This window comes from Sparus aurata, chromosome 10 (assembly GCF_900880675.1).
Source record: "Sparus aurata chromosome 10, fSpaAur1.1, whole genome shotgun sequence".
Classification (NCBI taxonomy): domain Eukaryota; kingdom Metazoa; phylum Chordata; class Actinopteri; order Spariformes; family Sparidae; genus Sparus; species Sparus aurata.
The window spans coordinates 28984612-29056700 of record NC_044196.1 but is presented as its reverse complement, the minus strand read 5'-3'; the positions used below and the strand labels follow the sequence as shown (position 1 = coordinate 29056700).

At 44.8% G+C, this 72089-nt stretch overlaps 1 protein-coding gene across 1 annotated transcript; it reads right to left on the bottom strand.

Moving 5' to 3' along the window:
* Positions 1 to 17476: 17476 nt before the first annotated feature.
* serpinh2 (serine (or cysteine) peptidase inhibitor, clade H, member 2) lies at positions 17477 to 39574 on the bottom strand. Its single transcript, XM_030429720.1, has 5 exons — positions 39247 to 39574; positions 37984 to 38627; positions 33414 to 33506; positions 32580 to 32812; positions 17477 to 18843 (listed from the first exon to the last, which is right to left on the bottom strand). The coding sequence occupies exons 2-5, from the start codon at positions 38618 to 38620 to the stop codon at positions 18538 to 18540; spliced, it is 1269 nt and encodes a 422-aa protein (XP_030285580.1). The 5' UTR covers positions 38621 to 38627; positions 39247 to 39574; the 3' UTR covers positions 17477 to 18537.
* Positions 39575 to 72089: the final 32515 nt, after the last annotated feature.

Sequence of the window (72089 nt, the reverse complement as noted above, 5' to 3'; positions counted from 1 at the left end):
CTTGAAAACGCAACATTGAAATTCAAGCACTTTCAAGGATTTCAAGCACCCGTACGAACCCTGAAAAAAAAAATAATAAAAACACACCGGGATGCGCAATTACAATGCAAGATCTGTGATACATTCTTTTCTTTTTACACACAGGCACTCAAATGTGCAAGATCCAGGTCGGCGGTCATCGGTGAAGCCTGCAGACAGACGGGGAGCCTTTATCCAGCAGCGCGGTCTTGGCAACGGCGCCTAAATGGCTGTAAAATGGCTTACCTCCACCTCAGGTATGAGAAATAATGAATAAGTGAGTAAAAGGACTCAGGAGGGCACAGAAAAAGCCTTTCATGACACCACTTAACAGCTCTGGAAAAAAGCTAAAAAAAAAAAAAACCCAAAAAAACCCACACCGAGCCAGACACTTGAGATTTAACCACGCGTGAGAGGCTGAAGGCGCTGATACAGGTTACCAAAGCCGCCGCACCACTCCGCGTAGCCGCCTCCAACTGAATAAAACATTTCGACACGATTAATGGAATTCCACTCCGAAAATCGAACTAACTCCGGCAGGTTACAAAGTCTATGGGAGGGTGGCTCTGAGTTGTCCTCGGTGCGGGGTTGAGGGCCACGTTCGGCGGTACAAAAGGTTTCAAAAGCACCTCAGCAGCTCTGAAAGAAGCTTCACCCCGACAGCTCCCGGGCCGTCAAGACGACTGTAGCCACATCCGCACTTAATAATTATACCTAATGTTTTGTTTGAGCCTCGGTGCGCCTTGATGTTCTTTCAAAGGAGAGAGAGAGAGACTGGGCAGAGAGGAAGAAGATGAGGAAGATGGGACACATGAAAAGACTTGGAGAAAGCAGAAATGTCGTGCAACACGGGCAGCAGATGACTGTAACAATGAGGGTTCAGGACGTAATTATTTAAGGTTAAACATTTTCCCCTCGGCCTGCCGAGCTGTCAGTTGAAATGAAAAGAGCGGTGGTAATGAAAACGGTTGACGGGGAACTTCTCTTCGGTCGCATTCACCCGCCCGCTATTGTAACTCTGAAGTCTGAGTGGGAGTGGGCTTCGCTGATGATGATGATGATGATGACTCCTTATCCGACAAGACAAAAAAAAAACCCCCAATCCAACTGGAGAGCTCGTGTGCAACTAAAATGGACATCCTGACAGCGGAAGGTTATCTGCTAACGCCGCGCTGACTCATCTGCGGAACACGAGATTGCATGTTTTGTTTAAATGAACTTGAAGCACACAGAGGCTGGAGTTGGACAAGGCTGAGTACATCGCAGCATCCAAGTTTTAGGATCTGCGCGAGAGCAACTGGAGTCAAAGGCGGGACGGAGCAAAAGGAGGAGGAAGCAAAGGAGCAACGGTGGAAACGCAAGGAACCTCGCGGAACAGATCGGCGACCCGGATGATGCAGGTATGACTCGGTGCGTGCTTGGCCTTCGCCCGAGCTGGGCAACCTCTCCGCGGGGCTCCTTCGGCGTGGACAGGCGGGGCAGACTCGACCGCGGAGGACAGAGGGCGATCGGAGAGAGAGAGAAAGAGCGTTATAAATGCTGACCTGCCCGCGAGCAAGTCAAAATCAACAACCGATGTGACTCTCCATCCCTATCCATCTTTCCTGCTCACTCTTTCCTGCAGACGGTTGCAGGCTGTAATCTGCGGGTATTTCGGGCCGCACCTGCAGTGATGAATGGCAAACGTCAGGCTCTGCGCCACGCTTCACGCGGAGGAGAAACAGTGATAGAGTGCGGCGTGCCTCTGCCCCACAGCTCGCTCTGGCTCCTGTACCGCGCGTGCACATGGAGAAACTTCACCCCGCATCATTTTCCACTTCCCATCCAAATATATTCAATAAACTCGCAGCGTTGCCTTCACTCCCGCGTACGCAGGAGGTAGCGGCGTGCGATTTGAGCATTAGCCGGTGTCATCAGTCATGGGGTACCTAAATTCCACATCCGAGCAGGTGCTGCTGGGCAGAGCCGGGCCCTACAGTATTAAATGGATTGTTTAGCTGCCTAAGCCAACTTAGAGCTGTAAAGCGCGGTGGATAAAGCATCAATACTCTCTGTTTGTCCATAATTCATCACGCTGCGCCTCCGCGGTGGCTTCATACCAGCCAATATGCCGTGCTGGCCTCAACCGCGCACCATGTCACGACGCACAGTGCTGCGAGCCACACCTTGCGTGCAACAGTGGAGTTACGAAGGAGCAGCCCGATGCAAAAGATGATAATAATCATAAACTTTGCACTTTTTAAAAACACACTTTACAAAGTTCCTTGACAAAACAAAGCAGGAGGATGTCGAGTGAAACGTATGAATGTAAAATTGCAAAGGACGAATGAAATAAATGGAATTCATAGCTAAAGACAGGGTTCGTACGGGTGCTTGAAATCCTTGAAAGTGCTTGAATTTCAATTTTGTGTTTTCCAGGTCTGAAAAGTGCTTGGATTTTAGTTGAAGTGCTTGAAAGTTCTTGACATTAATAACTCTGTGTCTTGGCAACATTGGGATCAGACTGGACAATTTGCTTATTACAAGGAGAAATAAAATCAGTGTGTGTGTGTGTGTATCATCACACATGCAGCCTGGTATAAAGAAGGATGGCGTTCAATATTAATAAACTTTGATGAATAAGCGAACAGCTTATAAAAGTTTATGTCAAAAAAGAAAATGACAGGGTGCTCTCAGGTCTCTCTTTGTCTGGGTGCAAGTGTACCTGAAGAACGCCAAGTGGCTTCCCTTTTTTTGGACAAAACTTTGTGTTCTCCTTTAATTTCTAAAGTTTTTGCTATTCTGAAACACCATTTAGATGTTTACAGCATAATACAATGTACATAATTGTGATAAAAAAGTGAAAAAGAAATAATCATGAGTATATATATTCCTGTAGATATGTATTTTACCCCAGCGATAAGGTGCTGGAAAACTTTGCAAACGACCCTTAAAAGTGCTTGAATTTGACCTTGAAAAATGTGTACGAACCCTGTAAAGAGTTAGAAACAAATCATTTTGGTGGTGTGGTGTTACAGACACTGTTGCGCTGCTCGTGGATCTGCAGATGTCCTGTACCTGTATCCAGTGGCGTGCAGAGACTTTTTGAAGGGCAGGGTCGAAAAGAAGGGCACTTAAGCGCGCGTTTTGGATCCCAAGAGGACACTTTAGCACGCGTTTTGGCTCCCAAGAGGGCACTTTAGCGCGTGTTTTGGCTCCCAAGAGGGCAGTTTATCATGTTTTAACCAGCCAAGGGGGCAGTTTAGTGTGTTTTGCCAACCAAGAGGGCACTTTAGCATACTTTTTTGGCTCTCAGGAGGGCATTTAAGCGCGCGTTTTGGCTCTCAGGAGGGCACTTTAGTGCGCGTTTTTCAACAATTGGGCCACGAGGGGGGGCGACTGTGCACATCACTGCCTGTATCACCTGTGAGAAACTTGGAGATCTGCATGATAGTACTGAACTGCTTGACCTTTGGGTTTTTGTAGCTGAGGGCTGATGCGCCTAACAGATTGAGCAGACTCCTCCAAAAGTCCACCTCTTTCAGGAGACCTGATTTATCCCCCCAACTTTTTTTTTTTTTACCGTAGCTCCTCGGTCTGAAGTGATGGAGGAAAGGAACGGAAAGATACAGGTGTGAGAGAAATCGGTGTCGGACAAAGGGAGCCAAGGAAAGGCTGAGATTATGTTAAAAAAAAACAAAAAAAAAACACGGGACGCGTTAGAAGAAAACGGGCGGACTGGGAAAGGGAAAGGGGGACGACGGTACGCGAGATGGAAGACAAAAGACTGTGAAGAACGTGGAGAGGTTGAAGGTGAGAGGTGGCGAGCCCAGTGCCTCATTAAATAAAAAAAACTCCAAAGAGCCGGAGTCAGGAAGCAGATGCTGGCGCTTCAGTGGCGTTTTTGAAGAGAGAATCGCAGATCAAAAGATAAAGTCTGTGTGACCTTTTAGACAGCATCCCCAGAGAGACAAACGGAGAGACAAAGGCACCCACACAAACACGCAAACACACACACACACACGGAGCCCCTTAGGCTTGCTCTTCATTCTTTGTGCCGGCTTCTTGTCCTCGCCGGCCTCCTCAGGGCTGCGCTGTAGGCCTTCCTTTGGGGGTGTATGGAACTGCGCCGGCCACCTTCTTACACAAAAATAACATCACATGAAGCATTGCACATCGCTCAGCCACAACAAAGCCTCCGGTGGCTTGCATCCGATGTGAAATAACGCAAATCGTGCAGGAAGAAAGAAGGGTTTTTGTTTCCTTTTCGGAATATACATCATCTCAAGAGGCCTACAAAGTGCAAGAATAGGATCCGTATTAGAGAGCGGAGGGTGCCCAGAGAGAGCCCTCTTTTAGGGTTCCCGTGTCTACAAAGCACGGGCAAAACAGCTGTTGAGTTGCAAGGAACGAAAACATCTTTCCGCTCTTTGCAGCGAGATCAAATGGATTTCAATCTGCAACCCTCAGTGGGAGGAAAATTGAAAGTGTTTACGACTTCAGGAGCAGCGGACAAGAGAAAGCCAGGAAAAGAAACCACTGGTCCACACGCTCAGGCCGCAACACTTGGGGATTTTTAAAAGGAGGTGAATGATAACATCATGCACCGACGTGACTGAAACGAATGGTCACAAACGAGAACGCGCGCGCGATTGAAAGCAGAGGGGAGCAGCACGCTGGATCACACGGAATAATGAGGGACTTTGAAGGCCAGAGTTTTGGCGAGACAACAGCTTCCTGTTATCGGTTTCTTTCCGCCGAGGGAGAAAGTTAGAATCAGCATAAAGACTATAGCTGGGCATCATCAAAACACACTTTCATACCCAGTGGCAGCAACATGCAACCCTCCATTAGCCTTTAAACAGAGGAGCTAAACAAGACAAGGACAGAAAAACAGCGGAGGAAAAGAGAAAATAATGAGCCGACTCGGAGCACGGAAGGTGAACAAAACAGCTAAAAAGCACATAACTACAATTTATTTTGCCAGCCGGTGGGTGCTACTTTATCCACATGTGCTGTATGTGAATACAGTTCAAGGCGCATGTTTCTGTGCTATGGACACTTAACCTTTTGGGAGCCTGAGGTTAATGGATGAACACAGAGCGGGGCTTAGCTTCGCTCCGAGCCAAATAGGTGCTTTGCATGATTGCTACCAGTCAGTCTGACATGGGAGCGAAATGTATACACCCGGCAGCTATAGCATTACCCGCGTTCTCCACGTACGTACATATTTACGATCTGACTTCATTGTTACTAAATCTGGGACGTGTAGAACAAGGTTCCTAGAAAGCAAAAAAAAAAATAATAATAATAATTCAAATGTGAACCCCACAGGCCTGATTTCAGAGTCTAGGAATTTTTAAATCCTTGAAAGGCCTTTGATTGTCGGGGTACTGACTGAAAACGATATTGCAAAATGAGAATTTGCAGGGGGGCTGAGGGAATGAAAAAGGATTTCTGTCAGGATTATCCAATCTTTGTCTGATTATCCGGGAAACATGGAGCTGTGTCAGGTGGAGGAAGGTTGTAATTGTGGGTGTGCAGTTTCTGTTTACCGCCGGCGTGGGTGTGTGTGTGTGTATACGCGTGCGCTCGCGTGCCCGCGTACGGAGCGTGCGCCGCTTCTTTGAAAAAGCAGTGGCGTTTCGCACACTGATTGAGATAATTAGCATGAGAATTGAACCATCACAACTTACCAGTGTGCTGCGTGATTACCCCTGTGTGTCTCCCAATTCAACTAGTCCGTCAGCATTTACCTTTCCGGGTTTTTTTTTCTTTCTTTCAAACAACAGAGAGCATCTCTTTGGTTGCAACATGAAAGAACAAGTCCTGCAAATTGTAGAAGGGCCTGTTGTTCCACGTGAAGCAGATCATCAGCCGGCTGTCAAACTGACATTTTGTAAAGACGATAGCTCCTCTTTCAGGACGAAATGTTTCGCAGGTACAGTTGAGTCATTTTCTTTGGTCGCTTCAGTGAAACTGATTGAAAAGTCCTGCTGTCACGGGACGATTCTGACTGATCCATCTTCTAAAGGACTGAAAGAAAGAATCAGAATCATGCGGGTAGGAATGAAAATCATGTTTTCTTCAAAACCCTGATGACAAGAGGACACTGAACATCTTGTCGCGCTGTTTTTGTTTGTGGCGCCAAATATCTCTGACAATTTCCTCCACAAAACTCTAGCAGGCAACAAGTTGCAGTAGCTCGCGTGACCCGCGGAGCAAAACATCAGAACGTAGACCGCAGCTACTGACTTCTGCGACACGGCTGAGCTCCAGAAAGAGGTGAGCGAATGTTAACGGAGGTGATGAATGTCTGTGGCTTCATAACGCTGAACCGAGGAGACCCGCGCACATCCTCTTTATAAGAGTGAAGAGGTTTTTCTCTAGGACTATAACAGAGTTCGGAGCAATCTCTGAACTGTCTCTTTCTCCTCCACCGAGGTACCCACCTGTGAGGCCGGCGAGCCAGCGGCACCCGCTGGTGGTGTTGTCGTCCTTGATGCTCCCTTTTCCCAGTAGGTGCTGAAGGCAAGCCAAGAGGGGGGCACGCAAACAGGTCATCCTGCTCAGCTGCGGGGTGGGGTCGCCCCGCGCTGCGCCAGACTGTACGGTCGCATCAAACGTCTCCTCTGCGATCGCCGTCTCTGACACACGGATGTAGTAGGCCAGCTGGTCCGCCACCTGTCCAAGTACAAGAGCCGGGAGCGGAGGAGGAGTGAATCGGAGCGGCGGTGTAGAGAGGCAGAGGTGTGCGAGGGAAGAAAGGGATACAAGGAAGGGGCTGACGGAATTAAAGACAAGACAGGAAAGGGGACGCGAGACGCTGGAAACGAAAGGCCGAAAGAAAGAGAAGCCGGCGAGAAAGGAAAGAGCGAGGTAGAAAAGGGGAGGCGGGGCGAAAAACGACAAAGAGCGCGATCATAATGGGGAATGCAAAGATTTCCAAAATGGCGCAACACACGCGGAGACACCCCCAAATACATAATTAAATTATGCCATTCAGTGATTCCTTTTTTTTGTGATCCCTCAAAAGCGAGCAAACCCGCCGCAGCCAAGAAATGGGAGACATTTTTATTAATTCCTGCGGGTCTCTTTAGATGCAGCTCGCTCGGTATTCAGGGACATCATTACCAAAATCTACAAAAGCTCTTATCAGTTATAATACTGCAAAAAGCACCGCGCCTGTGTGCGCAGGGGTGTGGGCGCGCGTGCGTTCCGTGTCTTTGACGAGGCTTGGCAGCAATCTCCGCTTCACATCTTTTGGCTTCTGAGGAGAATGGGCAGTCCAGCTTCTTTTCCTACAGTGTTTTTTTTTTTTTTTGACATTTCCATTAGCCGGGATGAAAGCTTAAACAGGTATTAGACAAGCCGGACAAGGCCGCATAAAGAGGCTGAACAAAAGGCGTTCGAACACCTCTCTCTGATGGCGACACGCAGGTAACATGCAGACCGCACTACACACGGCCAATTAAAAGAACCGCAGCCAAACATCATCTCGGGGCCCATCTTTTCTTTCGGCGGCAATTTCCTCTATCAAAATGTGTGAGCTACTTGAACTTACTCTCAGGAATTAAGCAGCCCCCCCATGGGATTTTCAATGTCAGAACATTCATTATAGGGCTCAATGGGGCACAACTCTTTCATTAAGGGCTCCATAACACATGTCTCGCCGGGGTTCAGCCGCGTCACTCCACTGGAAACCGCATTTCGGTGAGGGTGGAGTCGTCGTCGTCTGCACCTGCGAGGGCACGCAGGCCCAACCGGCTCCCGCGGCTGTGATGGAGGCGTCCGGGGTGGATTCGCACAGCTTCCTCCGTCTGTCCTCCAGCAACAAGTCTCCAGCAGGACTGAACTTATCGCCGGATGGCGGGTTCAAGGACGAGAGAAAAAAAAGGTGGCGATTCCGCGCCATAATGTCAACGTGCACCCTGTGACGTGACATGGCAGGAAAAAAGTTTGCGCAATTACACCCGCCGTCGACATGCGTGCCCCAATTACGACAATGTATATCATAATTGGAGAGGGCTGTGCTCTAACTGCATGAAGCCCCCCCCCTCCACCCCCAACCCACCTGGCCCCTCTCCTCACCAGAATTTAAACATACAAGCAGGTGGTCCCTGAGCTACCTCCAGTATTATCCAAATGATATCACTATGCAGATTAGACGTGCAGCTGTCTTGTCGAATAATGCCAACAGGCAGGTACAGCGAAATGTGTCAGTGTGTGCGCGTATGTGTGTGTGTGTGTGTTTGTTTGCACACACACACGCACACACACACACAAAAGCATACATAAACACATGCACACAGAGCACTATGGGTCACTGTATGTAAATGCCAGCAGTGTGTTCCCAGGCAGAGAGCGGTAATTAATTCCAATAATTCAACTGATGAGAGGACAGTGACTGTGCAGGTTCACTGAGCGCACACCTACAATCACAGCCTGCTCTCCGTGTTTGCCAAATCTGGTATTTTTCCTTTTTTTTTTTTTTTTTTTTACCGAGTTAATATTAGCTTGCAAAATTGATAGAATAAAATAAAAAGATACGTACGGTGAGGCAGATGGGATGAGGTTAGAAGAAAAAAAGAGACGAAAGTAAAAAAAAAAAAAAAAAAGGGAGTCTGGCACGCTATTTCAAATTCCAGCGACTTTCTACAGGCTTTTACGTGCACACTTCAGATTTGTCCTGACTCTCGGCTGTCGCTTAAATTCTTAAAAGCTGTAAAAGAAAACAAATTAACTGACACACGCTGACAAAGACTCGGGACAGCAACAGTATATGAATTAAGAATTAACGCAACTGTGCTAATCCTCATTTCAGGAAGCACCGAGTTTAACAATTAAATAAGCTAAACAGCACGCACCTGCTGTTCAGCTTATCTAATATTTAATATATATACCATTCCATGCATTGCTTACGAAGCCCTTCTGAGACGGTTAGCCAGGATGACACAGCAGGTGAGTCCTGGAAGTTCATTTTTGGCTCGGGATGCAAGTTGTTCATGTTCGCAAACACTGGCTGGACTGGAGTAGAACAGTGGTATAACATATGTCTGAGTTGAGCGGTATTGCAGTTTAATGTTTATCTGCTCTGCAGATAATGTCGTTTTAAGCATGCAGAGTGCCACTGTCGGTGGCCAGGAGACCTTGACCATTAATTCTTCACTGCTGACAAGGTTTCCATTAACCAGCTGATGGATTTACCAGGTCACTGGTGCACGGTCTGACATTTCTTTCTCCATCAAAGTCTTTTTTCACTGCCTTCAGCTCCAGATCCCCTGTGCTTACGTGCATCGACGCGCAAACATATAGTATTGTACGTGCGCTGACATACTCATAAAGACTAGACATAGACTTTTGAAACGCTGCGACATTTTGAAGGACGCCAATTTTCATAATTGCATTTGGTTCACATTGCCAGAATAATCTCGCTTTCCGATTGTTCCCTCTTTTCTTTGCTTTGTTTCGAGCATCATCATTACTTTTGACAGTAGTCTGGACTTCAAGGTTGATGTAATTGTGCTGACACTTACTATTGTATAATAGAAAATACAAAGATCCAAACTCCAGAGGGGGAAAAAAAACAAAAAAAACAGGCAATTTCTTCCTTCCGGAGGTAATCACATAATTATATAATTAGGCATTTTGGAGGAGTGTGATACAGTGATTATTATGTGATGCTTTGTCATTTTAAAGATTTGCTGGACACCACATCAAAAAGGAAATATTCGTGGCATTCAAGCAAAGAAAAGTGTCGGAAAGAGGTATACTTCATCTCAGAATGAAGTACTATGGATGAGACGCAACATTTACACGGGTCACTTCAAAACTCCAAAAAACTAACAGCACTGTCAAAAGGTAGGAGTGTGTGACGTCTGTGTGCAAATCACTTCCTGTCCTTACATGTAGCCGTCATTCACCGCTCGGGCTGGACCCGTCCTGTTGTCAACATGAGAGACTTTCAGGCCATCGGAGAGACGTCAGTGTCTCCTTCACTTCCCCTGAGTCAGCTACAAAATAGAGGGGAGGCAAAAGGTCAAAGTATAGGTGGGAAAAAAACCAAAAAAAAAACCAAGAAAAACAAGAAGCAGTCTCGTCTTCAACTTAAGTCTTCATTGTAGCTTTGTCTTCTCCTAAAAACCTGAAGTGATTATAAAGGTATCATGATAGATTTTATGGTTTTATCAAGATTCCGGCGAGCATCCATGCACCTGAGCTCACGACAAACTTACAGCTCCCATCTTCCCTACCAGCTCCTAATCCTGGGATTGACAGCCAGGGCCTGTGGGGAGCGTGATGAATAATTTGTGGGCAGAAAGAGCCGCAGGCAAGCGGAAAATTCTGAGACAAAAGTAATAAAATGGTGAAGTCAACAGCTTCATGAACTATTTATCTTTCTGGAACCGAGATGTCCTCCTTCAGTCTCATCCTGTGCTGTTCCACTCTAGCCACCTCACTTGTCAAAGCCCACAGCAGTCTGGGCTTTATTGAAACTTTGATTCAGTTTCTCAAGTTGTCACTTTTCTAAGGACTGCGCGCAATAAAGGAGACAGGTTATTGGGCAGAAGAACAGACAAAGGGAATAATGAAAAAAGAAAACCTTTGCTGGAAAGAAAGAGACCGAGAAACCCCACAGTACCGTGAGATGTGAGGGTGGGGGGGGGGGAGTAGAGAAAGTTGACAATGATCAATAACATTAATATGGGCTGCTGCAGACAGTGTGCTTCAGGCAGATTAACTATCTGCTGCTGAGAAAGACAATAGACAATAGTGACAGAGGCAAGCTGCTGAGTGATATTTAGCTTTCAGAAGTTTTTGTGGAGGCTTGTGGTTTGCCGCAAGTGATCCCCCTAATCTGTTATGGGTTTACAGTTTATAGTATTTACGTAGGTAAACATATATACCAGCAATACAGTTATAATATTTCACATCATAAGCACGGAAAAAACCCTTACGTACAGGTGCAAAGCCCCCAAAACATGCCGGTCAGATGCATCTGATATTACAGGGACAAAGGAGAAGCCAGAGTTTGAACATAGTCCCGTGTCGTTATAGTAGTCGGTGAGAAACAGGGTTGACAAAGTTCAATCAAACCAAATGTGAAGGTTGGGCAACGTCTTTAAGTAGCGTCACGCTGCAAAAGCAACGTAAAATGATGTTTATTCCACCTGGATATGCAGCCACACTCAGTCATAAAGAGCACAGGAATCAGGCTTAACATCACGAGCCGCGCCACATAACTTCCTGCCGGTGGGTACTCTATTAACTATTAATGCGCATTAATTGTGGCTGCATTTCATTTAGGTGTGTCTAGACCGTTTGGCAGGTCATAATAGAAAAAGCAGAGGCGAAATAAATGTATTATTATTTTTTTTTTTCTCAAACAATTCTGGTCCATTAAATGTCTCAGCAAAGCAATGTCGGCGAAGGCAGCATGCATAATACCGAGGCCCTGGAACCCAACTCACCTTAATTGGAATTCACTCATGTTATTAATTACACCTTTGCTTTCCCTCTAATGACATGCCAAAATGTCCGCGAATTGTCTGCGAAAAAAAAGGTGTAATCGTGCAAGCTGGTCATTTTTTATGGATTACCGGGACACACAAGGGGAGCAGAGGAATGAGCGGTATTAATAATTTCATCTGCGATTCTGCCATGATGAGTCAAAATGTCAGCTGTGAAACAATTTCGTAGACCCACATAATCTTTAGTTAGTGTTTTTCAATGTCTGAGATGCCATAATGAAGAATGAACCACTCTGTTTGGTTTCATTTCTCTTTAGGCATGAAAAGAATTGTATCGTATGTAGTCTTTTTTGTGACTATAGGCCACTCAAAAGTCGTAATCTTGACCCTCCCCCCAAAAAACACAACAAACATTAAACACCTGACACATTTTTTTTCTTCTGCGAGGTTGGTTGAATGTTATGTCTGGATAATTACCAATCGAAAGATGGATTTAAATGTGTAGAAATAGCTGAGAAACTAGAATACAACAGTTCACTGTAGCCACGTTAGCAAACACTTAGCTGGGTAGCTAACATTCACAACCACACAAGCACAGCACAACCGGAATATGATTAGTGACAGTATTCTTTTATGGCTTCACGGCAACAGCTTTAATGGTAAATTATGGGTATGCATGCAAATGAATGATATTCTTAGTTTTTTTTTTTCTTTGAACGCAACACAAGCGCAAGGACTGGCTACGTCCATGCTAATTGATCAAATATCAGAATAAGGAGATGGCGCCATCTGCTCGCAGATCAGACCAACATCGTTTGGCATGGGGGTGTTTCAGTTTCTAACCAAAGAATCCAAACCTATGCCAACAATAATTCTACAAATCTCCAGGTTCATTTTCACTTAAAGAGGGATTTTACATTTTTTAATTAAGAACTGAATAGGTCAAGGCAGTCCTTCTCAATGCATGTGCCCTGTTTGCTACTGTCGACAGGCCAACGAACCCTCCTGTGCCAGTTGCCTTTGAACATCTATCTACCAGGGCCTGTAATGAACTCTAATGAACTAATGAACTGTAATGAGCCAACATACCAGGTACAGGTGTGTTGTCCGTGTGTCTGCCTATAACCAACTCGAAATACCATAACACAATTTGATCCAATCAGTAACAAAAACCTGCAAAAGATAATGTGGCATTTGAAATCTTCCTCCTGCTGCCTTGATATTTTACCAGCAGGGTTCTTCAAAAGGGTTTCAGACTGCATTACTCCAGATCTGCAACAGATTGCCAACGTGTCTTTTCTCTCAGGTGTCTTCCCCCATGCCATGAAAACTGCAGTTATTAAACCACTCCTGAAGAAGAGCAATCTAGACACGTCAGTAATTAATAATTATAGGCCAATCAAACCTCCCAATTTTAAGAAAAATCACTGAAAATTGTGTTTTTCAACAGCTGAACAATTACTTAATGATGACTGGCTTTTTTGATGCCTTCCAATCAGGATTTCAAACATTTCACATCACAGCGCTCACACCACTCTAGTCAAAGGCCTCAGTGACATTCATTTAAACACGAGCTGTATGCTACAATACACTACTGTACCAACTGAAAAACTGGATGAGATTGGTACAACACTAAATTGGTAAATCTAAATGATAGAGACTACTTTGTCTCATTAAACATCTGAGCGGGCGGAAATAACAAGCGGGGTACCCCAGGGCTCCATTCTGGGGCCTCTACTATTCAACATTTACATGCTACATGCTTACATGCTAGCTCAGATAATGGAAAACAACAAAATATGTTACCATAGTTATGCAGAAGACATACCAATTTACATAACCATATCACCAGGGGACTATAATCCCATACAAACGCTGGGTAGATGTAATCATGGACATTTCAGCAGCCACCCTAAGACAATTACAAAGTCAGCCTAATATCACCTTAAGAATATATCCAGGATAGATGCACTTGTGTCTCGGCAGGATTTGGAAAAACGTATCCGTGCATTTATCTTCAGCAGACTTGACTACTGTAATGGTGTCTGTACAGGACTCTAACAAATATCCATCAGACAGCTGCAGCTGATTTAAAACGCTGCTGCTCGAGTCCCAGCAAGAACCAAAGAAGTAAATCACATCACTCCAGTTCTTAGATCGTTACACTGGCTTCCTGTCTGTCAAAGAATAGATTTCAAAATCCAGCTGTTGGTTTATAAAGCACTGAATGGTTTCGGGCCCAAATACTTTTCTCATCTGCCGCCACGTTATGAACCATCCAGGCATCTGAGGTGGTCCGGTACAGGTCTGCTCCACCTCTCACCTCTTTTAAATAAAGACTGCCTTTCACTGAAGCCACTTCAAGGCTTTGAACTGCACTGCGACTTTTATTTTCTATTCTTGTCTCTTATAAACTTATTCCATTTCAGCCTACTTTCCTATTTCCTAACTTGTTTTAATTATTAACTTCTTTTAATGTTTTGTTTCTGAGTGGAGTTTCTTTTTTCCTACTTGTTTCTGATGTACTTCAAATGCAATTTATTGTGTTAAGCACTTTGAGTTGCCTCGTGTCTGAATTGTGCCATACAAATAAACTGGCCTTGCCTTGCCTATAACCCAATTAAAATACTAAGAATAAATAATTATAATGAATTTAACTTAAGATTAATAAAGAAGTGCACGGAGAAGATTTCTTGTTATCCATTAATTTCGAGGACGGTGGCTTGATCCCAAGTCCATGCGTCTCCGTCACATATCCTTAAGCAGAACGCTGAACCCCAACGTTGCTTCTGGTGCCTTGTCCATCTAACACATGCAGATCTCTCGCCAAATTATTCAATTTAAATAGTCTAAAAGTAGCATAAACAGACCACCATCAAGTCCATCTAAGGAAAATTGTAACTGTTAAATAGATATTTTTAGAATATCTACCATTTATTCATGTATCCGTCTCTGCAGTGCCCTGGCACGTGTTCGGTCCATTCACAGACTGCTTTAGCAGGCATTGTGTTTTGCATATCTGTCTCACTTAGCGATCTGATTCTCAGAACATCCAATCTTTTTGCATCTCTGAAGGCTTGTAATTCATTAATAGCCTACGTACTTCCTAAAATTAGCCAACTCAAATTCATACATAAATTAACTAGATTTGTTTTAATTGACTAGGCTTTTCCCTGAGTCACCAACAGCATCAGAAGGCAAATCCCAGCCTTTGAAAGAGCCGCTGTGAACCCCTGCTAAGGCTATGTAAACACTTGTTAGGTTTGCTTATGTCTGAAGGCCATTTTGCTATTTAAATAGCTGAGAAAGTGCATCGACATTACCATCTAATCTCCCACACCCCATGAATTTTTAAACCCACATCTGAATGAACATGGTCTGGAGCAGTTGGCTACGTGTGTGGCTGTTTTTTTTTTCAGAATGTCAGTGAGCTTTCCCTACAGCACGAAACATGGCTGTTTTCATTTATCGCATGCTTGTTGACCTCACGTTTGACTTATCTCATGCTTTTAACACAAGCAAAGTAAAAAAAAAAAAAAAAAAAAAAAAGAGAGAGGGGGCCCCTGTAGCATCCCTATCAGCCAGTTGACCCCCAGTTGTTCAGCGCCACTTCTATGACTTCTTCTAAAGGGTAAGTACTGTGACTGGCATGACTCTGCCTCTGAGTGCTCTTTCGCAGTCTCACCCTCCTTTCTGCCGCTTGGATTTGTCCAAGAGTTGAACCCATTATACACAGCAGCGGGAAAGACAGGCAGTTCATGGGAACTCTTTTACCATGTTTTATTTAAAAAAACAGAGATTAAACATTAAATTCCCTTCAAAACCCTTTTTTTCTTTTTTTTTTCATGCGAGAGAGCGGAGGGAAGCTCTCCTGTTGGTGATAGTGTCAAGCCTCCACCGAGAGCTCATAACGCAGTTCACCTCAATTACCTGTCCAAAAAAATATTGCCGCTCGCTATCGCCAAAGAGCGCTCCTGGACGGTGTGTGCTAAAGGGAGACAAACAAGCAGTCAACAAACACGAAAAAAAAGGCCGTCTGAAAAAGAGCCGTGAATACAACTGTGTTTCGTTGTAGGAATATATTAAGCACAGCGGCGTGAACGTGTTCAGGGTCGTTTTCTTTGCAGACAAATGTATTGTGTCGTGAAATAAACGTTATTCTTGAACCTCTAGTCTCGCGCAAATCACAGGGCTTTGGAAATTATTTAGGGCAACGTGCAATTAGTTGGGAACGTTAGCCTGCACGCCACAATCCTGAGAAAACAGACGCGTGCACAGTACGGCTCAGTGGCATCGTTTAGATGGAAGAAAAAACCACAAGTATATGTGGACTAGCCAATTAAGAAATTAAATGCGTTTCTCATTTCTATGAGATAAACAAAAACAGACCCAGACAAACTCGCATCTTGTGTGGGGTCTGTGTAGATTTTAATGTTCACCGCATGGCTTTAAGGCACTTTGGTAATGACTGGAAGGCCTTTTCCTCACCTACGCCTGAAATACATCAACCGCACTAAGTTTTGATCCCTCTCTTATACAATAAGCTATACCTTGACACCAGCTGCGATTTTATGCGACTGTTTTTATGTCTCCTTTGTATGTTAAGCTATTCTTTTAAATAAAATGACTCTAAAGAAGGCCTGTCACATTTTTAAGTGGCCACCATAGGTTCTCCTACGTGCCTGAAAGCAGACGGTGTAGCGAAGTATATTCAGTTGGTTGCAATCTGCAACCTCACCACTGGACGCCGCTGAATCCTACACACTGGTCCTTTTGAAATGATACGCCCGGGGAGCCATAGCAGCTCTAAAGCAGCAGCCCGAGTGCAATTCCGGCCCCTTGACCCTTTGCTGGATGCCTCACCGATCTATCAATGAAAAGCCTAAAGATATAACCTTAAAAAAACAAAAAAAAACAATAATATATCTATCATACCTAAAAAAAAAGATATTAAACACTTCAAAAACACACATCAAAAGAAGCTCATATGTACTAATTGAAGCAATGTCCCTTTAAATGATTTCATTGGCACGTGATACTAACCCGTACATTACATTGTACATATACTGCAGCTGCTCCATGCACCACAGAGGAGTGGTTTTCTTAGCTTTCCTTTGGAAGATTATGCCTGGCTGAGCGGATGTGGACACGCATGCGTTTGTAAGTGTTGTGAACTGAATGAAATGTGAAGGTGAGTCAGCGGGGAGCTGGTGTTGGAATGAGCAGGATTGATGTGCTCACAGCGGACGGCCTCGGATCCATCATCGGCTTGTCTAAATTGAGCTCCCCGGTTTATTCACTGTAGAGTATACCTGCAGTATAGTGCCCTTTACGAGTCTCTGCTGCACAGAGGCCGCTGCGGAGAGGTCATTGTGGTTGCTTTATTCACACATGAACGCACAACCAACACACACACACGCATGTACGCCGCATTCTGTTGCCGAGCAGACCTGTGCGGAGGGCTAAATTAGGAACAAAGCTGTGCCGGAGTGTTACGGGAACAGATTCGCTGAATGCTGTGCATCAGACCGGCCAGCTGTGTGTCTAGACGCGGTTACTTAGCAGTGTAACAGGGCAGATGTAGCACACATTCTAACTGACAAGGAACACTGAATCTACCAAGTGTTCTTTGTCTGTAAACCCACGGGCAGGCCAGCGGACCGCAAACGCACTCTGTATCGATGGACAGAAAAATGGCGAGGAGCGACTATTTTTTCCATTCCCCTGTGTGTTTTATTTCCGTTATTCATTCGTGGAAATGGAAGTAAGACATTTGACCTTTTTCTTGTTTGTTGGGAAGCATGTAGTGAGTGCCTGCACTTTTAAGACACTAGTAGCCTATCAAGTGTTGCCGCTCAAAATCCAATAACAGATGCCAGAATGGGGCTTCCATGCACCCTTGAGGCTCAATGTCAGCCAATGCGGTTCAGGGCAGAGAAAGAAAAAAATGCCTTGTAACGGTGCTGTCAAGAAAGCTGGAGCAGTGGTAGTCCACATGTTTCGACGACTGATTGTTTTTGTTTTTTTTATTACGAAGCTCAAGTGAAAAACAGAATTAAAAACGTACATATTTATTAAAAGAAAAAAAAAAAGCACCTTCTCAAATATTCAACAAACTACTCCAGGTCATTCGCATATTCCAACCATCCACTCTGGCGCTCGGGAAAACATATATACAAATGGAAATCGATAGCTCTTTCAATAGCTGTAATCATCAGAAATATTAAGCTGTTACATTTAAGTCAAGCGATGTCAGTCATGTTTGTTTCCAGCGGCATAACGGCGTCATTGATCCTTGACGGTATTAAGAGATTAAAAGGTTCCCCCGTCCTCTCCGTGTTGTTGACAAGCGTTGTGACTCATTACGGCCATTAGCATTAAGCTGGCTCATCAATAAGCACTTGGCCGATCCATCAGTCTTCCTCAGATCTAGCCCAGGGGACCCCGCCTAGGTCCCTGCCAGCTCCGAGAACGGCCTCACGGGCACCCTTGATCGGTCGGTCACCACGCACACACACACACACAAGCACACACACACAAGCACCTGCCCTGGTGTTGGATTCAAGTGTCACTGCGCGCCGCTCTTCGTTAAAGTTCTTTGTTGATGCTGCTCTCAGTGTTGTGTCAGTGTACCCACTTCTGCTTGTCAGCGTGTTGGTGTTTGTCAATGCACTCCTTGTTTGTCATTTTGTTTTGTGTTGACTTGCTCACTGCGGCCTTGGCTGTGCGTGTATGTGTGTGTCTGCGTGGGCGCAAATGCGTGGGAGACGAGTTACTGTGTTGTCTGTAGCCGTCAACTTTCGTAATGTCTTGCACAGAATCTTCATTTATGTATGCCATGTAGGTGTCGGTGTGTGTGCGACTGCGTGTCAGTGTCGGGTATAGCGGTGTCAGTGTCAGTCAGCGCGAGACTACGCCGTGTCAATGTATGACAGCCAGCTGTAGTCTGATACGACAGTGTGCCACGGTGAATGACAATGTCCCGACTTAGAAACCAGTGTGTAGTCTTTGAGAGGGAGTGTGTAAGAGACGGAGCCAGAAAAAGAAAAGCAAGAGGTGTTGGAGGGTGCTACAGCTCATCGTGGAGGGCCTCTCCCTCGGCATGGTCCAGAGCTCCAATCAACAGCAGCGCTCCGGTAGTGTTGTCTCGAGCGAAGATGATGAAGGGGTGATCGGCATAGAAGAGTTTGGCCTTTTCTATGTTCTCCTCCTCTAGTTTGTCCTCTCCTTCCCCAGCTTGGGCAGCCAGCTCAAGGGAGGCCCACTGGAGCACTCCACCCAGGTGGAGCTTCCCCTTGCTCTTTTCTGACACCCCGGAGAAGTCGGCTACCTTCTGGTCCCAGGCGTCGGTCAAGCCCAGAGCAGACAGCGATTCCTGGATTCAGAAAACACAGGGTGATGGAATTAATGGACTGCCTTGGATTCAGTTAACCACAAGCATGTTTATATAGAGACGTCCTGCTATTGTATGCGAAGGCTGCCAGGACGCTGATCAATTATGCGCGCCAGAGGACCAAACAAGTGGGAGGGAGGCACATTTTAAAATTTCATGATGCTTTGACCTTCAGAAGTGAGAAACATGCGCTGCCCTTCCCCAACCTCGCCACATGATGAACGTAAACATAAACACACCCCGCCAAGCAGTCAATCAGTAACTTTTTAAAAAGGGGAGTTTCTCCACCGTGTTTATTTACTTTCTATACCGAAAATTTGAGATGGGATGGAGGCTGACAGTTGCCCTTGTTGTGAGCTGGCAGAACAAAGTGGACGACAGGCAGAGAGGAGACGGAAGGAGGAAGCAGAGGATGAATAATTTAAGAGTGATGCCCCGCGACCTCAGCACCTCCTTTGTTTTGCCTCTGATATGAATTCCACAGAAAGTCGTCGTCATGACAGGTAGTTTATCCTCCCATGGCAGCGGGCCACTCACAGTGACAGGCTTCTCCAGGGGCCAGGTGAGTGCATGTGCGGGCGCGAGCGTGCGACTGTGGACTTGGTGTGTGGATGTGCGGTAGGGCCACGGCTGGAAGAAAAGTCGCAGAGGACGGCGGGTGGGCGGGCCCTAGCATTGTTTAAACTTCAGCTGATTAGACTCTTCATTGGAAAGACGAGAGCACTACATCATTTGGACGAGTTGTCTGGAAATGTCTGTGGGTGCTGCCTTGTTGGCTTTCTTTTCAAAACCACATTGTTACAGCTCTGCTCGGCTCTTAAAACCACATGCTAATGGGCAACGGCAATAATCCCTGCAGAATGTGTTTCTGCTCAAAAGTCGAGATGTGCATGCAAGAGGAAGGTTTGACTGGATTATATCGGATTCTGCCTAAACATGAAATAAGTAGATGTACGTACAGGTGTTGGCATCTGTCACTCCCTTTTCCAGTGTTTCCATGCAAAGCTCCCCCTTCACACAGACACACACACACGCCAGCACCTGCTCTAATGCACTTCTATTGTCCTCATCCATTATTCCTCCTCTCTTCCTCCACGCGCTACCACTACATCACTGTCTTCCTCCACTGCTCTGCAACTTGCCTGGCATCCCCATCCCTCATCTGCCCCGCTTGCCTCTGTTTTATCCCACTCCGTCTCTCTCTCCCTCTCTCTCTGCTCCTAACTCAGTCTTTTTCCTCCCCGCCTCATCCTTCTCCCTCTGACAGGGCAGCTCGCCCTGGTATATATATCGCCCCCTCAACTTCTCGATCTCCACCGGCAAGTGATTTCAAGGTTTCCCGCTCCTTATCTAACAGGGAAACAGAAACAGGCTTAAGCCGGTGGATTCCTCGGATTGCTGGGAACAAATGCGTGTGCGGGGAACAGCAGCTGGTGTGTGTCTCTCTGCGCCACTCCAGCCCATCCATCCTCGTTCTCTTCACCAGTGTTCCTTTTGGAAGCAGATCACTTGACCTACACAAGTGCAGGTACAACTACGAAGCATATAAATAGTACAAACCAGCCCCGACTGACCCTAGCCCTTTTACCCAACTCTCTTACTCTGCTCGTCAAGGCAAAAACACTTGGTTAGGTTTTTTTTTGGTTTTTTTTTTTTTTTTTTTGAGTCTTTAAAAATTTAGGGACCCTGTGGCAGCACACTGGGAAGAGGGCCAGGGTGTCAGAGGAGCCTATGGAACCCTTGTGCACCACGGAGGTGTGGCACTGCATTATGTGTGGAGAAAGACCTCTGGGAGGTGCTCTTTGGCTGCCCTTTCTCTCCGAAGCGCCGCATGAATCTTAGATGCAACAGCACTGGGCGGACTGCTGATGCCTCGCACACAGCATCAACGAGCTATTTGTCTGCGAGTGAGAGCCACAGGCACTGTCAGCTGGTGGTTTCTTCCGTGTGTGTGTCTGTGTAGGGCTTACTTGGCCTACAGCAGTGCAGTCTAACCAGGCCTGAGGTAGCATGGCATCAACCCTCAGGCGTGCAGCACTCCGCATCACATTATTTCAGCCTGATGGGTGAGCCCACTAAGTAGCTTGTTGGGTGTACCTGTGGGGGTTTTAAGTGGATACGTTGTGGCAGCTGGGGCATGTCACAGCTCCATATTCGAGGGGTCACTGCGGCTGATGTTACGAGACTGAACAGCCTTAATAACGACGATGGGGGTGAGAGAAAGATGAAGAGAAGCAGAGATAAAATGGGAACTGCTGACGAACATTTCTCTATTTATATCAGCTGCTGCTCACAAACTGTTGGACTTATAAACAGGGGAAAGAATTTAAGACCATTAAAACCAAAGGAAGACCACACAAAACAACCATCTCCATCCAACGCCAGTATTTCTTGTCTCGACGGTCAAATATGGGGATATGCTGAACAACTTGCTGTAACTGTTACAACTAGACTGCATTAAGTCATACCACCCCGTAACCTAATATCCCATGAAAATGGTTGTGTGTAGTACTGAATGTGCTTGTGTAAATATATCCAGTATATTTTTTGTAACTGTTTATTGTTTAATTGCATGTGATTTGCATATTGCATTTATGGATTTTAGGAAAGCAGAGGAGTCAAGACAAATTTCCCCCAAGGTACAATTAACTATATTCTTTCCACTTCTTTCCGCAAGAACTCACATATTTGTGTTCTTGTACAAAAAAACAAACTGACATCCAGGGCTGGGCGATATGGCTGAAAAACGTATCACGATATAAGTGTTTTAGATCAGTCGATATCAATAATTATTGATTTTTTTTTTTTTTTTACCTATTTGAAATAAGAATGTAAGGGGGGTCAAGCACGTGAATAAAATTCTTGTATCCAGGCTTCTCAACTGTTCTGAGCGGTAGCAAGTCCTTCGCTAAATGATACGCCACTGCATCTGTTATTTCTTTATAACGTTTTGATGTTTTGTCATATGGCACTGCTGCTGAGTACCTTTCCATGGTGGTCTGTTGGCGCTAGTGTGGTGTTCCACCTGTACCGGCAGATGTCGATGGCTGTGGCTGTTCGACCCTGCTGTACTCAACGGATGAGAGCGGCTGAGGTGGTAAAATAAATCTGTCGTATTGCCAGACTTGGTAGGGACGACGACCTTGCATAGTTTGCAGACAACATAGGTCTGACTCTTGTCAGACTTGAAATATACGAAATACTGCCAAATTGGTGACGTGACCTTTCCTCTTTTATCCCCAATTTCCTCTCGTGCTGTCGCACTCATTTTCTCCTTTCACTCCACGGCATTCTTTTTATTAAAGCAGTTATGAGGCACGATGGCAAAACATAAAAGTGCTACTGTGCATGTCACTCAACAGGTTGTTGCTTTGTTCATGCCACCAACCTTGCTTAGCTGTGCCAGGAGAGGTCGAGAGTCTAAGGCCCTTCCTCTGCCTACATCCCCCAGAATGCGTTGTGGTTCTGGATCAGGGTTTATTTCCTGTTTTGTTTTTTTTTCCTAATAGAGTTCAGTGAAATTATCGAACGTATTTTCTATTGATATTGACCACGTGTCTTTCGCGATAGATATCGTTATTGCTTATCGCCCAGCCCTACGGACATCAATAAAAAACAACTTACCTTGCTAATTAAGGCAAAGGAACAGAGGAAAAACATTTAATTTGTATGAGATAGTTGATAAAGGTCAATGGCAATGAGAACTATTTCAGAGAGAGCTGGAGAGAGTGAACTTTGTGATTGTTGGTGTGAGCAAGAGTGAGAGTGAATGAAAGCCTAGCTGTGGATCTGGACCGAAAACCTGTAGAACCGGATGATAAAATAATTGTCATTGTACGCAGCAATATTATGCCTCGGGGCAGCAGCTAACAAGTATTACCACTATTGATTATATTCTGGATTAATCATTTGGTCTATAAAATGCATTGCAGTCTTATCCTGCCAAAATCTTAATGAGAACATTGGGTATTGATCGGCTCTGAAGGCAAATTATTTAAATTTGAAACACTGCACACTAACCCAGACTGTGATGCCTACATCGTGACTATGATCAGGCCAACGCTCATAAAGAAACTCGGGGTAAAAATATACTTAGTGCTCCACTGCTCCTGCACGGTTTACGCCTCCTGTTCCCTCTGGCTCACAAATCCAACCTGCCAAATGATTCTTTTAAGCCGTTGCCACCTTTAACAACTACAGACATGTTCTGCTTAATTCAATACTGCCCTTAACATCCTGCGTGGGTGGTCGAGTATGCAGTATGTGGCGCTGGCATCATCACAGCTCCATTTCATGGACACATTTAATGCAGGCTTTTTAGAAGAAAAAAAAAAAACCTTTTCTCTATTAGCTCTCTTGAGGCTTCAAAGCCTCTCCATCTCTTTATTGAGACTCATCAGCAAAACCGCTATTGGTATCTTATTTACATGGGCTTTTACCTCTTCTGCATGGTCAATAGACGAGCTGTGTCTCATTCATACGCTCGCATATACACATGAACTGCCTTTTATTCCACAGGGCAATTTTTACCACAAATGAGAAAGGAAAAAAAAAGCCTTAGCTTTTAGTGAGATATTCGACTAATGGCCATGAAACACATCTGATTAATTCATATGATGCAGCCCTGTGGTGGCTGCATTACAACAGCTGTCTCTCGACACTGTATACTGTGGAGTGAGCTCTTGTAAATATTTGATGGCCTTTTGACCTCATTAGCCGTGATTGAGTGAGCTCTCCGGTGCACACTCATATGTCTTAGTCACCGACTGGAGATACAGCCGGAGTGGAGCTCGAACTGGACCATTAGTGTGTACGTATGTGTGTGTGGCCTGGTCAGCACTGGATCAGAGACAGAGGGAGAGAGCGATGAGGGTGGTTTATTCGGTGACCTCTGGGCCAGGCTTGTTAAGAGGGTTCTCCGTCTCTGGCTACAGACTCCGACACAGTCTGCCCTTCACCAGAGGAGAACACCACAAATAGGCAGACGTAAAGAAAGAAATAGGCAGAAGTCTGCAACTATTTATAGCTCTCTGTGACACTCTCCGCCTTGTCCCCGAGCGAACATTGACCCCCCCCCCCCCTCCCTTGTCATCCTCCACCTCTACTGCTCACTTGCCTGCCGAATGTCACTTCTATTTAGGTCAGCGGAGCCGATGTGATGCTGACTGATGGAGTATTACAGTCACAAGTGAGACCTACAAAAAGGAATTAAGATTCTTGGGGATGATATGACGGAGAGCACAGAGGTGAAGGAGGTAATAGGCATGTTTGGATGTGGCAAATCCATGCAAGAATTCTGTTTGCTCTCATTTGCCTCACACAGAGGACACGAGTGTCAGGGCTCACACGCACGCACACGACTATGATCTTCTGTTTGTCCAGATGCCGCCCCCGAATCTCGGGAGTCCATGGACATCCCAAGGACTGACAGACAGAGTGGTAAACAGTATTAACACACGGTGATGAGCAATTATTTGCCCGACCCAATTGGAAAAATGATCGTCAGAGAAGACATGGCAGGCTGTCAGTGGCCACAGGGGCTGGACAGACAGACAAAATGAGATCAGAGCAGGCTGAGGGTTTGTTCGGAGCTTTTGCCCTTTCATAATGAATCAACAAATGCACTTCTCTTTCTTGAGAGGGCAAACGGAGGGAGACATCTCGTGACGACTCGGAGAAGAAGAGGTCGAAACATTCAAGTGCTTGTCCACAAGTAGGCTACATAATGAGAGCAAAGCACAGCTACTTCCAGTTATTTACAGGTAAAAAAGAAAAAAAAAAAGTACATTTCTTTTCTCTTCTGGCTGGCAAACTCTCCTGCAGAGACAAATAGGGATTCGTGCAACAGTATGTTTTGTGCTCTTTTCCCTGGCAAAGTTATTGCCGTGTCAAAAGGAGTTGTTTCAAGCTTTAGCTCTAGATTACAGCCTCCTCCCCAGAGTGTCCTGACAATGTTAATGTCAAAAGCTTGTTCTTCAGGGCATGGCTAGCAGAAAAACATGGCAGCGCAACTCTTCAGAGATGTTTGTTAAACTAGAAAGAGGGCAAAGTGGATTTCATCAGTTCATGATGAGGTTATAACGTACATGGTAAAGAGGACATGGTATTAGGTTCCAGTCAGTGTAGCGGGCCCTGGGGAAATGGCTTTTACTGGCATGCCCTCTGTATCTGTCAGCTTCAACTAACCTCTCTCCCTCTCGTTCTACCATGCATGTGTCACTTGTCCACAACTCTCTATGAAACAAAGAGTGCGTTCTGACTGAATGTGATGCGAATTTTGGAGCAGATTGACATAGTCAAAGATACAAGATGATGCAAACGAAAGACGCGATTTATGGGACTAAGGTGGAGACAAATCTATGCAATGAAAACGTTTTAACTCAACAAAATACTTTGTAATACTACATAAATCAGGAGAGCAACTAGAGAAAAAGTACAGGAAAAGTCGGAGTTTCAGGTGAGCTCCGAGTCTGAGCTGTCTCATTAACACATGCACACAGACTCCATCCGCATAGAGGTCCTTTGCTAGCTAGTTATGGGTAGCTAGCTAAACTGTCAGTATGCTGTCCATACAGTCAGCAATTACTACAAATAATGCAACGCATTCAATCTGAGTGCATCTTAAAATCTGTCTTTTACTGGCAAGTAACAGTAAGTACAAGAGATTTCCCAGTTGCATCTTTGCCAGTCCAGCAATATTTAAGTTGATCGCAAGTGTAATCCTTTTTTTTTTTTTACCGTGCTCTGCTCACCTCAGCCAGGCTGTGGAGTGTTAGCAAGTTAACAAATCAGTCACAGAAAATCTTCTCTGCTCTGCACTTTTGCCAGTTTAAATGTTGGCCAATGTTTCCCTTGGAGGGTCATGTCAGCAGTCACATTTACTCTGCAAGTAACTTGATGAAAGACCCAAATTAAACCTGGCTTTCGTCAGGGTTGTGTCCTCACAGCAAGCTGGTGTCCGTACTCAGCCAAAGATCACTTGTAAGGGAAGAACCTCTAGTCTGTATCACCGCTGTCCAATCTCAAGAGGACTGAGTGTTTCTGTAGTCCTATAACTCTTACCTATTAAACTAGTAAAGGTAAAGGTTTTTAAAAAAGGACCATCAACATTTGGATGGCTCGGGCCAACTTTAGTAGGCCACAACTGTTATTTAAGCTCTCATATAAACAAACCTCATGGTGGCATCCTTACTGAGTATATTATTTGGCAAGTGGAACTGAAAAAGTAAACCTGCAGAACTATGAATTCAAATAACACTGGTACAATAAGCTTCAGAGGAAACTTTCTTTTTTCGTTATGACCCGCATCAGCAGGACGGTCTCAAAGGTGTGGAGGCCTGTGTGATTCGAGCAAGTTGTCTGTGCCGATGACCCTGCTATGGACCCTGCGGCCCGGTCAAATACGTGCTCTTACAGCAGCTAGACAACTATCCAACCTTCCAGACAGCAGCATGGTCAAACCTCTGGTTTGGCCTTTATGAACCTTAACAACCCCCTGCACTCACATTAGCATCAGAAGCCACTAAGCTGTTGACTGTCTGCCTAGTGCTCCTCCCGGCTTTCTCTCTTCTGACTCAGACCGACTACCTGCTGGCACTGGGGTTAACAGGAGCAGAGACGCAGGCAGAATACCAGCTGGACTATGGCATGACCTTTGTGCTCCTGCAAAAGGAGGTCTGTGGGAGGTGTCTGAAACCCACAGAGGAGCTACAGGCCATGGTCATCCTCGGGTCCCTCTTGGCCTCCTCACAGCCGGGGTTTGACTCTCTGCTGAAGGCTGTTACAGCCCCAACACTGTGTGTACAGCTGGATGCCCATCACCTCAAGAAAGAGAGGAGTGACAGGCAAACTCACCAGAGACAGAGTCTGGATTTAACTTGAAGGGGCAAGACAGGCCACCGCTTCAGTTACTAAGAACACTAAAGCGGAAGAGAAGGACGGACAAGTAGGCAAGAAACAAGGGCTGCAGGTGAAGAACGCATGGCGGAAGAGATGCACAACATGGGAGGCAGAGCAGCAAGGTACAAAGACAGAAGCCCTTCTCACATGGAGACTCTGAACTCAACTCAATTCTCCGCACTTGTTTGTTCACACAGAACTGAGCTGCTCTGGCGTACAGCCGCACCAGTGTGTCAATTCGCACAGCACGTGGCTGCGAATCCAAAAGAGGCATGACCAGACAGATCACGACGTTGAGATCTGTGTGTTTCTGTATGATGCGTTTTCCCCGGTGTCCACCTGTTAATCTCAACATGCACCCACTGACTGTTTATAATCAGATGGATGCAGTTGTAATCTGCATCATGGAAAGTGATGAAGTTAAGTTTTTCACTCTTAATTACATGATTGAAATCAGTAAACAGGATGCTGTTTCTTGGGAAGAGTACCCTGAAGTCTTGGTCAGGAGGGCTGACCGTCGTGTTCTTGGTATTTGTTTTTTTTTTTAAGAGGACAGACAGCATGACAGAGGCTTTTCCACATATAACTGCGGTATTATTTTTCTTCATATAAGTTGCCAAAGACACTATACACCGTGTTCCAAATTATTACGCAAATTTTAATTAAGTGTTATAAAGATTACATATTTTGTTTTTCAATTAAACTCATGGATGGTATTGTGTCACAGGGCTCTTTAGATCACTGAAATCAATCTCAGACACCTGTGACCAATTAGTTTGCCAGGTGAGCCCAATTAAGGAAAAACTACTTATGAAGGGCGTTCCACATTATTAAGCAGATGACCATTTCCAAGCAATATGGGAAAGAAAAAAGATCTCTCTGCTGCAGAAAAGCGTGAAATAGTTCAATGCCTTGGACAAGGTATGAAAACCTTAGATATTTCACGAAAACTTAAGCGTGATCATCGTACTGTTAAGAGATTTGTGGCTGATTCAGAGCACACACGGGTTCATGCAGATAAAGGCACAACGAGGAAGGTTTCTGCCAGACAAAAACATCAGATTAAGAGAGCAGCTGCTAAAATGCCATTACAAAGTAGCAAACAGATATTTGAAGCTGCTGGTGCCTCTGGAGTCCCACGAACATCAAGGTGTAGGATCCTCCAGAGGCTTGCAGTTATGCGTAAACCTTCTATTCGGCCACCCCTAAACAATGGTCACAAGCAGAAACGGCTGCAGTGGGCCCAGAAATGCATGAAGACTAATTTTCAAACAGTCTTGTTCACTGATGAGTGCCGTGCAACCCTGGATGGTCCAGATGGATGGAGTAGTGGATGGGTGGTGGACGGCCACCATGTCCCAACAAGGCTGCGACGTCAGCAAGGAGGTGGTGGAGTCATATTTTGGGCGGGAATCATGGGGAGAGAGCTGGTTGGCCCCTTTAAGGTCCCTGAAGGTGTGAAAATGACCTCTGTAAAGTATGTGGAGTTTCTGACTGACCACTTTCTTCCATGGTACAAAAGGAAGAACCGTGCTTTCCGTAACAAAATCATCTTCATGCATGACAATGCACCATCTCATGCTGCAAGGAATACCTCTGCATCATTAGCTGCTATGGGCATAAAAGGAGAGAACCTCATGGTGTGGCCCCCATCCTCCCCTGACCTCAACCCTATTGAGAACCTTCGGAGCATCCTCAAGCAAAAGATCTATGAGGGTGGGAGGCAGTTCACATCCAAACAGCAGCTCTGGGAGGCTATTCTGACATCCTGCAAAGAAATTCAAGCAGAAACTGTCCAAAAACTCACAAGGTCAATGGATTGTGAAGCTGCTATCAAATAAGGGGTCCTATGTTAAAATGTAACTTGACCTGTTAAGACATTTTTGATTGAAATAGCTTTTGATTTCACCAACTATGACCTCCTAATGCTGCAAATTCAAAAAATGAGCTTTTTCAGTTATTAACAACCTTTAAATGTTATAAAACTGCGTTGTGCGTAATAATTTGGAACAGTGCGTTTTAAGTTTTTTATTTTTGAAAAAATACTGTTATCATTGGGAGGTTTGTTGAATAACATTTGAATTCATTAAATAACAGTTGATGACTTGAAAATTATGCTGACTGTCGTTTGCATCGACTATTTAGGAAAATCTGAGAAAAATATAATTTGCATTATAATTTGGAACACAGTGTAAGTTACAACATTACTGTTGTTTGGTCCTGTAATGTTGCTTTGCATGCCATTTCTTTTTTATTTGATTAGTGAAGGATCTGTTTAGCTGTCAGACTGTGAACACCATCAGATCGACGCGGCGCCCGTATCCATTAACACAGACGCCGGCTCGCCTCTGCTGTGGCTCCGATGCTACCTCTGGAGGCCTAAATAAAAAGAAACTGGCATTTTTGAGTGGTGACAGACAGAAAGTTTTTGAGCTAGAGAAAGAGTTCAGACAGAAATCAAGGCTGGCAAAAATCCACTATAAAAACAAAGTGGAGAGGAAATTCACAACAGGGAATGTCAGGGAGGCCTGGCAAGGGCTCAATACCATGATGGGCAGAGAGCAGAGGCCTGCCCATATCAAATGCACTGATCCCACCTCTTTTGCAGAGCAGCTTAACACATTCTACAGCAGGTTTGATAATTCACAACACCCATTGGGAGATAAGACCCCCAGCACTCCCAACACTCCCATCACTCCCAGCCCCTCATACACATCAGTTACAATAGAGAAAAATAAAGTGGTCCAATTTCTGTCCAGAGTGAACCCACAGAAATCATCAGGCCCAGACAAACTACATGGTCGAGTTCTCAAGGAATGTGCCACTCAACTTGGGGATGTCATGACTCAGCTCTTCCAGCTGCTTTTGGACTCAGGTTTTGTTCCTCATGCATGGAAAAAATCCACCATCATTCCAATTCCCAAGACCACAAAAGCTATGGCCCCCAAAGACTACAGACCAGTGGCTTTGACATCTGTTCTGTGCAAGTGCATGGAACGGGTGGTGTGTGACCTGCTGACCTCCTCAGTCGCAGACAAACTGGACCCACTCCAGTTTGCCTATAAAGCAAAGCGAGGGGTGGAAGACGCCTGCCTGACACTCTTGGACGCTGTTACCAAAAACATGGACCACACTCACTCATGTTCCAGGATTTTATTTATGGACTTCTCCTCGGCTTTTAACACAGTCAACACGAACATCTTATCAGACTGCCTCACTGAACTACAGGTCAACCCGGTACTGGTCAAATGGATCAGAGACTTTCTACAGGACAGATCACAGCATGTAACGGTCAATGGAAAAATATCCACCAACATTATCATAAACACAGGGGTCCCACAAGGTTGTGTCTTATCACCCATTCTTTTCTCCATCTACACAAACAAGATAACCTGCAACATGGACAATATGACACTTTTTAAATATGCTGATGACATGGCCTTGGTGGCTCACCTGACAGACTCTAATAGCCTAACAGCATATCACCAACAGGTGGACTCACTCATCACTCTCATTGAGGAGAGCTTCTTAGAGCTTAACATCTCTAAGACGAAGGAGCTGTGTTGCTGCAGGAGAGTGACACCAGGTGACTCCGCCCAACCACTACTGCAGCCACTGAAGATCAAAGGGCAGGAGGTGGAGCAGGTGGAGGCGTTCAGGTATCTGGGCATTGAGGTGGACAGAACACTGTCCTTCTCTGTCCACACTGAACACACCTACAAAAAGGCACAACAACGTCTCTTCTTGCTGAGGAAATTGAGGAGTTTTAATGTGAGCAAAGACATTTTAACAGTCGTTTACAGATCACTCATCGAGTCAGTCCTCACTTACAACATCTCATCCTGGTACACCTTTCTTTCCGTCAGAGACAAATCCAAACTGTCACGCATCATCAAACACGCAAGTAAAATAACAGGCACCACACAGTCCTCCATCTCAGACCTCCACACACAGGCAGTCAGACGCAAAGCCACCTCCATCATACACGACCCTTCACATCCACTCCACAACTCATTCCAACTCCTTCCTTCAGGCCGTCGCTACAGGGTCCCACTAGCCAGGACAAACTTAGTGAAAAAATCATTCGTCCCATCCGCCATCAACATCATCAACAATGCACTATAAAATCCTTTTAAAATCCTCATTCTGTATTGCACGTATGCACTGTATTTATTTTATTTTTATTATGTTGCTGTTTTTATGTTGACTGCACATCTGTGAACACGTCAAAGACGAATTTCCACTGCTTTTTGCAGGGGACAATAAAGTTTTTTCTGATTCTGATTCTGATTCTGATTAGACCTGCAGCCAACCTGTCCCAACTCTCCGCATCTGAAACTTTCACACAGAGGACGATGCAGAGAATCGGCGCACGATTCCCGCACTCAAAGGGCAGTGTGAATGGGGCTAGAGAGAGAGGAGGCAACGGAGCCAAGTGAGGAGGAAGAGGAGTGACATTATGAAAAGAGAAAGACGTTCTTTAAAAGGGGAAGAAAAAGTGAACCAAGATAAGCAGAGGGGAAGTCAGGAAGACGAGGTGGCCAACACAGAGGCAGTGAACAAAAGAAGAAGAAACACATGAAAAAACAAAGGACATGATGATGATGGCGAAGAAACAATGAGAATGATGACCGGATTTCTTATATGAGATATGGGAGACCAGATGAGGTGGAGTGAAAAATGATGCACTGTGTGGACACAGGAAATGAACAAGAGATTGAAACTAAAAGAAGAAACTACAATGGAGGCAGCATGCGGGATCCACTCTGTCAAATTCCACTATGGTATTAAAAAGCTGAGCAACCATTTCCACTCCATTGCGCATTTAATGGACTGTATAAGCACATCACCTCAGGCCCCTGTGTCAGGTACAAAAATACAAATGAAGAAGAATCAACCACTTATTCTTACAGAGACACCTGTGGATCCCCCGGAATAAAAAAAACACCACCAACCCAGAGCCAGGGCACATGAGGTGACTCTGGAAATTAGGCCAATCCGAGATAGGCTGCGTCTGGTGGGGATGGAGCACCTGGCTGCTCACACTCACTCCAAGGATTTGCCACAGCCAACTAAAGCCCATGGGAAATATTGAGGAGCTGCAGCCGTAAGCGTGCCACGAGAGAGAGGGAAAAAAGGATGCAACCACAAACCTAGAGGATGTACCTCACATAAACCACATGATCTAAAATGGAACAGTGTCACAGATGGCCTACATTGTAAAGTCAGTGACAGAGAGGAAACTACTGAAGCCCCTCTGATCGCATTCTTAGTGTTTCTGAGCAAATCAGGTGAGGAGTAAGACATCAGCCAAGTCTTTTATCCAAACATTTCCGAGCAGCCAGCCTCAGAGATGCCACACTGCCTGCCAAAGAACAAAGAGGCACGATGCATTAGCCTGAACTATTGGGAACTTAACCGTTCACGGCAAATGGAAAACATTACCGTGTGATTTATTTAGAACTTGAGTGTATCACGGTGCAAAGTATAAGATGTGAGGTTAATAATTGATGTAGGCTGAGGTCAGGTTTATTTCATCTTATTGTCTTAAGGCCTATTCCACTGCAACCCTGTTTCCAAACAAGTTGGGATTCTGTGCAAAAACGATTACAGTTTTTCGGCGTTCTCCAGCAATGGAGTAACATTCTTTAAATCATTTTTAAAAAGTGGTGAATCTCACCCCATCTTTGCCTGTGAACGATTGAGCCTTTCGAGGATGCCCCTTTCATACCCAGTCATGCTACTATCACCTCCTGCCTTTCAAGTTATCATTACAGTCCAGTGCATGTAGTAATAAAACTAGGTTTTGATGGACTGACCTGCAGACTGAGTGTGCTACTGATGTTCGCCTTGGGAAGCGAAATGGCCACGCTGGTGACATTGGCCTTCGCCAGCCAACTTGATAGCAGCTCCGGGGTCAGAAGCTTCTCCAGCCTCGTCAGACTCTCGACGTGGAAGGGAAGCAGGAGCACCACGCTGGCCTTGCCTCCCCATAGCGGCACCTCCAGAACCTGCACCATGTTTTCTATGTCCTCATGGTGACGGTACAAGCCTGGAAGAAAGGACCGAAGTAGGCATGCAAGGAGTTGAGGAACGATCGGAGAGTCAAGAAGAAAAGAAAGCTTTATGCTGTAATGTACCATGTTTTGCTTCTCAGCAGTAGGTCAGAGGTCTCCGCAGCAGTTCTACAGCCGTTCCGACTTGCATTTTCACACGTGTCACAGCAGTTATTTGTTTCCACCTGAACTCTCACCCCTTTAAGTGAACTGAACTATAGCAGAAAGCACTACAGAGTTGGAATAAATCCATTCAAACATAATGTGACTGCAACCTTAGACTGTATGGCAATAGATCACCGAATAATCTTTTCTCATGAATCGGAAATGACATTATAAGATAACATTTAAATAGAATACAACGTATCCCTACCACATCTTTAAGCAGAAAAGCATTCCACCTTGTTGTTTTAAGACGATACATAAAAGATGAAAAGCGCGTTAAATAAATCAGAAGGTACACAGTGATAAATAGGAGGGAGGCAGATTGGACCTTACAGATGTTCGAGCCATTTCAGCATTCAAATTGCTTCTCGCTGCATTTATTTGCTGGCAGGAGCACAGAGCAACAGACTGTGTTTTTTTTTTTTCTCTTACCTGCTCTGTGCATCATCATCACTTTGGTGTATTTCTTCCCCAAGAAGGTACGATGATCGGTGCTCTCCTCGCTGAACTCTCTCTGCCACAGCCCTAAACAAGCAGCCAAACAAACACAGGGGACAGAGCCATTTTGAATACTCAGTGCCTGACATGTCGAGTCTGTAATAAAAATACTGAATGATTGAAAAGAGGTGAAAAGGTGAACACTGGGTTAAACAATGCCATGTTCATAAATACATACAGACCTGATACACGGCGACACCGGCTGACACTGCTCATGAATCTTCAATATCTACTGCCCATTAAAAAAATGTCTACCCTTCTCAAAGCCGCTGTGTTGAGAGTGCTATACTGAGGCAGTTATGAGGTCCTTAAGGCCACGCTCTCCCATTCACTGCCCACCGCATCCCACTTGGCCCCGCTAACCCCATGACAGCTGTCAATTTAGGAGGGGCTGAGAGAAGTGGAATTACTGTCGTAATAACCTCACAACACTTTCACAAAGCCGCAGGCCATTTCACTCATGAAGAGGACACAGAGCGGAGTGAGGTCGACAGATTACGACTTGTACTTCCGTCACTCTTTGTCAAGGACAACTGGAGCGCCACAACTAACCATGATTTTCAGTATTGATTAATCGGCTGAAAAGACTACTACTCTCGTGACACAATGCTGAACTGCAAGAAGGCCAAATGGCTCATTTGCCCTGATGAAAATTAATAGACTGCCTGCTTGGCCAGTTGGCCCGATCGTGAAATTCTTGCATTGGACAGAGTGTGCAGAACTTTCCATTCTCTGTAAGATCGATAATCAATAACTCATCAAAATGTCAGGAACAAAGTAAAAAATACCTCTTGCAAGTTCCAAGAAGTCAAGGTGACACCATTAATCATGTCACAACAATCCCAACTAAACGTGAAAAAAAAAAGATAGAAGCATGACTATCCAAGAGTTAATAGCCAATATGCGAAGTGGTGAGCTAAATGCTAACAACGGCATGCAAACAAGAGTCGAATGACAATGCTAACATGTTGATGTTGTATGTATAATGTTAACTATGTTCCCTGTCTTAGTTTACCTTGATAGCATGTCTGCAAATATTTGATAATTAGCACTAGACACAAAGTACGTAATTAGTTTTGCTGGTTCAATAATTTAAAAATATATAGAATTATATGAAATACATGAACAAAGAAGGATTTTGACATTGATGGATATGAACAGATGGATACGATGATAAGAGCACTGGATAAAAACTTAAGAGAAGTTCCTAAGAATGCTCCAGAGGGGGTCATGAACGTGTGCCATGACAACCCATTAAATGGTTGTCAAGACAAAACCACAATCGACCTCATGGTGGCGTGAAGGGAAAAGTCTTTGAAATCCCAAAACTCCATCGCAATCCATCCAATAGCTGTAAAGATATTTCAGTCTGGACCAACCAGTGACTGATGCTGTGCATTCCTCCTCGGAGCCAGGTTTAGCATGGCGAAAAAATATGCGATTCTCCCTCCGAAGCATGCTGCTGCAAGTCACAGACATTCGCTCCGTTTCCTGTAACATCAGAGAGGAAACATGATCGCGCAGGAATTCAAAAACAACTGGCCGAAGGTTACCTGAAGTGGCAGCCATGTTGATGAAATGATGTCCAAACGATGAATCATTCCTCCAAATGTGTGCGTGTGTAAATGCAAAAAGTTGTATCTAGCAGTGTTTTTAATGACCTCACCAGCCTGCACAGAGGACTCTGTTGATCTCTGTGTGTGGCTGTGTGGGCTTATGTCTAGACGAGCGAGCCTGCTTTGGGTTTAGCTCTGCATTATCTTCTTTTATAGGACAGCATCGCAGCGGAGAGATCGCTTGAAACCTGAATCCATTAATATCCATCAACAATAAACAGCGAGACGGTCGCACGAAAGAAATCCAATCGCGCGCGGACTCACCAATTCATACTGTAAACTTCAGGCCAAAAAACCATCGAATCAATGAGACCGACCAGCTCCCTCGGCTCCCTCATCAACTTTTGATTACAAGTAGTTGTGGTATTTCACAAGCTATTATTAGAGGTTAAATATGTGGGGACTTGTTGTTCTCTCTTGCCTTCCCTTCCCTCTTCAAGTTCCCCGTGTTGTTGCGTTATCTTCTGTCGAAGTTTCTCTCTGCCGTTTTATTTTCCACAATCCTATTTTTCTCCTTCCGTCTCCAGAGTTTGTTTGTCTAAAAACAGGAACAAAGCCTGAATTAATTAACTGGTGTGGTCTGGAACTCCCAAGGTAGGCCTTTTACATCCCTCCACTATGTCTGTCAATCTCTCTCCCACTCTCAACAGGCCACCCTCTCTTTACTTTTCTCGGTTTTTTCCTTTTTACTTTTCTCCCGTTTATTTTACCCTGCGTCTCTTTGTCCCCTTCCCACCCAGAAATCCCTCCCTACGCTGCTCTTTTTAAGCAGCCCTCTTGCAGTTCTCCTTGCTTTTAACATCGCTCTGCTATAAACATGTTCCACAACTAATTGCCCCTGACCTTCCCTTTCTTTGAATGCTGCGACAGCCCGGGGAAGGAGAGACCTCGAAGATCTTTTTTTAATTCTCCCCTTCAATAATTAAGTGAAGAGGACTAAAGTGAAACAAATAAAATTGGGCAAGGAAGCAGATGCCTGCTCGGCGCCAAAAAAATAAATCCCGGCACCGTCTCCGAAACCATTACGTTATCAGAAAACTCCAAATTACCTTAGGACCCTGAAATCAAAGACAAAAATAAGAAAAGTTGGGACAAACGGTGGGCAGCGAGTAAGAGCAAGAGGCAAACTATTGACCACTTTTAAATTATGAATCAAAACTAAAGGAATCCAATTTTCCGTAATCTAATTTGTGAGCTGCAATCTGCTGCGTAATCTAATTTGTGTATTTTCCTCCATAAAATTAATGAACCAACCAACGAGGGTCGGTTCACAGAAAAACTAATTTTGTAATGAAGTCAAAACATCAAACAAAGAGAATTAATTAAATTGCTTATCAATGTATAGTCTGTCAGGGAATGTTATTTTCAAAAGGCTGCCCGTCTATTGGCAACCTGTTTTCCCTTCATCCGCCTTGCCTTTCTTTTGCACCTAATAAAAAAGACTACCTGCAGGAGGAAACAGAAGGAATGGAGGCAGATAGAAGCCGATAAGGATGTGAACAGGAGGAGACATGTGGGAAGAGGAGGAAGAGGAGGAGGCAGGGGTAGATTAGACACGCGATAAACGGTGACAAAAGCACGAAAACAGAGAGGAACGCCGCAAAAAGAACAAGTGAAACAGAAGGATATATTTAACACCTTATCATCTTTTGTGGAGACTGCAAACAAAAAATTGAGATCCTACGTCAGCAGGCATGCAAATCTTGCCTGTGCCTGAGAAAAAAGAGATGGCAGATTACATTCCTGAAAAGTTGTCAGGAAAAATGGATAATAAGCGAGTTCTTTAAAAGACAAACACCTACCAACAGCCAAATATGAGCTAAATGAATGCACTTTTTAGAACGGGCATGATGACGAACGATGAACTTCAGATGAGGATTACGTGGATATGTCCTCAGGATGCAACTGTTCAGTCACAGATGGGGCTTCTAACCGACCGGATTTGTAGCGAAACACTGACTTGTTTCCACCACTGCAGTCCGTCACAAAGAGCAGATCTGAGCCAAGCTGTGCCGCCGCAGACTTGGAGCGCTCCAAGCACAGATGTTAGGCATGACACCGAGGGAGAGAGTCTGGACACTTGTTACTCAATTATTTAAGATGACACATCACCCCCCAATGGAAGATGAATAAGCTCTCAGTGATAGACCCCAGAATCATCCTTTATCTGCTGTGTCCACCAGCTGGAGTCCACCGCATGCATGCACGCACACAGGAACACACACACACACACTCGCGCACACGGGTGGGCATGCTGGCACACATAACCTAGTGGGCAAATTGGCGTGCGGGCTCTCAGTGCTGCCTGAGCACTGGAAACGGTACATGCGCGCGTCATATTAATATTCTAAGACTTCTCATCCAATGCAGCTTACAACTTCGATTCGGAGACGTCGCATAATTGCAATCGAGTCCACAATTACAAAGAACAGCAGCCTGTTTCAGCATTAGTCAGTCCAGCAGAGCTGCCGCGGTACGTGTCTACAGCCAACGAGTTCATCCATTGGATACTCACCATAATGAATTATGCAGTGGGCTGCAGAATTGCCTCACTTAGGGTCACAAGCCAAGACTGTTTTGGACACACTTACATATGATGATGCGTTTGCAGACTATTTTACAGCTATGATTTCCCAGTACTTTTTTCCAAGACATTGTGACATTGTTTTTTGACCCCTCTATGACAGTAAACTGGATGTCTTTGGGCTGTGGACAAATCATGACTTTTGAGAACGTCATCTTTCACTATCACCACCTGACATTTTACAGACCACAACCGATTGATTAATTGAGAAAATAATCATCACTCGCAGTCCATCATCACTAATCACATTAAGATCCGAGTGCAGACAAGCCCACATGCAAACTGCTTTTGTAATTCTATTCACCTTTGAAGCGAAGGGCATTGGCCAGTATCAGGGCTCCAGCCTTAGCCTGGACTTTAGCCGCTAAAGGAGCTCCCTCCAGCCCACCGAGCCCGGCTTTAGCCCAGCCATGGAGCTGCTTCAGGTCAGCCTTGGAGTCTCCTTTCCCCAGGGCCTTATGCTGCAGCCTGAACCTGGCCTGGCTGTCCTTCACAAACGCCTGGCTGACTGCTGGGGCTTGCTTGGAGAACAGAGCTGAGGATGTGTGCAGGTGGAAGCTGGTCCCGTTGGCGTCAGTGAAGCTCTTCAGTGTTCCAGAGAGAAGCTCCCCAGCTCCAGCCTTGGTGGGGGGTGAGGTCTTGAGGAGGTCTTGGAGCTGGCTGGCCGTGCTGCCCGCTGATCCTCCACCCAACGCTCCAAGCGAGGAAGCCACAAGCAGGGGGGAGAAGAGGGTGTTCACTGAGCTCGAGTCCGAGCGGAGGGCCTGGTACAGGCGCAGGCCCAGAGCCCAGCTGGGGTCACCCTGAGGTGGAGGAGGCGGGTGAGGTGGAGGAGGGCTGGCTGGGGCAGTGGGGCTCTTCTTGGATGAACCAGCAGTGCTGCCCTGCACCAGAAGCACTGGCAGAGAAATGAGGATATAGACAGGAAGCCTGGGCAGCATGGCAGATCTGGAGCAAAGCACAGAGAGAAAAATAACTATTTGTGTGTGGATGACAATGAGAGGAATAAAGAAAGCATTTCTCCCATGTATAATACAAGAAATATAACTCTTCAAACATATCTTGACCGATTTTTCAGTGCATTTCCGCTCGCGCTGTTATTGCACTGCTCATAGTTGAGATAAACCAATATCAACACTGCCTAAGGGTTCCCTCCATGCTGTACAACTCCTACTTGTGCAAACAGCAGCACAGCTCCTACTGTGCCACAGCAGTAAACTTGATTTTATAAAACCCTCCCCACTCGACAACATGGTTATTATCTCACCCGCCGCGCGACGAAAACACAATTTGACAATTAACTTTTATGAAGTTTCAAAAAAGAAAAAGCTTTTTAGTCTGGGACTGAACGAGAGGGTGGAAAGGATAAAGTAAAATACGCGTTTTGCTATCATGCCTGGGAAAAAAAAGAAAAAAAAAAAAAGATTCGACTCATTGATTTTTTGCCGAGCCGGTGACGGGAAACATCTGCCGTCTAGTCCAGCCTACTTTGTTATGATACCCGAACAGCTCTCGGCGACAAGGAAAGAAGGAGAGAGAAAAAAAGGCATGTTTGTTGAAAATTTACCGTTAATTAAATCTAGTTTTATCCCCACGTCCTCCGCTGCTGTCCTTCGAGCTATGTGCTCCTCAGGAAGTGTGGCTGGGACTGGGAGCTCAGACGTGGCAGCTTCTCTCGGAGGAAGTTCACCGTCTCCCCTCGACTTCACCCCCCGGTCAGCTAGCTGTCTGCTTCTCCAGAAACTTCCAGGCGTCCCGCATGAAAGACGTCGAACACGACGTTAGAACGGGATTTACCCCCCGAAAACACCAGCCACAATAGCTGTATGAATGTGACGTGACGCAGTTCTTTTTAAAGTTTATGCTGGAAAATGGTTTCACAAGTAACATACCTTTTTAAAAAAAGGCGTCATAAAAGTCCCTGTTTCCCTCTCTGGCACACGTCACAGCTAAATATACAGCCGCGTGCGTGAAAATAACCGCTCTTTACTTAGGTTTGGTCGTTTTAAAAGTCAGATGTGGTATCCGTGTCCCTAAGCGGGCATAATACGTTTATGCTTTACAAAACCATAATTAAATATCACAAAATCTCTGTAGAGTATATTATAGCTGCTTTCCCCTTTGGAGTTTGGCAGGGGTTACGTGCGTGTAATGCTGGGGCCTGGCGTGGGTTTTTAAAACGCACAGGAATCCACCAGTTGCAGCAAACGAGGCGTCTCTCCCATACATTCAAAAGAGCGCTTTGTGGCTTTGCTCGGATAATCAGCCCTCTTGTTCTTGGCTCACTGGGGGTTGTAGTTCCCGGAGCCATTCAAGCGGGGTCGCTAATGGTCTTCTCATCGCCTCGGCTCGGTGACCCCTTGCGAGGGAGGCTGCAGCGTGCGGGCCGCGGCCTGACATGCAGCCCTCCCCGGTGGACAGGATGTGGAGCACAGAGCCAGCTCTGGTTCATTTCAGCTTTACCTGTTAGTTATGATTTAGAGTTAAATCTGTCCACATTTCGGGATAGTAATTAGGGAATTGGTAGCTTTTTTTTTTTTTGCTTTTTTTTTTTAATGCTAGTTAATGGAATGAAATTTTGCAGGGGACCACACACTCCACCTCACTTTGCAGTAGTTGCACTAATGTAGTCTACTGTCAGGGAAAAGTAGGGCAGACCACGCAGGCCTCTATTACGCCTGACCCTTCCGAATGTCCTCGTTCTGTATTCTCCTCATTTCCCTGTTTTCTTTTTTTGTGTGTGTGTGTTTTTTTTCTCGCCTTTCCCAAATTGTACCTGCCCTCTCTCTCTCTCTCTCTCTCTCTCCCCGGAACAGAACAAGAAGTGGGAAAAAAAGCAGATAACTTGTAACACATGGCTCCGGGACGGGGATTATTGCCCCAAATTGAAGGATGGAGAATGGTCATATAGGGCTCTGATCAATAAATGTAGAGATAGACTAAGGAGGCTAGAGGAGGATCAGAGAGGGATATGGAGGAAGATAACTGCTCGAGACCACCAATGCTCAGCAATCAGGCCGAACATGACAGCTTGTAGACCCAACCAATTATTTACCACAGCCAAATCAATAGAGCTCTCTCGGAAAGATAACCATCAGCAGCACTATCTGGAACACATTCACAGCAGAAAGCACAAACACACACTGAGCACTCTGCTCGCTGCCACTCTCACTCTCTGTCTCTTTTGGAAGCACACACACACACACACACACACACACATTTCCCTCGCAGACACTTAGTTATCACACTTCCTCAGAAATAAGACTCAAATTATTGAACTACTGGACGTCCACTCTAAAAAAAAAAGAGGAGCATTTACACAGCATATGTCAAACAGCGGCCACGGCAGATGTGAAAAATGAAATCAAAGGCATTAAACGGAATGGCATCAAACGTTAGAGGACACATACAAACTAGCACACGCGATAATGACGCCGAGATGTGTCAGCGGTGATGAGTCGGTGCAACCTCAGAGGTCCTGACCCTCACCGGAGGAGTCGCCGCCCCCCTCCTGGGACCCCCCAGCGCCACATCGCAGTCGGCCTCGTCGGTAATGAGCAGTGACACGCGTTACAGTGCAGGAGATTCATAAAGAGCAGGGCTCACGCCGCAGTCAAACGAGTCCCCGGGGGGGGGGGGGGATATTGGCTGGGAACCCGAGAAGCCCCTCAGTCGGTGGATTGTGCATCTAGGGGATTCATAAAAGGGACACACTTTTAACCACAACGCACCGCCACAATTTACTCCACCTGCACCCCCCCCACCCCCCCACCGCACCCCCACTGCCCCGTTCGCCCTCGCCTCTCAGCGTCTCCTCCCAAGCCCGGAGCCCTGATTCGGTTTCCCAGCTCCAGATGTCGTTGTCTTAGGCAGTAAATGTTGTGTTTCACCCCACATGTTATCCGTTTATGTGGCTGTTAGCCATTGTTCTTGGCTGTTGTCGGGGTTAAACGCCCGTGGCTCAAGGGCTCGGCAACAGAATCAACACCTCGCAATGAAAAACCGTTACGGTCACTGCCAACTGGCCTTAAGCTATATCCAGATCCCACGAACCCACCGCACCCCACCCCACCCCAGCCATGCCCTCTTCCTCCTCTCATTTTCTCCATGTTTGTCCCTCAACACACTTTCGCCGTTTTTTTTTTTCACACATATTGTAGCGTTTATGTAATTCCCCCTTCTCCTCCCCTCTGCTCTTCTTGCAGAATGAGATATTTCACTTTGCGCTACATTCGCTCGGCCACCTTAGACTCCTAATCACACCATAACTTCCTCTTTCTCTTTCCTTTTCCCTTTTTTTCATCCATCCCTCCAGGTCAGTGTGCCTGAGGTTTTAGCAGTTCGCTCTATATTCCTCCTACCTCTGGGGGCTCCACAGACACATGGTCAAACACACACACACACACACACACACACACACGCACACACAGTCTTTATCTATTTCCTCCTCCATCCTTTCCTGGAAGAGAAGTGCCATTTCTAACGCAGGACACAAAGCGGACAGAACCCCTTTACCTATCAACAAACGCTCAAACTGTTAAAGCCCCCTCCCACAGCGCTCCCCCCTCCACCTTCTCCCACCTCCTCTCACTCACTGTCGACCCATTTCCTCTCCGCTTCTCACCTCCTCTCAGCCTCATACTCCTACTCTCTTCTCATCTCTCCTCTGCTCCCTCTCCCTTTTACGGCGCCGTCCAAATCTCTCCCCGTCCCTCCACGTCGCTCAGATTTTTGGAGTCCGTACAGAACAAACAGCATGTAACATGCGAGCCTCTGTTCTCCTCAGCTCCGGTCTGCCTGTCTGTCATCAGCTCTGGCCCGTTTCAACCAGTAGAGAGCTGGTTCAGATCCTGCTTGGACAGGCCTGCGGGGTCCTGTTTGGTTTACATCAAGGTCCCTTATGTTTCTTCTCAAATTAAGGGCTCTTACTTAATGTCTTGACCAAGCTGCTAAGCTGCTAAGCTGCAACTGCGATGTTTTACCGAAGCAGAGATCTTGTGCCAAACCTTGATCGTGAATAAAAAGGCAAACGCAGAAAATGACTAGTGGAAAGGTCACCAGGAGTTTTTATTAGCAGTCGCTTCTAATCTTGGGAATTTCTGATTTACATTTGATTCACTGTAATGTGTAAAAAATAAATAAATAAAAATAAGCCGAGGGAATAGAAATATGCAAGCAAACACATTGAGACAAAAGCAAAAGGAAAGTACAGAAAAATAAAAAATAAAAAATCTGCAAGATAACATAAAAAGGATGTTTAGGTCTGCCTTACTGAAGATCTAAAAATACACATTTTGGATGGGATTTGGGGGAGTGGGAGATGAGCGTGTCCCCCGACTGGGATGTTTTTTTCCCCCAACTTCGAAATCTAGGGCAAAACTTTTTTGAGGCAGTGGGAGGTATGGCCGGACAGATGGAGAGAAGAATATGTGTTTAATCGATGCAGGGAAGAAGGGGGGGGGGGGGGGGGGGGGGTGCAAAAGCGGGAAAGGTGAGGAGGGTCAGTGGCAGTTGGGGTCGGGGTGAGCATGTTGAACAGTGCCAAAATCACACGCACATCTGCTGTTCATCTAGAACGTTCCCAGCGAGCCTTAAACGTTTCCTGCAGCCCTGTGAAAGTGTACCGAGCTGCCAGAACAGTGTTTGATTTTCTTTTCTTTATGTGCATAGGTGGTCCGTCACCTTTTCTTCTCTCGCAAAGGCGCGTCTATAAATTGCCCAAACTTTGGCGCGATTCAAAGAAGTACAAAAGCAGGGGTACACATCTCCACAGGCACAGCGAGGAAGGCAAATAAGTGGCTCTTAATGTGCTCGGTGACTCAGACAGAAAAGCAAATGCCAAGCACCCACAAGAGTACACAGCTGCTTCAAGCAAGTGTTGACAACTATCTTTATAGGAATTAAATATTGCTCTTAACACCGCCCCTAGTAACCGTCACACACCTGTGACTCAGATCACTCAGGCTCAGGCACCGCGGCATTAAATCAACGCGTTCGCTTTTCGACGCCTCGCACTCCACACACACACACACACACACACACACAAGCTCATACGCACTGTGCCTCACACGCAACCGCGCAAACACGCCTGACGACTGTCAAAAATATGGACACACACCTTCAGAAGGCAGATATGCTGACACCCTCACCCACCCACACACACACACACGCACACACATGCTCACACACTCATATCCTCTGGCTGTGAGTTTGCCAGCAGCCAGCTGGTACTGTCATGTCTGATAGGCTGGAACAGAGACAGAGACGGAGACGAGGCCGGGAGAGGAGAGAAGGAAGGAGGGAGGCAAGCTGGGAAAATGTCTACAGCAGAATGCATTAGTGAGATTGAGAAAACTGTATCAAACCCTGGCAACTCATTACACTATCTCATTTGGGTCCATAGGGAGTTTCCTTCTGTCCCTCATCCCAGTTCTCTAAACTACAGGACGTTTTTGTTTGTCTGCCGCCTTCTCCTTTACTTACAGTAAGTAACCCCCCGGATTGTGTTCTTTGGTCTCAATTTTAAAGAACATCGTTATTTTCAAGTACACCAATACGATCATAGCAGTGATAAATGACACGCTGACACATCTAATAAGCAGGGGCTCGTGTTTTGGTCTCAGTTTTCGTCTAATTGTGTGTAAGCTACGTTGTTTTTTAACAAAAGGGAAATGAAGATTTTTTATTTTTTTTTCCCCTGCCCTCCGAGACAGCCGTGATTAAAATGTTGTTGATCAAGACAAATCACTCAGCAATTACGCCGCGATGTGATTTCTGGTGTTCGAAAAATAAGCTCACACTTCAAATAGCCAAAACAAAGCACACGAGAAAGCAATATTATCATTCCAGTGTTTGGCAGTGTCTCAATTTGTCACCAGACTCAACAGTTCTTACTTGGCGATGTGAAAATGCGAAAATTGTTGGTAGTGAGAATTAATTGCCGCATAGATAGAGGTTGATGAAGGTCATAGATTTCCTAATGCATATCCAACTGCCCATTGAAGACAAACGGCCCTTGAGATTCTGCATCTAGTGTCATTCTCCCGTTTCAAACTGCTATCTACAAGACATTTTATAAGTACCTGGGAGACATGGACATATTGACTTCAATCTGTACTGTCTTTAGAGACGTGTACAATTTAATACTGTAAGACCAAAAGTGCCTGGTAAGCTACCTCTCAAGTATGGCTCCCTATAGAAAAAGAATGCCTTGCACATCATTAAGCCATTGAGACAGATGTCTGGGGGAATAATGTTTTGTCTGATGGAGAAAGTGGGAAAAAAACTCATACAAACTGCTGAAATAATAATAATTCAGTTGTGTATTTATGTACTGAAGAGAACCAAAATATAACTGTCCAGTTTCTACAGTTCTCTTTTTCATTTTCAGTAAAAAAAAAAAGAAAAAAAAAGTTGTGCTGTTTTTTAAATGACTTTGCAAAAATGAGGACCAGGGAAAATTTTGCCAGACCAAAGTCATGTTTTCACCCCAAAGCGCCTGGAACTTTGAGTACCAGGAACTACTTTTCATAGAACTACACAATTCTTTCAGCCCGTTGTTGTCTGCATTTCCACCACAGTCTTAATACCCACAAAGTTTAGGCAAATTGGTCCACTGACACATGAAAAAGGGTCATTTTTGTGAGTGGCTATGGACGCTTCCCTCCTTAACTCAATGTTTATACGTTGAAGCGCAATGACCGAATAAAAACGTGTGTGATTGAAGACTTTGAAAAAAGGCAAAAATGCAGCAGAAATATTCAGCACCACAAGCCCCACCCCCAAAATTCCTGTAATTTTGGGCAATACCACCTGTCAGCATGGAGAGTTTGGGGGGTAAAATAATGTCTCCCAAAGTCAATTTAGACCCTAGTCCTTTTGGTGGAAAGGTATTCAGTTCCTCTAAAGGTTTCTAGTCCCCAAGGAAAGGTCCTGGTTATGTGGTATAGTAGACTTTATCAGTGCTAGCGTCTATGTTAGGCTGTACTCAGAGGTGCTTCAAGCTAAATACTAATGTCAGCATGCTAGAATGCTAACTAGCATAGCAAGGTATCATAATAACTGATGTACCAGTGGCGCTTTCAAGCCGTTAGAAGCGTTAGCAAAGTGGGCTAAGCAATACATAATGTTAATAGTATTCACACAATAAAGTCGCTAATCCGGATCTTCAAGAGTGAATAATATGTCGCAGAGGTTTGCCCGTATTCAGTCATTAACAGAAAGAAATGGACAAATGAAAATGTCGAATTATTATTAATGTATAGAGTGAAAGTTCATTTCTTTGCAAGCTCTTACTCATTAGGTAGTATTTCCACGTATGGCTGATAAATGGCACAATATTTCAGGTCTTTTGACAAGAAAATAATAAGTAAGAAATGTGACCACGAATGCCAAAAAAAAGTAGAGAATTGTATATTTACTTCACCATTCAAGCTAAAGCTGATGTTTCCCAGATATGTAAATCAGGTTTTTCATGACAGGGAAAAAAGCTTATCTGGGTCATTATTAGTTATGATGTTTACAGGCATCAACAACAAACACAAGTCCATCAAAATGAGTGATGTATCCCGTATTAAAAGTAGTCGGGTTGCCTTTAAATATCCTCAGCAAAGTTTTAAAGTTTTATTACAAAAAGAGGACTTATGGCTGTCCTGCCCTTTAATTATCGTAAAACTTTATTGCAAAAACTTTTTTATGGTTGATGGTTAAATTATATTGTGGAACTTTTTTTTAACTTATTTTTATCTCCCCTTATACAGGCAGAATATTCATACGATCAAAAGTCATTGTTATTATAATGTTATTCCTAACATAAGGAATAGCGATATAGCACGCGTTCACTTTAGCATAACCGCGGAACGCAGTGACATTTGAACAGGATATTGTGAAGCCTTCACAATAAGAGCTTCAGAGATTAACATCCATGAAGAGTATAGTAGAGCTGCCATCACCTGTTCCCATGTTTTATTCACGACCGCTCCCTGTGCATTACCATACATATTTATAGAGATAACTACATTTACATGTACATGGACACCCTTGAGCATGTACACACACACACATATACACACACATGCACACAGAAGTTCAGCCTATCCCTGAGGGCTGAAGCTGTCATTTTAGTCCTTCACAGCGGTTACTGTACACGTGTTTCCAAAGGAGCACACACAGAGATCCATTGTGTGTGTGTGTGTGTGTGTGTGTGTGTGTGTGTGTGTGTGTGTGTGTGTGTGTGATTCAGACTGACTGATAGATGATGGCTGCAGGGCAGGTGGGCACTGAGTCATCTGCGGGTGTTGGAAGGTGGATGGATGGAAGGGAAATGGGTGGAAAATTTGGGCGCAGGGGGGGGGGGGGGGTGGAGGAGATGAAGTCAGGTAGCCTGTCGGTCAGGCTGCCACTGAGCCTCATGGGAAACTGGTTACACCAGCGCTTAAGGGCACACTGATGGAGGGAGGAAACTGAAAGAATGTGGGAAAGGGAAGCAAGGCGGAGGGGGAAAGGGTAAAAGGTCAGAACATGGGGCAGGGGAAAGGAATGGAGTAACTGAGTGATGCAAATGAACAGTGTTACTGCCTTATTAATCGCTCTGCTTAGGAAAGGTGGAGGGGGGGATAGACGCGGGGGGGAATCACAGGAACACACATAAAGACACATCTAAAAATAGGGGAATTCTGGTAAGCAACGGGCAGAAGTGAGAGGGAACAGATGAGTAATGAAAGACGGGGTGAGTGTCGTCCACAGGCGGAATCAAAAGAAATGGCGGACAAAAAAAGGAGTCAGAGGTGTGATATATCACTGCGGCCCCGCTGCCACATCAACAGGTGATGTCATCCGGTTGAATGCAACGCGGTCACGCTGGGCGACTGAGTTGAGACGGGAGAGGGGGTTGTAACTGCGACCATGTAAAAGAGGGGAAAAAAATCTGCTCTCTTCATTCTCATTATCCCATCATCTCTCCCTCTCTCTCTCTCCAGTTTGTATCAAAGCTTCTCTCTCTCTCTCTCTCTCTCTCACCCCCTCATGCCCCCCCACCTCCCCTAAGCCGCTCGGCTATTCGCGCCGGCGAGGCTTAAGACGCAGGGATTTTGCCCTCTCCTCCCTCCATGTTGGTTCATTTCCCGCACAGAGTGCTATATGCAGAGCCCGCGTCTATCGGGGCGAGGAGCCATAAGCTGCTATGAATGTCAAGGGTCAACTTGTGATATTATTCTGCCGTTAATGGCCCACCATGTTGCAGGGCCTCTTATATCCCTGGAAATGACTGCTCAGACAGCTGCGTGGTGTGTGTGTGTGTGTGTGTGTGTGTGTGTGTGAGCGCGCGAGAGTCGCATCAAGCGACCATGAGACCACCTCAGAGTGCGTCATGTGACAATGACTGTGAAGCGGGCTTCAAATGCAAAAAAAAATAAATAAAATTTGCAGACTCATCAACATCCAGCGACGCACAAACACACACTTTGGGCCAATCGTTTGCTCTTCAGCCAGGCTCTGTAGAGTTCTGACCTTTAGTTTATAGATCCACTTTGGCCCTTTACTTTCTCTGAAGAACTACAAACACAGCGATTAAAAAAAAACAAAAAGAAGGCATTTAATGGCATTTAGTTGTGCAAGTGTGACGCGTGTTGTGTGTGTGTGTGTGTGTGGGACGGGGACGGGGACCAGACCATGCATTAATCCAGTTCACATTCATCAAAATTGCATTAATTCCGGCCTCACTCGGCGTGACGTCCAAAAAGATGTACACCCAGAGCCTTGTAAATATTGCCTCGCTGTAATTCCAAAGTGGCCGCAGGTGCAGCCTTCATGCATTTATTAAAAGCCCATCTAAATGTTTTAAACCGTCGAATTGCGCCGCGTTGTGATGCCGATCTGCAGATTCACTCCGCGTCTCTCCCTCCTGAAGCTGTGAGCAGCGAGAGACTTCACAAGCGGGATTCTACAGGGACGGGGGCCAATGTCCACCGCAGCTCCCCTTCTGAAGAGTCCCTCAGAGCAGACCCTGACATGCATTATGCCGCGGGTCTCATCTACACATCCTTTTCTTCTTGGAAGTGACGAGACTAAAAGCGCAAGATTTCTGGCGCTGTGTGGAGCGTTTTTCGCCATCAATAATTCAGCGTCGCATTTATTGAGACATAAAACCATTTACCATAAAATAAAAAAAAAAACACCACTGCTGGGGAGAATGGCAGCCTTTACTGGCCCATGCGCTCCGCAATACTTGGTCTTGCGCAACAAAACGTAACAGCAATTATGGGAATTGTGAACACGTGCTAAAAATACTTGTGACGCGGAGATGGAGGGTACCAATCATCTCTGCTATTGTTTTAACTGATTACAGCATTCATACCATCGTGCTCTGTCCCCTAATTTGATGTCTATGATAATAATTAAGATTTTGAAATGAAGCAGTCTTTGGATCCGTGCACGGATGGAAGTTTAGAGGCAGAGAACTTTTATTTTATGGTTTTCAGATGACATTGTTCAGCCAAGCTGTAACAGATGTCACGAATCCGATTGGGTCTGATTCATCTCCTTCGCCTGAAGTGGCCCCTGCATTGTGCGTCATCCAGTTTTTTTCATTTCAAAAGTTCTGTTTTTCATTTCATTAATAGATGCAGAAGGAGGACCAGCGCTGGGGGGAAAAAAAAATGAGTAAAATGAAGAAGACCACTGTGCAAAAGTAATTAATCGTACATAGAAGTACTGTATTAAAAGGAGGGGGGGATTTGTAAAATATGGAGAGATTTTTTGTTTGAAAACACCAGAAAAATGAACTGAATAGTATCAACAGTGTTAGAGGAAACACCATTGTTGGTGTCATGTCAAAAAAGCGTGCTAACCAGCTAGCCCCGCCCCTTCCTGTGTCCTAATAGAGCTGAACAGTGAGGTTCCGGAAGTGAAAATGCCATTCATATTCTGCATAGAGATTTCGATTATTGGCCATAATGTCGTAACCATCCAAAGTAGACTTACCACGAGCTATTAGATTGTGAAACGATGTTATATGATCCTGTAGGAGCCAGAAGTCCGTATGATATCAACCTTGTTTTAAGAAAAACATGTTTTATTTGCGATGTCACGGAAAAGTTCTACACTACCCACAATCCTATAGTAAACAGCAACGTATCTGATTAGTGGAGCTCGCTGTTACCATGGAAATGTTTCCCAAACCCGCGAATTTCATGTTTGCTAGTTACTGCTAACACTGAACTCTACGATCATTTACCATAGAGCCGCCATGATTTCACTTTATGACGTACTGCGTTTGTTTAGAGGTGACGAGAAAAGTTTCGAAAGGGTTCACCCGAACATAAAATTTGCGGGTTCGGTAAACATTTCCATGGTAACAGCGAGCTCCACCAATCAGAGACGTCGCTGTTACATTCGCAATGGTTTATGGGATGAGTAGTTCCTTTACTCTTAAGATAATTATGTACACAGTCTTGTGCCTTTGCTTTTTTCTCCGTTTTCCAACATTTTTTTTTGGTCACGATTCATTTCCTAGCTGATCGGCTTGGTTCCAGGCCTAAAACTCTTTATATAAGGATTTTATGAAACGTCAATGGAGTAAATGAATGGCAAATGCACTTCCGGAACCGGAGCCGTTAAAAAAGTCGGAGGTCACTGTTGAGCTCTATGCCACTTTGTGCTGCAGGACGCCACAGCTCGATAGCCCCTGTAGTTTCAGCTGGAAGATGTAAAAGTTTGATAGCAAGCCTAATAACTGTACAAAATGAACTTATGACATCAAATTAAGTATTTTCTTTAACCCAGAAAGACACAACCGTTCACTGGTGACCACATTGACTCCCCCGTGATCCGAGGTTGCAGTGCGAGCAGACCACAGTCAGCTGATAGGCCGTTTCTTTAAAATTACGCCTTTAAAAGTAAAAGCATGGAAATACAAGAGTTAAATTTGACTACTATATGAAGTATTAGGTAGTTGAGTTTGTATTATTGTACTGTTTGTTTTGCATTTAACCTCTCTGCAAAGTAGCTTGTAACGACAGCCAATCGGATAAATATGGTGGGATAAAATGTGTGTTATTTTCCACTGAAATATAGTGGGTTGGAAGTAAGTCAGCGGCACTGAAGTAACTCCACTAGGACATATTACCATAAAGGACATGGTACAGAACCGAGATTTCGAAAGTCCATCAACTACATTATGGAGTTATATGTAGATTGAAACCATTTTGCTTGTTGTAATAATAAATCCAGCGTCAGAAACAGGGGACTATATCCAGAGTCCCCTTCCAGTGTGTTCTAAAGTTCATCTGAGGCTGAAATAGACCTCCTCTAAAGTCTCGTATTTGCTCCGCTGACACTTTGGAATGGTTTCTTGGCAAAAGAAGGAGGACTATGGATTTTGTCCCACATCTCTTCTCCCAGAACCACGTTAGCAAAAGGATCTTTTAATGGCCAGTATGGACAGAGGAGTGATTAAAGCAAGAACCTCTGCTTTCATGTGGCCGCGTGGTTAAAAAGTGGCATGCCTGGGGGGGATGATGGTAACCCCTATGTTCAAGGAAGGTCTCAGCCTTCTTAATCTTTGTACAGCCACCCACAGCCTGCTGGTCTGTGACCTTGACTCCTCAGTAGTCAATTCTGTGCCTTCTTCTTTTTGACTGGTGCTTAACAGACAGAAGATGACATCTGCTTCCCTGCTGTTTCACTGATGTGTTTCTCATAGGCGATGCAAATGTTACGTACAGAACTCCTGTTAATTTAATCAATTTTCAGTGACTGGGAGACACTTGGAAGGTGTTATTAAAGTCCAGACACATAAAGATTTTGCCCAAAGTTAATCTGCTCTTCATTTGGAGTGGATGCACGTCTTCCTAGGGATGGGGATCGAGGACCAGAACTCATGAAAGCTTGTTCCAAATCGTCCGATCGGTCAGAATCATACACCCCCGACCCCCTTTTTTCGATGCCAGCAAGTTTTCAGCTGTGCGTTGCAAAAACAATGACGTCCAAAAGTGTGGCTTCATTTCAGGACAGACGACAACGGTGCTGGTTGTAACGTCTGTCAGTCGATCACTTCAAATCAAGGCGAAAACACCAGGAATAGGCCGCACCATGCCATGTATCTGACACTCCTTTTTGCTTTCCAACTGAGCAGTATGTCAACTGAGGATGAACATCCTATGACATAATGAGATTAGCGCCATGAAGGGAGGCTCAGCATTTTTCTTTTTTTTTCTTCGACTGAGAAAACCTAAATGAAAAGGAGTGCTGTAAAAAACATTCTCTCACTTCATCCGTTTTTAGATGATGGCAAACTGACTGTTGCTGCGGCTAGCTCCCAGGCTACGATCAGCCCCGACCAAAGAAACGATCAAGAACCAGTTGGGGAAATGGTACAGATGTGGATAGGCACAACTGATAATGGCACTGGAATCAATAAGATCAATTCCCATCCCTACCTTTTCTCTTATATAAACAGCACGGATTACACCCAACTTGACCTAAAATGAAATAGATTTTTATGGTTCATGTTAATGTAAACTGGAGCGTGGTCCCAATGATTTTTTTTCGGCACGCTGCGCTCTCCTTTGTGTAGATAAGCAGATCCTGAGACCACCCTGCGGAACAGCACATGACATTCTCTGATAAAAAGCAACCTTTTTTAGAAAATGACACCGATTCGAGTTTTTCTTTGCCCTCAATAACCCTCATGCGGCCGCACTACCTGGTTTGATTTACGGTCGTCAAGGTAACCGCTCCATTATGAGCCTAATAGCTCGCGCAGAACAATGCATGTCATCATTTTGACGAATTTCTGTACGGCTCGCTGAGAAAATCCTTGTCACCATAATTGCAATTACACGTGTGTACCACAGCAGGAGCATGTACCTGGGCACCTGGTATATATATTTTTTTTTTCTAAATGTTCTGGTTCTGACAGCGTAGACAAAGAGGGCAGAATAAGCTCCATACTGAAATCTGTTCAACGCAGCTTTTCCTCTGACTCCCACTGTTTTGCTGTTTCTCCTCTTGAAGGCAATTTAATTTCTCCCCCTTCAGAATCTCTTATTCAGACAGCGGGAGGCTGACACAGACGCACAAGAGAAACGTTCACCGCGGTCAGGACTCTATGAGCCACGATGATGCACGCCGGCGGAACTCAAAAGGAACAGCTCCTTTGCAAGCGGGATCATATTCCCACTACTTTGTAGGAGTGATGAGAGCGGCACAGAGACACGGTAATAAAAAGGAGGCTGTGGTCTTAGCTATGCCGAGGCCTTTTGCATAATGAACAGTATAATTATTTTCTGTTCCCGTACTCTATTGTATTGGGCGTTAATCCTAACAGATGAGCGCTCAGGTGGACAGAAGGCAGTAAAGAGCGGAAAAAGGCTGTTGCAGGGTTTAGTGCGCCGTGGCCTCAGCTGTAATGAAGCAGGTGGATGCAGCGGAGTACGATGAGGGAGCTGTAATCTGGGAGGCTGTCTGCTTTATTACCCCACTGTCTTGTCAAGAGGGCACCACACACACACACACACACACGAGAAAAAGTGCAGTAGATAGAAAGGGAAGGGAAAAGAGAGAGAACAAATCTGAATGTGTGAAGTAGAGAACCAGAGGGGGAGGGAGGGAGGGGAGGGGAGGGGAGGGGAGGAAGGGGAAGCAATCAGCCGCCTGGTCCTAATCATGTTCCTCTCTCTTTCCTTTTCACTGAAACCCTGCTCCCAGCTCCGCATTTGGACGCATTAAGTTGCCAAAATTATTTCATAAGCATCTCGGCCTTCACCACCAGCGAAGGAGGAATGCAAGGGAATGATGTACAAGGCACTGATTAGACCTAATTATGAATCCTGATTAAGGCTTTTAATTAGTCGAGCCAGCACTTCAGCTGGAGAGGGCGGCAGAGATGGAGAAGACAGTGGGAGAGAAAGGAGGAGGAGGAGGGCGGGGGGGGTTTTTGACGCAAAGTGGAGAAGGAAGAATATGTGGAGGGGAGCGAGGCGAGGCGAGGCGGAAAGTGAGCGACTGCGAAAAGGGCAAAGGAGAGAGACGGAATATTGGAATGTTCATCTGACAATTCTAAATACCATTTTCGTTATTAAATATTGAAAAGCAGACAGAAAGTGACACGCGGGGCAGAACGATCAGAGGTGAGGTAGGACGAGGTTTGAACAGTCCGATCTGAGGACAGAGTGTTTCAGTGTAGGCCAAAACCGATTCTGCAGGTCGTGATCGCACATGATCTCCTACTTTGCTTTAAAAGAGTTGACACTGACATATGACCGAAACTGAGAGGAATCTTTTTCAGTCACTCTCAGCTAGCTATTACTGGACGGGGATATGCAGGAGGTGGCTTAGTTCAATGCCAACCCCACTTTAGTGCAAAATATGATATGGTATTTTTATTTTATTTTATTTTTTTAAGCAAACCTGTGTTGTCTCCATCTGGATCCCGGAGCCCAAATGGATTTTGCATTGTCAAAATTACCACTTTGATTTCAGCCCATATTGACTCCGTCCCTTTAAGGGCTAAAACCACTCTCCCTGTGGATGTACCACGATTGAGTCGAGTCATCATGAGCTGGACTTGAATCAACGTGTTTTCAGTTAAGATTTCAGGTTGCTTTTAGTCTGGTTGTCTCGATTTCACAGCATACAGAAAGTTTTTTTGATTCAGGCTTTTTAACTTGTCTTTTTTGCTTTATGGAGGCCACATACTGCTTGACCTAGGACCTTCTTGAGGCTTAGACCAAACGACTTGAGTCATATGTCTTCCATTGTCCTTTGGTAGAGGCGACAGTTGCCTTGTTGACTGAGTGGGCAACATGGCATGCAATGCATTGTAGGAATGACTTCGGTTATAGTAACAGGCATGACCAGTTGCACATACGCGTTGAATTTAGAATTCAAAGTGATAATTACAGATTCAGTATTTAGTTGTGTCCTACAATCAAAGAGTAGCTCATAGTCACAACCCTACAGCGTGGACTCTCCTACAGCTGTGTGGTACGACCTAAATCTTAGATCCCAATATAAGCCATTTCATATGCAATTAATGATATATATCATCACAATATAACACATTTTCTGTAAATTCAATGGATAAATAGTTTTTTATAAAAATGACTACATGAAAATGCTTCTTCCTTATTACAGTCTAAATAATACACTTGACATTAGAAAGTACCAACTCAAATTTGATTATATTTCTACTTTTGTTGGGAACCTTTGTGCACATTTTTAATTAAGCATGGGAAAAAATATAAATCATGAATATACAAAATTTAAAAGGTAAATAGAAAGCCCTTGACTCCCTCCACACTGTTTGACACTATTCATGTGTAGGTGTTAAGAGAGGTTGGTTGTGTTTGAGTCTGTTCTGTGTTTTCCAACAGAATATCATTCATAATCATTACACAGGGCTCGGTTCTTGACACAAGGGCCCGGTATAACCTGTTCCCTTTCAATTGCACGCGCCCTAACTCTTTCTGTTTGCCTCTGCATTGCTGACTTTCTCCGTCAGCGGTTTGTTTTTCAAAGCTACCCAAAAAAAAAACACATTACACCGTGAGTCTTGCATTTCCTCACCCACGACTTCAGCTTTATAATAGCAGGTGAGCCGTCTGCGGTGGGAGGCTTGTTAAGGATGGGCGTGTCGAAAAAGGATCAGAACCAACGTGGTGGTGAATGACACCAGACAGGTGCTTTTGAGAACCGGTGAAGTAGACCTGCATTAAACAGGAGGGGTTGCATCACAATCAGTGCATTCGCCTCGATGCGTCTTTGAACTCGCTAAAGGACTAGCTGCTTCCTGTCTGCACTGTTTGCCACGGTATTGCTGTAAAGAGTGTGATAGGCGGCACAATAAAAAAAAAAAAAGTATCATTTTTGGATTGCCAAACAACAGATGTAGTCATAGGGCCACTTTATCTTCAACTGCCAACTACTATGGTTATTAATTAATCATTCAAGTCCTGGTCATCTCCCGCCTGGACTACTGCAACTCGCTCTTGGCTGGACTCCCAGCGTACCCAGAGCGCTGCAGCCCACCTCGTTTTCAATCTACCCAAATTCTCCTTTGTGACCCACCTCTTCCATGACCTCCACTGGCTTCCTGTTGCGGCCCGCATCCGATTCAAGACGATGGTTGTGGCCTTCAAGGGCGTCAACGGAATTGCACCCGTCTTCCTCCGAACGCTGGTTGGACCACGCGGCCCAGCGCAAAACCACTTCCTACATCAGCTGGCTGGCTGGCACCACCATCGCTGAGTGCAAAAGAAAGATTGCGCCTCAGTAGTGGAAGGAACTCCCGACCAATGTCAGGACAGCAGAATCACTCGCCATCTTCCGCAAAAGACCAATTTGTTCAGACTTCCCCTCGACCCCGCATTTCTGTCTTTCTTTATCGACGGTGATATGCTGTGACTTCTTTCTTAATAAGTACAAGTGTACGTATTGTAAGTTGCTTTGGACAAAAGCATCTGCTAAACGCCCTAAATGTAAATGTAAATGTCCTTTGGAGGCAAAAATTGCAAGATATTCTTGAATGATATTCTTGCTTTTCTTTGTCATTGATGATACTATATCTTTTGGACTGTTGGCTGGACAAAATAATCCATTTTGAAAATGGAACTCTGGGCTCTGGGAAATTGTGATGACCTTTTAGACTCAAGGATTAATTGTGATATAATCGGCAGATCAGTCAATAACGAAAAGGATCGTTAGTTGCAGGTCGACTGTACTGGAGCTAAACAACGACAGCGAGCATATTTTATTCCAGAGGAACATTTAGAAAAATATGGAGATGCACTGGAATAAAAGAAATCCTGGACATACCACATCCATAAACGACCATAATGAAGAGCTTTTTCTGTTTATCTTTCATTCATGGCTAATAATTGCATTTTTTCTTATGTGAGTGGTAGTAAGTTAACTGTTAATTAATTTAAATGCCAATTTGTGCTGCCAGAGCTAAATTAATGAGTACCTTCAATAGTTAAACCACCACATGCTTCTGGAAATTGCTGCTAAGCTACTAGCAACTCTGCTAATCCCCCCCCCCCCAACGGGGAACGGAAAGACATATTCATCAAAGACAATCTTATCTCACTCCTCATTTTGGAATATGTTTACTCAGGTTTTTAATCAGTACCAGCACTTCTCAACCTGACCCTCCCCAGTCCATCAGATCCAGCAGTCCCACAGGATTTCCTCTGCGGAGTACGGGGACATATGTTAAGTATGAGAAGCACATCTGTGCCTCTCGCCAGAGAAATGTTCCCTTTGACTTTTCCACCAGTGTTTGCATCCATCCCTGTGATCTCGTTCTGTAGGAGCACTGATTTGCCTCGGCGCTGTTGATCTTCACATTTTGACAGATCCTCGTTACAAACATAACCTCTCAGTTGCCGCGCTCTTCGCCTCTCATCTTCCTCCCTTCTTCATTTTTCTTGTGCCTTCCCTTTGTTCTGCTTCCCATCTGGCTTTTTTTTTTTTTTTTTTTTCTCAAAGTACTTCATACCCTCTCTCCCTGTCTCTCTTCCCCTCTCTCATTCCCCTCTCCCTCTCTACTGTAGACCATTTGGCACAAGCCTCATCTCTCCTCCTCTCATCCCTCGCTCTCACCTCAATTTTCGGCTGTTGCATAATTAATTAGCAGCACTGTTCACTATCAATGCAATTACTCCAGAGAATGGAGAAAGGGAGAGTGGGGAGAGAGGGGCGGGGGGGGGGGGGTAAAATGGGAGAACAGGGCCAAAATGGAGATGCCCACAAAAAACATGGAATAAAAGAGAAAGGGAGAGTGGTTTTAGCCCTTAAAGGGATGGAGTCAATATGGGCTGAAATCAAAGTGGTAATTTTGACAATGCAAAATCCATTTGGGCTCCGGGATCCAGATGGAGACAACACAGGTTTGCTTCAAAAAAAAAAAAAAAAAAAGATACACAACATCAGAGGGGGAAATGTACTCGCAAAAGCAAGGTTTGAGATTTGTACAATGACACACCCCGCTGCTGTTTTTCTTGGGGCGAGCCGCGCAAAAAAAAAACAGATTCATGACTGAACATCTGCATATGCACAAAAAGTCGAAATATTTTATCATCGTGGCAGATTTACAGATCTGAGTCAGTGCGAGAGCCTCGCGCTCGTTCCCCCAAATTATTTATGTCAACACCCCCCTGTTTAATCTTGTTTGGACATAACCCAGACTCATTCCATTCGTGATCTGACATTGGCAGCAGACGCTGTTCCCCACAGCCATATGTATCAGTATACTGTGTATCGCGATCCATAACAGCCTGCTAATAAGAATAATGATACATAAGTGGGTCAAATTTGTGAGCGTTCCCACAATACTGTGTAATGCGGGAGGGCGGCTGTATAAAACAATGTGCACACGCTGGAGAAAAGTCAAGTTTATAGAAAGAGATATTCACACGGCGATATAATTGTTATGGAAACTGTTGTGTTTAGGCTGTTGTTGAAAGCTATGATGTCATTAAATAGTCTGTGGTTTCAAATGAAGTGCGACACATGGTGCAAAGCCTGCGTGAAGGAATGCACATTTAAAAAAAAATAAATATTAGATTATGTGCGGAAAAGCCGTCTTCTTCTGTCCACATACATCATTTATACATCTGGCCATTGCTATGTTGCTTTTTTTTCCTTCTTTTTTATATATCACAGTGACTGGCCCAAAGGGAGGTTCTACAATTACAGGTCAAATCAGGGTGACATATTTGTTAGCGATTGACCCAGATAAGTACGGCGGCATTTGCTAGAAATGACATCTCCGCCGTTGTCTGGTTTGTATCAGGTCTATCAGCTGCTCTCCCGCTACAACGGTGAAGACATTTCAATTTACTTGCAGTAGAACCTCCAGAAGATGAAAAATTATCTATTGTGTCAGCAGCACCGTTTTCACTCCCTTCCATTTACTAAAGCTCTTTTTAAAAAAAAAAACGGCTTAGGGTTCCCAAAAAAAAGAGAAAATCTTGGCATTGCACATTTCTTTTTATACGTTCGGTATCAACATTCTACATAACATGCAGTTGGCAGTTTGTTCATTTTTTTGCCTGGCCTCCTAGGCTAGTGAATACTATAGCTCCAGGGCCTAAATGACAGAATGGCGGGATTCAGTGGGGGGGAAAATAACTCAAAGAGGTTCAGTTCAGGTTTCATCAAGCAGCGGTCCAAGGCATTATACATTTCAACTTGCATTCTGATTCAGGTCTTTGCAAAATATTTCATTTCCCGTGCCCTCAGTTAAGTTCTGACTGAGTATGTATGCTCAAAACATGCTCTGTCTTTGTCTTGTCTTTTTAATTAACACCCCGGACCTAGGTATTACTCATACTGATTTCAAACTGCCTGTTGGGATAATGTAAAAGCCTTTTCTTGATTAATAGCGCTGTTTTTTCGCTATCACTTTTCTCCGACTGTTGTCGCTTGTCTCGCCCGTGTGCGTATGTCTGACCCGAATGATTAATGCAATACGCAGATGTGATTGACTGAGTGGCGTCACATGTGTGATTTATAATACATGTGATTCGTCTGTGACTTTTCCTTGGGCCATTACGGCTGTAAAACGGCGGTTGTTATAATAGGAACGCTCCGTCAAATAATTCTCAATCATTTATCGCTTATGGGTCCGGGTGGGACGGCGTCTGGGTCGGGACCTGGACAGTGAACACTCTATTAGTGATCTCGAGGGGGGGAGGGGTGGCGTCCCCCTTCATCCCCCCAACAAGTCGCCTACTGGTTACATGTCATATCATGTTCAGATCCCATGTTTATAAGCCGACTTTCATGTCCGGAGAAGGGGCTGCTGGTGGACAGCGTGACAGCTGCTGACAGCTGCCAAGTGAGCGACCGATATCCACCCGCGCGAAAATCCACCACGCGTGTTTTAACGAGAGACATTTTTCAGCCGCGTTTGTGGCAGCCAAAATATTTTTGACAAGTTGTCGGAACAAACCGCAGCCCAAAGAAAAAAAATAGACGGGTATTTTTGACATGACGTCGTGACAAGTTTCCGACATATCAGTGGTTTCCAGAAACGCGCCTTGCGAACATTCGTACTGGTGATTTGGTTATGTGAAAAAGTTTGACTGAAGGTGAAAAAGAAGAAGAAAAAAAAACACCGTAAATGGTCAAAGTTAAAAAAAAACACAAAAAAACCAGAGACCTTTACGTTACATCATTTATGTGCAAATGGCCTTTAGCAGAGATTTAGCCAAGGCTCATTACTGACTCTGTGGCAATTAACACAAAGCCAGTGCATTCAAGGATCGATGCCATTTGTCCGTCATTAATTTGTTAGCCAGACTTCATATTAGGCTGCTGGGATGCCTGAGTCCGGTATTTCATCCGTGACTGAGGATTCTGGGGGGTGTGACGCATATGGAGAGGCTCACCATACCAAATCACCAACAGAGAGAAGATGTTCTCGCGGGCCTGACAACCCATAAATGACAGATGGACTAATACGACTTAATTCCTTCCGCCTGTAATTCTTTGTCCAGTTCTTAACAATGTAATTGCAATTCGAAGCTGGATGTATTCTCACGTACGACGCGCGTCGTGTCATTGTATGCCGCTCTTGGCGGCCTGCCACATTTCATTTTAGCTCTGTCATGAGCTGCCTGTTTGACTCGGTGCAGATACGGATCCTCCTTACGTTGGAAACAATAAACAGGATGTGTTTAAAAACATGTCGTGGAAAGGCGGATAGACGCACGGAGAAAGCTATTTCAGTGTATCCTGTTCCTCTATTCATCGGCAAGCCCATTCAGCCTCATTGGATTGTAGTTTCTATGGCTTTACTTTCAGACATCCATTACTGAAATAGCAATTCTATGAGCATTAATGAGCGAGTCACACAAAAGGCCAGCAAAGTGGAAAGGAAAACAGTTTTAAAGGGATTTATTAAGACAACAACGCATACACAATCATTTGCATGCATGTGCTCGCGCACACACAGAATGAACCCAGAAGGTATTCCTAATTACAGGCAAATGTATTCATTGATATAGTTGCGGCACTTTATCATCGGAGGATGTGATTTGCATTGAAATGTTGTTTTCTGTTTTGTTTTTTTGTTTTTTTTGCCGTGGCGTTAATTGTTTACTGTGGGCTAATTAAAGCCCGCCTGTCATTAGCGATGATCACTGCTCTCTGCAGATGGAGGCAGTGGTGACAGACCCCGACAGAGGGAGGACGGGGAACAAAAGAGGCTGACAGAGGGGCAGAAGGAGAGACAGGGTGGACGTCTGAACAGAAAGATCCATGTGAGGTGTTTTTTTAAAGCCACGCTAGCGGCTCTGGGGACTGCAACGTCTGTCTACTTGTCTGTCTCTCCCTCTGTCTGTCTGTCTTGTCTGTCCGTCCTGCACTTTGAATGACATATCTCGGCACCTACAGGAGGGTTTGACGGAAATCCTCAGGGGATAAATCTTATTGAATTTGGTGATCCCTGGCTTTATATACAGCGCCACCAGCAGGATAAAGTTCTCACATATCCCGTTGAAATATTCCATCATCCACCAGACGGATCGGTACAAAATCGCGCGTGGACGTTCACAGTTCCCTCGCGATGTATTCTAATGCCTTTGGTGACATGTGTTCACAACTTTTGGATGGATGGCCATAAAACTGATGCAGACAGCTGTGTTCCCAAGATGAATTGCAATCCTCTCTTGTAATGAAGTCAACATTTGTCCAGTGCAGCTTCAGATCTACTTGTGATTGTTGCTAATTGGCAATTTTCTAGCATTCTTACAGGCTGAATAAGATGAAGAAGAGGGTAAATATAACTACCAAAAGCCAAATGTCAACCAACTCAATGGAACTGTGAGAATGCAGTGTTGTGTGGCTGTAGAGTCTTGATCCACAGCCAGGCTACCTTTTGTAAAACTTTACAAAAAAAACAGTTTGCACAGTAAATTATCTTACTTTAAAGCAACATTATTTTACCTTTTTCTCCTGAAAATAACAGCTTCAGAATCACTTTGGTGGCACAGTGTCTTGTTGTAGGGTGAATGGTGTCCATCAATTGTTTCTGCACTATCTAACTTCAGCGAGAGGGTAAGATCACAGCGTTGCATACATTTACTTTGCACGTTTACTTCAAGATACAAGTTTGTAGTGAGGGTCACATTAATTGGGATTTGTATTTATGACAGTGGTGTTGCACTTAAAATCTATGTGGGGCACCTAATTGCAAAAAATGACAATTTCCTCATAATGTTGCTTTAATTTAAGACAACTGGATCGTTTGTACGTTGGTTTAAACTTTAAAGACATTCACAGCAGTGCCCTCCAACTTGAAAGTCCAGGTGCTTAGCCCTATTAAGACATACATTCAAACTACTTCATATTTAGTCAGCATATGCACCCTTCATTCACCATATTTTCATCCCACTTTGATAACAAAGTTGCTTTTTCTACACAGCCATGTGCAAGTTGAAGACACAGTCAAACACATTTGTGGAACATGGAGACACTTCATGTAGCTAAAAGTCTTTATATAAAGAAAAGCCTTGGGTGTGAGAATGCATTAAAGTGGGTTTGTATGGTGCATCATTACCTTGGAATCACAAAGTCGTGTCTTGGCAATATGTATATCAATGATTAACATCAAAGATTTGGCAGCAGTCGAAAAAGAAAAAAGGAAACCTCCTTTTTTTTTTTTACTTTTTAAGCATAGAAATGAGATGTGAGGGTTGTTTGCGTGTGTCCCATGCTTGTGCGTTGCCGCATGTTTGTGTGTGTGCGGGTGTGCGACTGTGTGCGAAAGACAGAGGAAGCTTTGTGCAAGCTTGTGTCAATCACTGTTAGCTGGAGTGAATGTGTTTGTTAGTGCACGTCCTTCTCTATCACTGGAAGTCCATCCACATTAGATCCTATGGCAGGATTAAGTGGCACCGCTGGAGGTACATGGCAGCCAGGAGTGGTTATATCTTCATTTACCGCTGGCAGCTGGTGATTTGTTCCTGTGCACATCTCACAGGTCTCAGCGTGTGTGTGTATGTGTGTGTGTGTGTTGTGTGTGTATGCATGCATACACAGGGAGTCAGGAGTAAATGGGGAGTGAAGAGATTTCAACTCAAGCTGATCCACTGTGTATATATTGCATGTAGTGATAGGTGCGTGTGTGTCTCTCCTTGGGTGTGTACGAGAGGGAGAAACAGAGAAAAGGCTGCAAGTGTGAGGAGAAGGCTAATCTCTATCGACGAGAGTGGAGGGATCACAGGTGAAGGTTGGCGGTGATCGGGAGAATGCAGACCAGTTCGGTTCTCTAAAAAAAACAAAAAAATCCACTCGGAGGCACTCGGGAATGCAACATACAAATGAAACCAGATTGAATGAATTTGTGAATGTGTTGTGCACCGGCTGTGTAGACCGTTTTCACCCCTCACATCCTGGCTTTTAGGTCCCATTCCCACAATGCAAACGTAGATATGTAGGCGTGACAGCGGTATCCATATTCTCATCTAACCCAGCGAGTAAGCAAATGAGTTTTTTTAAGATGTAGATTGATTTTTGTTTTAAAGAAGATGTTTTATGCTCATTTTCAGGTTCATCATTTTATTTCGGGTTACTGTTAGAATAGGTTGACATGCTCTAGTGCTCAAAAAGCAAATCCCCCCCGAATATCCCCCCCCCCCCACGTCTGGAACACTCTTGTTTTAGCTCCTGTCACTTCAAGCCCCCCCCTCCTGAAAAAAACCCAGCCTGCTTCCGATTGGTCAGCTCACACATGCCTGACCCGGAACAACAGAGCAGCTGCGCTACATCCATTGTCACTTGCCAAACTAACCACGAGGCACAAATTATGCGAATGTGCCTGAGCGTGATGTCACAAAGGCGTTTCTGTAAAGAATGGCGTGGTCTGATTGATGGTGGATGTGGACTTTGACCTTTTTTCAAATTCTTACACGTGGAAATATATACAACACTGACGGAGAGGAAAAAAGCGAAAAAAAAATATGATAGGTCCACTTTAAAGATCTAGTGTTTAGGAATTAAGGCCAGAAATTGAAAATAACATCCCTAATTATGTTTTCATCAGTCACCTGAAACTAAGAATCGTTGTGTTCTCTACATATCTAAAGAAGAAGCGGATCCTCTGCCCCGAAGTCATCTTTAATGTTTTAACAGATGTACACTTCTGACCAACCCTTTGTGGCTGTTTTCTTATGAATGTGCATGAAGTTACATAAATCACTTGCAGTTATTAGATGCTGGCTACCTGAAGTAGCAGGGTCCTGTAAAACCCTACAGGCTCGTCCTTCAAATAAATGCCCATCTAGCAGGTTACAGTTTGCATCCATCCCTTTTGGACCCACAAAGACCTCTAGAACACTAGCAGGACTGGTTAGACTGGAATCACTGTTGTGCTTACTGCAGCAGGTCTCCTCTTTCCAGGGCCGGTTAAACTAAACATTTTTAGGAGGTATATATCTAACGAGACAAAGCAGGCATACAAATGGCTACACGTCCCGTTTGTGTGTGTGTGTGTGTGTTAGTGCATGCATATGCATCTTTAAGTGAGAAACATGAAGGGGAGAAACAGGCACAGATTGTTTTCAGCCATCTGCCAATTTCACAGCCCCACGGCAAAAAACAAAATGACTATATATAAAAATAAGTACAAAGGAATTAGACTCACTGGTGTGGGATATAAATTACACAGTTTGCAGCAGGTGAGCCATCCAGCCCATGTTAATTTGGAGCCAGCCATGCCTACCCATGTATGTCCTTCCTCGTCCAAGCTCACAATGCCAGCCACCGCCGGCACCTGCCTCATCCCAGCCCCCTGTCTGAACAAACCAATTCACTTTCATATCAGCCTTGTGCTTGCGCTCGACTATTTCTTTCTCACAAAGAAGAACAAAAACATTATGTAGCAAACACGAGGCTGATGGCAACTTTCAAGAATTTATCTAAAAAAAAAAATAACAAAACAAAACAATTTGCCATACAGAAAAAAAAGCTGTGCAAACTTTCATTACCCGACTTAAAAGCTGGGTAAACTATGTGTGTTTATCCTCTAATGTTGCCAACCAGCTCTTTGTCTATCTCGCGCCCCCCCCCGGGGTCCCGGCCCATATGCCTGCCTGGACTGCGAGCGTGGTCACACGGGTCAGGACCCTGCCAAGCCTCGCTGGGACACGAGACTGCGTGTGTTGAAGTGTGTGCGTGCGTCCATCTGTTACGACTGAGGTGGGCCGTGTGACAGATCACCCCTGACCCCCCTGAGAGTGCGGCGCGAGTGCGGATTGCTTTGGTTACAGACGTAGAGTATGTTCACACGCGTGCGCCTACACGCGCACGTACGCGCTGGTGTGCTCGCATCAGGCCCCGCGTCTCTGGATCTATATTTATAAGCAATCGTCGTGTCTGACCCCCAACCGCTGACATCACACTCCACCCCCTCCTCTCCCCTATCAGTGTGTTCTGAACCAGATGGGGTGCCAGGGTCACCTCTGACCCCCCACCGCTCTGTGACTGATGGGACAGCCCAGCCCTGTCACCCCCCCCCCCTCTATTGTACCCTGACGGGCATCTGACACAGCTTTGGCCCATTTATTAAGAACACTGCCACCGCGCACCTGAGCTTCTTAATAAGTCTGCCAATCAGCCTTATTCTATAGGCAATGCGTTTCAGTAACTCTTTGTCGGCGCAAATTTATCAGATGGGTGTAATCAGTCACTTGTCACGCGGCACCTGAGCTTTCTATTAACACAGACAATCAATGCATTAGGCATTAGAAAACAACTGACCTGTAGTTAAAGGGTCGATTCGCCCAAAATGACACAAATGACTGTGGTGTTTACGGAGTCTTGAAGGTAGTTTTGGTTTGATTTTCCAAGGTTTTAGCGTGTCTGTCTCTGGCATTTTCTGCTTCTGCCCCCGACACCACGGGGGCGTATAAAGTATTTTTTAAAGCGCGAGCAGCATTGAAAACAATATGTTTAAAACAATGTGACTTCCTACACAAACAAAAAAAGGGCCTTTGTCACCCAAAGACAACAACGGAGCAAAGTGACAACAGAAAAGTTTTATAGGGACGATTTCTTCAGTAGAGAGTGGCTTTGAAAGTAGGTGATGCCTGTGCAGTCGGGACCAAAAGTCTGAAGCCATACTCGAGTGGAGGTACTGCTATTTTGAGTTCGTCTCAAATGTAAATGATATTTGTTTTATCGCAAAGATTTACAACGCATGTCCCCAAGCTGGCATGGACTCCACTATCCCAGCACGATTGGACACAAAGCTTCTCTTGGTGACACAGAATTCTTGCCTTTCTCAGTCCTCACATTCCTCCCTAGCCTGGTGACTGTACAGGAAAGTCCTTGGTCTTCTTTGGTCTTCAAGTAGTTAGCTCACAAAGCTGTAGCTCGTTGGGCGTTCTTGGGCTCATTTACCTGCTCCAGTATGAGTGCGTCTCTACAAAACCAAACCAGCGTGTAGCAGGTCTTTTAAGAATGGAGTGGTACTTCTCCTTGGTCGGAGAGCAGGATAGGCTACTCGTCATCTGAGACCACTACAAGACAGCCTTCTTTGGATGGGACTTTTGCTGAGTGGAAACTTCCGTCCTTTCTTTATTAAATTCTGCATCCGCAAAGACGTTTCTCTTTCTGTCTCTCAGGGAACTGTAGTGATCTTCCGATGCTGTGGTCACTTTAGTTCCTACCGATCCAGTATCTGCAAATTATTGTCCACCGACTGCCCCCTTAGAAACCTTTAGTCTAGCCATGATTTTAATCTGAGAAAGGGCTCGCTTTCTGGCTTCTTTTTTTTAATTTACACTCTGCATCCTCAAACTTTCAGATCATTTCCAGGTTTACTTGACAACATTGGAGATTTTCAGTGTGGCCTCAGACAGTCGTATATCATCCTGGACAACCAAAAAACTGAACTAGGAGAGGAGCTGCTCATGAGGTTTTTCAATCTCATTTTTCATTCCTGTGAGCCACCCGACTGAAGATCCACTCGCCTTATGCTGGGTATACGCAGAAAATCTTTGAGGTGTAAATTTAAAAAACCTGAACACACGGAACTAAAATTATCAGCAAGCCAGCCAGAGTGAGAAAATATGTTATTTCACAATTTCTGGAACTGACCCTTTATGAACAGTACCCTCTAACACCTTCCTCTACAGACACACAACATGCCCAGCTATATATAGGCACCTATATGACAGGTTCCACCAACCATAAATACATTTTAATCAAAGGAACGCACTTCAATCTGCGCATTCATCTCTGTGCTCCTCACCCATGTGTCTTCACATGTCCTCCATGTGTTCTGTCTCCTGAACTCTCACTGTGAGGCGAGACAGCGCTATTTTTTGCAGTGCGGGGTGCACATCAAGGCCATCAGGAGTAGGTGGATGTTAGTCTCACGGTATCCGAGGGAATGCCTCATGCTAACGCTCTGGAACAAATCAGCATACAGATTCAGCCGTGGCTCTTGTGAATCCATTTTTCCTCCTTGCACATCTGTACCAAACACCTTCTCTGGTTATGAGAACTCCTTTCCTCCCTTGTGATGAAGGATTTTTTTTTTTTTCTTTCCTCCACAGTGTGGGGAAATACATCAGACAGTATTATGCGATTGCTACCGCATGCTGCAATAGTAAGTGTAATGTGTTATTTTTTTTTCGGGATGATTCCTATCAGTCTACCAGGTGAGGTAGAAGTCACATGGTTGCATGGGCCCTGTTACGTGCAAACCTCTTTAAGCCAAAACAAGTGATTTCCTCCAAAATGTCAAGGAGGGTTTGAAGAGGTCAGTCTGCTTCCCTTAAAGGGACAGTGTGTAACATATCAAGTGTTTAGCGCCATCTAGCTGTGAGGTTCTACATTGCAACACTCCTTTGCTCACCCCTCCCGTTCTGAAGACGTTGGAGACGTTCCGGAAGCTACGGTGGCCCTGACGGACAAGAAACTCATTTTCAAAATATGGACTCTTTCCCAACAGCATCGAGTATTTCTACTGATTCAAGTAATGAGGTAAAGATGTAGTTAGTTATTGTTATTGTTATTGACGAGCGCTTTCGCTGAGCTCCCTCTCAGTTCCGCAGTCAAGCTAGCTCTGAGCGAAAACGTGTTTAGCCTTACTACGTAGTACCACGTACAGCTTTGTGTCCCTCTCGGCAGTCCATGGTTTTTTTAAAACCGGAAAGATATGGCGGCCTCCATAGAGCTTGCCCGTGCTATGTATATTCAGATTCAGGTAATTCTTCGCTCAGGAGGATGAGTCAGATTGTTGGCAGAGGTTATTGTACACCAATGAAGACTTACTTATTGAACGAAGACGTTGATTTGAGTTAATAAATTACTTAAATCGTTACACACTGTCCCTTTAAAAAAAAGATTATCCCGGACTTTTGAGAAAGAGTCTATGGTTTTCCATCCATTATAGAAGTGCTTCCATGTGGACATATCTAGTACAGTGTGTGCCCCAATTTTTTTCCTTTAACATTTATCCGGAGCAGGTGCATTTAAATTACAGGGGACACACAGGGAAAGTTAGATAAAATAAGATATAATTTGTGTGGCACAAACTGTGTGGGAAGCAGCGTGACAGTGCCGCACAATATAAAAGTAAACGTGCGAAGCCTTTCTCCTCTTTCAGAATGGTAAAAACTGACTTTTGAAGTTATAAAATGCTGCTTTCCATTTTTTTTTTTTTTTTTTTTGAAAACAGTAGGTTCCAAAAAAAAATCTAAATAAAAACAATCCAAAGAGCTATTTGCCATCTGCAATCCATATCCTTCGGGAAATGTGCATATGCAACGGCGAAATAACTGAATAAAAACCGTTTGGGGCTTTAAAGGTCAAATGTTGGCTCTGAAGCGCTGTCCATACTCAAATGAGGCTCCTGGGGACATGTTTTGAAGTGAGCGTTCAAAATGAGTACAGCGAATAACACAACCGGTCCACCTCTCACACTCGGAAGGTTACATTATTTAAAAAGGGCACCCTGTCCCGAAATGAAGGGCTTTCACGACTGCATGCCACAAACAATAGTTCCGCATTTAGCCGAAGTGCATGATCGCAAACCGACTGCTCAGCCTCGATGCAGAGGTGTCATTTCAGGGTGCCTCTTCAATTTGACCTTCCTCAGGTACACTTATCACGTTGACCTTTACATTTTACTATTGGCATGTATTCCAGCACAAGTTGCATTCATTAGAATTCAACCCGACGCTCAAAATATGAAAATGCAAATGTAAGCTGTGCAATAATGTCAGGAAGGAAATCCTCGACTTGAACACGCTACTTGGATGTAATTGGAAATGCAAGGATCCTTTCACAACATAATCCATCACAGATTACTAATTTCATGCCAAAGAATGCTAATCACCATCCAGTTTCTCTGATCTCAGTAACATTTGCACTACTTTGCCATACATCTCAAAAATGAAATTCACATCTGCAGCGCGATCTGATTTCTTCCCACGTGTTTGATTTTTCCTCATTTGTACCGGCGGACCTGGGGACCTTATATGATTTCGGAATCTAACCAACGTCTGCGTTTCATGTGCTGCCTTCCCAACCGGTAAACAACGTCGGTGTTTCACTCTAATTTAATCCCAAGGATTATCTCTTGGGACGACAGAAGCATAATGGCCCTTCATGCTGAGCAGCGAGATGAGCCTCCCGAATTTGCACCCAAATTACTATCAAGCTTTCATTAGGAATTTCCACAGCAGCCTCCGTACTGTGCTCGGCGAAAGAGAAAGAAAAAAAGTGCGGTGGGGGAAAAAAAAAATAAAATTACTTTTGGTAAATAAATTGGCTCCAATTTTGATGAGATTCACATTGGTCGAATTATCAAATGATCACTGTGTTAGGCAAAATGCGGTGATTCATGATGGAACTTTACAGATTACAGTCATGGCGGATGTGTACAGGATTAAGACAGCTGGTGCAATTATTACAAATCCCAGGGTTGCCCGGAGTGATACAACTTCCATGCAAAAAAGCAAATTACGGCGACGCTTAACAGACAACTTATTCCGAAACAGATCAGTGTGAATGCCGTGATAACTTTTTAAAACATTTTTATCTACAGCCACAATTAACCTTTTTATTCAGGTTGCGTTAAATGACGGCAACCCTAATCTCACAATCAAACGCCTTCGGTGCCGAAAGAAAATTGTTGCCTCGGTGACAATCAACGTCATTGTTTCCTGTGGCCTGATTTAAATCTAAAGACTTGACTTTGAGAAAATGTCTGAATGATGAATAGGTTATAGGGTAGTTATTCAGGGAAAGTAGTGAGAAACTGGGACTGAAAGGCATTAATGAGGTTAATAATTTGGCAGTCACACAACAAAAAAACGAGACAGCAGTTTCCTTTACGGTAAACCTAAAGCACTAAAGGGTCTTCCACACCTGTTTTATGTCTTTTTCCCAGAGTAGCTTTTCACTTCAGACAACCCTTAACTACCTCTCCAAAATGTTGGCTCAGTGCGAGAGGGACTCACAATTAAAGAGGGCATTGGCTGCTCCCACTGTACAACTCTGCATGACCTTAGCAATATGTGTCCCGCTCGATATTCCAATGGCTGTAAGCAATGTAACATAGCACCGCATTGATTTGTAAGTGCTGTTTGTAAGCGCTGAAAACACTTATAAATGGGTTCCGGATAGGAAGGGCTGACTGCCTCTGGCCAATTAATTAGTTGGTGTCACACACGTCATCAATCCTGACACGAAACAAGAAAAAAAAAAATCTGCCTCACACACCCTGTCCTACAAGCTCTGGGGCCTCATGTACTGTATAGTGTATTAACATAATGAAATATTGAGTGTGACATCGTGAGGTTGTCAATTTATCGCGCACGCAAGGGCATTAGCCATTTTTAACCTTTGCTACTCGTGTCCTCTGCGGTGAATGAGTTGGCGTGCGTGATGTGCTGGGGTTTAACAAGCGGCGGAGTTAATTGCCTTGCTTGATCTTGCTGCAACAATACCACTCCAAGTCTGACGGCGCTGAGCAAGCAAAACGATGGCACGCAAGAGAATGGTAAATGGGCTGTGTTCATGCGGCGCTTTTTCCAGTCTCACAAGTCAGCGGTCACCCACTCGCACACATATTCGCAAGGTACGCCATGCAAGGCGCCGCCAGCTCATCGGGAGCCATAGCTCAGACATCGATTGAAGGGCAACCAGGGCCAGCTTTCGCCCATCAATCGACCCTCTGATTGATGGGCGACAATTTGTTGCACAGCTTTGTTGCGTATTGCTGCCTTCAATGCCCACAAAAGGCCTTGTAGGATTTTATACTAGCTATAGGGATGGCAACGATAGTTTGTCGCTTTCTTCCCAAATGAAATATCTCTGTACACTCACAGTTCACAGATGAGGAGTCTAACTGACTTTGTTGATTGTCCTCCAGTGCCACCAGTCAGTCAAAGTTTCTTCTTATGCCTTGGTCTTGCTACATGTCTTTCAAAGTTGTCAGATCGCAGTACACACTACCAAACTTTCTGTCTTTTAATCAGAACTCTTATACTCACTACTCACTTACCCTAACCCTAACCCTAACCCCCAACGACTAAGGGGGGGAGGGGGGTGTCACAAAAACAGAAGAAACACAAGAAATGACACAGCAAGTGCAAGAAACACGCGGTTCAACTTGTTTGCCCACTGATTTGCAGCAAAAAAAAGTAAGAAAACGAAAAGAATAGTGGCTTCTGTCTCTTCTTCGCGACTCCTCCCCTCTCCTGGCCCGTGTCCAACCCCTGACCTGTCACTGACGAGACCAGAAACATAATTTGCTTGGTATCTTTTCAGCCATTCTCTGGCTCTCAGGTCGCAGTTTTGAGTAGTAAACCACATGCCGTGTAAGCGGTCGTGTGCTGATTTGAAAAGCTGTCAGCAAGTGGAAAATCATGGCTCCACTCCTGTAGTGTGAGCTTGGCACTGTCCAGTGTATTATCTATATATAAAAGACAGATCGGCACTAGAGTTTGAGCAGAGATTTACGGTACCCAGATAATGTATTATAAAGATTTTGGAAATTCCCTCGACTTTTCCTTTTCCTTAACGAACTGGAAACTAAAGTCTGGACTGACTCCTGTATCAAGCTGTTCTGTCGTGTTTTCATATCCGCCATTACTGCGAACAAATGAGAACAACTTAACCGCAAGCACAGACAGGTCCATCAACGCACTCCAACGTCTCCGATTTATTGGGGCGGGGGACGACAGCTACGACTCGGCGCAACTCGTTTTCAGCGGGAGAGGATTCTCGCCGCTCCTTAAGCGAAAGGCAACACACTGTGGTATTAATCTGGTTTACCGGGTTCATGGCAAGGAATGGTGTGTAAGGCCTGTTTTTCAAGCCAAAGCTTACTGGTAATGAGGCATCGTTGACCTTAACCAAAACAAATATAACGAAGCGACCCGCTGT

Coding starts and splice junctions, on each gene's coding strand:
- serpinh2 (XM_030429720.1), bottom strand. CDS start 38,620: ATGCTGCCCAGGCTTCCTGTCTATATCCTCATTTCTCTGCCAGTGCTT. Junction 32,813..33,413: donor GATGATGATGCACAGAGCAG/GTAAGAGAAAAA, acceptor CCTTTCTTCCAG/GCTTGTACCGTCACCATGAG. Junction 18,844..32,579: donor GTAGCACACTCAGTCTGCAG/GTCAGTCCATCA, acceptor TTCTGAATCCAG/GAATCGCTGTCTGCTCTGGG.